We start from the raw sequence: 71,015 nt of genomic DNA, 5'->3' as shown, positions 1-71,015 counted from the left end.
CAAAAGTACCCTTACTAGGGAAGTTTGTCATTTTTACTGCATTGAGAAAATCTGGTGTTAGAGTCAAAGCTGTTATGTCAAGGCTTTTTCAGTCTAGACTATCTTCAGACCAGAGATTTAAGAGTATTTTGGATAGCGTGTAACTGCCAAACTGCCTTTAGCAGCCTGACTCCTGGGGACCAAAGCCCGTTGACTGTCAGTGTCACTTCTGACAAGGTGACTGCCTGTTTGTACCACCCTGCAGCGTCAGTCTTGCCGACGAAAAACTAATTTCTGTTAGAGACTGGATATGCAGTCTTTCCTACAGAATTATCAGCATAAAAAAAAAAAAAACCAAAACAAAACCAAATATATTTGACTTACGTGCACTGCTTAAATGAATAGCGTAACTGAGATATCAAAGCAACTTTTGAGTGGAAAATCTGAGTGCTCTTTTGATTCTGATTCAGCAAACTGTTTAAGCATATGCTTATCTCTGCTATAGATCTGCCTGGTTAAAAAAATAAAAGAGAGAACTGAAGTGTAGTAGCCAAATCTCCAATGCTGATTTAAGGCTTTTCTTCCCTCTGTGGTTTTCTTCTGTCTGTGGTTTATAGGGGGAAAAAAAAAAAAAAAAAAAAAGGTAGAGAGCAGCTTCTGGCTGTTCTGGCAGCCCTGAATGGCAGCCGAAAGGCACAGAATGGCCTTTTATCCATGGAGGAGAGCAGCAGATTCAGCACACAGGAGGGAAGAGCTGTTCCCACATTCTCCAAGGCTTGCAGTGGTGTTTGTCAGGCGAGGTTTGTCAAGCCGCAGCCCCGCTCAGGGAGCCAGGGGAGCTATTCTTGACATCTGGCATCCCATCCAAGTGCTATTGTGTCCTTACGTTTTTAGCATTGCTGAGTTTATAACAGATAAAGAGAAGAGGTTGCTAAAAAGAGTAAGTGAAGTAGGCTTCCAGCCTGGCTTACAACAGAGAGTGAAGGCACAAAGTCACAGCTGGATGCATGGGCAGACCGTGGGGGGCTCAGCCCACGGAGCAGCCACAAAGTGGGGGGGGCAGAAAGCTCATCAAGCCCCCATGCAGGCATTGGAAAGGTTTATGGCCCTTCTCCCTGGTGGGCAGCAAACAGATGTGGTAATTAAGGCAAATAACAAGGATTTATGTTCAGAAATGCTGACAGCTCGGGACCAGGTTTGATGGTTCAAGCGATGGAGATGCAGAGGTGCTGGGCTGCCCTGAGCGTGCTGCAGCCTGACTTGCCCATTCTCTCTCTGCGTTAGCCCTCCCCCCTGGGGCCCCTAGCCACTCTAGCCTGAAACCCTGGGCCCTGCCTACAAGAGAGATTTGAATTTTGAGCAAACCTGCACTAAGGTAGTTATTTTGGGCTGAGAGTCTCTAAAAGCCTGTGGCGTCAGCAGTTTTGCTTTGAGTTTTGGGTGGAAACCTGCACTCAAAGCAAGATTCTCAGGCTGCAAAAGAACCAAGCAGGAGCGTTAGCACAAACTTATGAAAGTTGAAGTTTCAGATTTATTCAGACCCAGAACCCTCTTGTCAGTTCCCAGGGCACCGGAGCGTAAAGGTGAGTCTCAGCAAGAGCAGAGGCCACGCACATCCTTCTGCTTCTCACCCTTCTCCCTCTCCAGCCTTATCTCCGGGAGGTCTTATCTGGGGGGTTCTGGCCAGCATTTGGCTGGATCATTCCCCCCGTGAAGGCACACTAGCCTTGTCTGCTGTGCTGGGCAGTCAGTCCCCTGCATATGCTGCCTGCCTGGCGGTGCACTGAGCCCTCGCGGGGTGGCCCTGGCTGAGGAGATGGGGGTGCCAGGACCCGCTGCTCAGCCTCTGGAGGAGTGGTGGAGGAGAGGGGCAGGGCAGAGGTGATCCTGCTGCGGGAGTGTTCAGACCTGAGGGCCTGCTGAAGACCAGGGGGGTTGCATGGCTAGGTGCTGTAATGGTAAAAAGGGTGGGAGCCTGGGATTTCAGTCCCAGACTTCCCTCTGACTGTGGGAGCCATGAACAATAAAGGTGGGCATCTGAGAAACGTGGAAACGATCAATCCTCTTCAGTGGGGAGGATGATACGGAGCGGTAGCATGGCCTGCAGCAGTCCTGCTGCTTATCTGTATGGTCCTGCACACTTTTTGGCCTTTTTGGCTCTTTTGGTTGTGTGCGTTGAATAAAGTGGTTGCACCTTAGAGACTCCTGACTCGTTTCTCTTTGACTGTGGGCCTGTTGCTGGCTCCCAGCTAGGTACCAGTCCTGCTGCATGGGTAGGGTCTGGGCTCCTATCAAGCCTCGGTTTGGAGAGGGCTGTATATCATTAAGCTCGATCTTTATTTAAATGCTGATCCACTGGCAGGTCACAGATGTAGTTTTCTTTCCCTTCCCTTGTCCTGCAGTCCTGGGTGGATGCCTTGGCTGCACGCTGGAGGATGTCACCGTGTCCTGTGAAGGATGAGGTTGTGGCTGTGCCCTTTATTCTATGACAGCTCAGTAACTTTTGGAAGTGCCTGGGATGAAGTTTGTAAGTAAGAAAAGAAAGGACACGGGTGCAGGCAGTGGGCTCCCAGCCCTCCCTGCCTTCCCAGCCCCAAGGGAGAAGCAGTACCAGTCTCAGGACTCGGTGCACCATCTGAATTCATGTAATAGCTCTGTCCTGTAACGAGTTAAATCAAGAGCCAACTATTAATACCACAAAATGTCAGGGAAGACTGTCTGATTTGAGATCCAAATGTGTGGCATGTTTCTAATTGTCATTGCGTGTGTCCATCCCTACAGCCACCCCCTCTCCAAATACACAAACGGAGCATCTAGAAGAAAGGAGCTCTGTGACTTCCCAAGCTGAGGACAGACACTGCTCCATTTGTCCTCCTCCAGTGTGCTCTCCGTGCTGGAGCTGGAAGTCATTAACTGGCATGTTTCCACCTACTTTGGACTCTGCTCTAAGCTTATTATGGCAGAATTTCCTCTGTGGATCTGTGCAGCGCTGGTTTTGCTGCTGCTCTGGTGAAAGAATAGCCGTTTGGCAGCTTGAACACTACCTCTTGGCTTCCAATATGCCCTTGTGACCTGCTCAGCAGATAGGGGCTTAATAAGGCAGGATTGTAGGTGCTTACAGTCCCACCTGCGTGGTGGGAAGGAAGTGTGTGCCTGTTTAAATGGGAAGCTGTCTGGGATACAGGAAATCTGCTCCAGAACCCTGGCAGTGTATACAAGCCATATGTAACCTGGAGCATTATTAAGTATGTTTCTTGTCCCAAGGGACAAAATGGGGAAATGAGCCCATTCATCTTTTCGACCAGTGAGATTTTTGTCTGAGCAAGTGGGGTAGGACTCGAGATGTTGCCTAAGCTTCTGGCAAAAGCGAGGATTAAAACAGAAAAGTGTAACGCGGCACCAGCCCTGCCTGTAGTGAGCGCAGTAGGCAGCAACAAAATGTTTGAAAAGTAGGATACCCAAAGCAAATCTGTGACTAGGTGATCCTGGAGAGATTTAATTGAGGGATATTTAAACTGTTTATCCTTTCCCAGGGGTAAGGAAAGCCATGAATAAACCGATGTGTGTTTTGATTGACAGTTAATGGCTGCATTCGGTTCTGTGCCTTGTCTCACCATGAGAAATGGTTATTGAACAAAGCCCTGTCCAGCCTGGGTATATAAATGTATGAAACAGTTTCCATTTGAACTTGATATGCTGATCTAAAGTATTCTGTAAGTATACAGGTGGATACCACTAGTGATAGCATCTCATTCAAAAAGGAAAAAATACTGCATCCTTCTGGCTATTGTAATAACCACTGAGGGTAGCTATGGCTTCCCTGAGAATAGCTGCTTTTTGTTTTACTTCAAGAACATTTGTATAAAGGATTTTATGGCACTTTAAGCTGCCTGATCCTCATGCACAATACAGCCTCTGTTGAATATTTTCCCTTCCTTCTTTCCCTTTCCTCTTTCCCTTGTTCCCCATCCCTATAACAATTGTTTGTTCTAGAGTTTGAGCTCCTGAGAGAGATTTTGCTGCCTTCACCAGCCTTAGGCATTGTTCATTCACAAGGGTCAAGGCTAAGCCAGCGACAGCGAGGATGTGGCAGGAATATTTCCCTGTTTGGGTGGTGTATCTGTCGTGGATGTCATGCTTCTAGACCCTGAATATACACATCCAAACCTCTTGGGTCACGTCAGTAGGCAGCAGGGTGAGTTGCTCCTTATGGATTTACTTCGTACGGCTGGGCATGTACAGCAGGCACTAACACCATCTCTTATGTGCTACCATCTATCTTCACAGAAATTGTAGGCCTGGATAAGGATGGTCATGTCTATGCTGCCCTGTTACAGCTTCCTCCCCGCTGTGACCTTAAGGCTAAATGTTTTACCATCCAAGTTGCTGAGATGACTGTAGCTGGGCCAAGGAAGGGCTGTAAGGGAGGCTGAGCAGGTAAAGCAGGTAGAGCAGAGGCTTTCTCAGGTAATATCTCGGTCTGCTTTAGCATCGCTGGTGAAAGTATAAGAGCTGCTGGTGCTGAAGGCAAAATAACGAGAGTTCAGCCACCAGCTCTGGAGGGAGATGTCAGCCAAGAGAGTTCCCCATGGATAGCTCTGCTGAGAACTCCTTCAGGCTGAGCGGGAAGGGCTGAGGACTCGCCGGTGGCCAGCACCCAGCAGGCAGAGCAGCCCAGGCAGGTGGCAGCGTGGGGGCCCAGGGGCCAAACCTGCAGCAGTACCACCGCAGTGGTGGGCGCTCCAGGCTGGGTACTTGGCCTGGCAGTAGCAGCTCTCATAAGTAGATGCGCTAATTGGACAACAGCTGAGGGCTGTATGGCTTTTCCTTTGGATTTCTTCTGCTGAGCCTTGCAGACTGGTACTGGACACCCCTTAATGAGCATGCTAATGAGCAGCCCAAAACCAGAGTCTTCCATCCAGAAGCACAGGGCAGCTTAGGGCCCTTTGTTCCCTGGCAGAGCTTGGCCAGGACATGGCATGTGCTTTGTTCCCCGTGTCCCTCGGGATGCGCCCAGGGCCTCTGGGAGCACAGCTCTACAGAGAAGCCGAGGCACAAGGGGGAGAGAGGACATGGCCAGCCCTGGTGACAGTGCAGGGCCCTCCGGGGAGCTGTAGACTCTGAGCTGTGGGAGCTTGTTCCTGTAAATTGACCTAATCGCTCCTTGGCTGTCCTGGTTGTGCTGTGACTAGCGTGTGCAGGACTTCTGAGTAAGAGTGGGGTTTTTGTTTGTTTGGTTTGGCTTTTTTCTTTCTCCCAGTGCAGCACTGTCAAGTCTGGGCCAGCGAGCAGGGCTGTAACAGCCTTTATGCGGGAGGCTGTGCAGTCTACCTGAACTGAAGGAAAAGTGGGTTTGGTTTTGTTTTTCAGTGAAAAGAAATATATTTTCCTTTTCTTTTTTCTGGATCAGTGCTCTTTGTGAGAACATTAAACTGCCTTATTTTTCCTTACCCAGCCCTTTCCACAAACATTCTTCTATACTTGTCTCTCTTACCAACTTCTTCTGCTCGAGTGGAGCATCCTAATTACAAAATAACTCCAGGCTGCTGGCACAGGCTCGGCAAAGCCATGCAGCCCTCCTGAAATGGCTACCTGTGCAGGGCAATGCCACCAGGCATAAAGCTCCTCTGGATGTGAGTCAGGAAGGGAGATGTGGTGCTCTGCTTGGTTTGTGCCCCAAGAGTAGGGGCCTGAGCGAGGTTTCCTTTTCTGGGTTTGCTAGAGAGATTGAACAGTGTGGCGTGGGCTTGTCAGCACAGCCAGGCTGCACAGCATGACAGGTGGAGGAGAGAGAATTGTGGGTGTGGAGATATGTGGGTGTAAAGAAACTACTCAGTGCAGGGGTGAGGTTGGAAGGAGTGCACAGGGAAGAGCCAGAGGCATAGGTGTCAATCAGGATACTGGTGAGGTGGCTTCTGCCCATGTGCTGCTCTGGCATCGTGCATGACCTTCTTCTGGGCAAACCCTCTCTGGTGGGATTGTTGGAGTGACAGGGCTCTCCCAGAGCATCTCACCTTCTGAAATTCTCAAGAATTATCACAAGGTCCTGGAGCTGCATGGAACAACAGCCCTGGTGTCCCCAGTGTCACAGTTCCTGCCCAGCACCAATGGGTACAAATTGGTGCCCTGTCTCGCTGCAGGCACAACCAAATGTGTAATGACATTCAAGCATGTGCCACCCATGTCACTCAGCCTCAGGGACCTCTGAGGGGACAGTGGTGCTACTGAACTGTCTGGTGCTGCCCAACTGTGCTACCAAAACTGCTGGGCATAGCTGCGTCCAGGGAGCTCTGTCAGGGACACGTGTTGTGTCACAGCAGAGTGGCCCCTGTGGTCCCACAGCCATCTGCCTCTGCAGTGGGCATCTGCCCTCGCTCTCCTTGGCAGTATATTTCTTCTCTTCCTCCCCAGCCCTCAGAGCCACAGCTCTTCTCAGTGTGCTGGAGCAGCAAGATCCCCAGGTGATGGCAGGCAGAGCCCCTTACATCAGGCAGCACTACTGCCAGGGAGGGTGTCGGAAAAACCAAGCACCCTTGGGTGAGGAACAGGTAGTCCTGGTATTATCTGCCCCCTCTCACTGTAGAGACAAGGAAGAAATCAAAGTTGCTTTTTCCCATCTGCTTCTTTAACTGTAGGTGCCATGTAACTCAATCCCGAACCTCAGGGAGGTGTGCTGAAAATACAGGAGTCCACAATGAGGTCAGACATGGGTCACGGAGCAGCAAAACAGTCTCTGCCACCATGGGGCAGGGAAGGAGGTTAATGTTTCATGGTATAGTTAGCTGAGCGGAGTAACTCTGTCAGTGTTTCACTTGGTAGAAATTATTTATTGACAAGGAGGGTTTCCAGATTGTCCCAAGGAAAATTCTTTGGGAAACTGTTGGGATTTCTTCCAAGTTAAGAGGAGCTATTTGGTTCATGAGTTGAAAACTGACCCAGGGATACACACTCCGGTCCATCAATTACATTTGGGAAAGGAAAGATTAAAAAACTTTGAGGCAGAGCCAAGCACTTAAAAGGCAGAAGTCTTTGCATTGATTCCAGCAGTAAAATGCCAAGCCTTGTGATTTCCTGGACCAAGTGTAGAGAAATTAAAAATATGAATAGGCCAAATACTGAGATCCTCATTACAGAAAAGGGCCACTTGAGAGTACCTAAGATTGAGCCTCTCATCAGGGAAATATAATAATTGAGGAAGCTCTCACTGCAGTCCTCAGCCACAGCCTTGTGCTCAGCATCCTCAGCAGCCTTCTTTTTCTTCATCTACTGCTTTCTTTTTGTTTCCATTCCAATGGAAAAAAAAAAAAAAAAGAGACGAAACTACCTGCTCTATTTTTAATCCTATTTGTCTGTAGATAAACTGCATGTGAGATGATTCATAGATCTTTATCACTTCATAAAGTTTAGACTATAAAAAGCCTACCCCTCCTTTTTTTTTTTTTTTTTTTTTGACTGATAAACAACTATGTAAGCCTTGCTGCTGTTACTCGAAATCTAAGTTAGACACAGCACTTCTGAGAGCGTTTGTTAGTTCCTCAAGTGAGCCACATGGCCTTTGCAGAGCCAGAGGGGAGTTTGTCCACTTGTGTGGCCTTCAGGAAGCACGACTGCCTGGTTTCATCTAGAAAGACCAAACTATGGAGCCCACCTGGTTAAGGAGAAGTTGGTCATGAGCGCAGGCTGTGTGTGACCATGCCAGGGGCTGGGCCCAGCAGTCTGCATGTGGTGGTCATACCTATAAACCCTAGTGCTGCTAATTAAATTAGAATTTGCATGTGATGAGGGTTTGGGGTTTTTGGTGTCAGCATGGCTCTTCACACTGATCCCTCTTTTCCTAGGGCACGTGCAGCAGCCAGCCTTGTAGTGAACTCTTCTGTGTCCACGAGTGACTGTGGCGGGGGCCTGCTGCTTGCTTAGAAGAAGAATGAATGAGTGGTGTGATACCTCCTGAGTTAGGAGTTAGGTTACTTCTCTTGAAATGAGACTCACCAATGGAACTAACTGCCACTGACCAATCTTTGAATTTTGTACTCAGTCCTTCTCTAACTGGCACATGTCTTCTCCAAGGCGAATGGAGGCTACCCCTGAATCCACAGGAGAGGAATTTCATCACAAAAGTACATCCCAGGGCACTTGAGAAATTAGTGGTAGTGTCCTCAGGCAGGATTCCCTTGTTAATATTGTATTTTAGAAACAAAAAGTATTGGGTGAATTTGCCTTTTTCCTTTTTTTCTTTTTAAGAGCATAGGCTGGAATGGCATGGCATTTGGGCAGACATTGGACAAAGCTTGAAAAGCCTTGACCTCAAAGGTCAAGCTGGAGCCTCTTCTGAACCGAGACTATGGATTTGGATTAAACTAGCAACTACTGTCACTGGAAGAAGAGCAAAAACCCAGCCTGGCCTTCCGGGCCTCCTCAAACTTTGTACATTGATTTGGTTGCCACCAAGCCCAGATGGAAATTGATGGTCACCCATAAAGACAGTATAAAAGCTGTTGCAATGTGGTATTTTATGGAAGCTATTAAATCTGTCAGCTGACCCTGAAAATGTTTATCTTCTATCACACATTCACCTTCAATTAACAATTCAGTGGTTGCAAAGGCTTTTTAACCTTTGGCCACAGTTTTTCTTGATTTAAAGTGATATATTAGCCTTCTCCCCTTGTTAATGTGTGTTACTACGCTTCATGCAGTTGCATTTTAAAATGCATACTGAAAGGAAAGAGGGAATAGTAGTGAGACCTCTTTGGCTTGTTAACCTTTTCAGGCTACTGAAGATCAATGGGAAAACTGGAGGCTGCTCTGCAGATTGTTTTAGCAATTGTCCATGAATGTTTTGAAATCCGGACAACTGCTTGCACAAGGAGGATTTTGGTTCTGAAATAGTACGTGTGTGTAGAGTGTGGAGGAGGATGTACGAGGAGGAAGGGAGCAAGTTTAACTTATCTTAAATGATGTTTGGTACTACTAGTATAGAGAGCAGCAAATATTTTGCATTCCTGTGGAACAGATCCAACCCCTTCACTTAGAAAAAGATGTTTGCTACATTAGGGACTCCTGTTTTTCCTCAACTTTTCTGTGGCCAGAGACAGAAGTCAGCATCCAAGCTGGTTGAAGACTGAGCCCTTGCTGGGATACTAGTGAGGGTGCAGCTTTGGGAATGCAAATCGTCTTCAAACTCACAGTAGTCAGATACTTGTTGGGGCTAGAGCTGTCACTAGAGGCTGATGCAGGAGCTCCAGGAACTGGAGGATGGCTTCTGCCTCCGCATGTAACTGGAAACATATGAGTCCCAGCTGGGCGTGCTAATGGGGTAGGTGGCTGATTCCAACCCCGTGTGTCTGTCCTACCCATGAGGCAGAGGTGGTGGAGCTGGAGGGAGGGCTCTGCCAGAGATTAAAGCCAGTGTGGCAGGTCTGTTCCTCCAGCACTCCCAAAATCCAAGGAGGAAGAGCCCAACCTCTCCTGCATTAGTGTAATTACTAATACAGAGACGAGGGTATCTTCCTGCAGACCCTGGTCAGCCAGTCTTGTGAGCAGTCGATACCAATAGTCCCCATTCCTCCAATGTGCCCAGGGCTCTGATTTTGCTTCATGTACAAACCCTTGTAGCAAGTTATGAAGATCAGTTTTAAATGGTCACTGTACTGGGACACTGACAACAGACACGGAGAAGATCTGATGAGTGGTGTTTTCTGCAATTTATTAATAACACAGATCCTGTTGTACAGGATGCAGTGAATGAAAAACCTTCATATCAGTCAGCTGAAAATAATATCAACATTAATTCAGGCTGTTTGCAAACTCGATCCTGAAGGATTAGACTAACGAAAAGAAGGGGAGGAGAATGTCTCTGAATAGGAAAAAACCAGAAAATTTCTGAAGAATTTACCTCTGTGTGCTGAGAACTGACGTTAACTGCACGAGTTTGGAATCTCTTAATGGTTGTACTTTGTGTATCTTCTATTTTCCTGCCGAGAACTAAGCTGAATGTTTCTTTTTGGGTTTGTTCCATTACAAACTATTTGTTATTTAGCCTCATGGCCATTTCTGGAGTCCGTGTCGGTATTTCTGGTTAAATGGCTGCTTATTACTTTGATAGAGTTATATAGTCAACAAGGTGATGCTCAGCCAGGGGTGTCATAGTAACACGCTTTCATCTAACAAGGAGGAGTTGTACGGAATTGAAAAGAAAAACCCAGCCCCCCAAAAGCTAGCATATGAGCAGTGTGTTTATATTGAATTGTTGGATAAAGTTGTGCAACCCTATATGCAACCAAGCGTGGTCAGGCTGCCTCTGCTGCCAGGGATGCCACCCACATCTGTCTGGGTTATGCCTGCATCAGCTGTTTCCTCCGGCCCTCCACCTTGTGCTGAGCCTGCTGTTGCTGGGTGTTGCTGCTCTACCTCCTGAAGCTCCCCCAGGCTCCCCAGGGCCGAGGCTCTGCTCCTCACAACACCTTCTCCTGCAGGCAGCCACTCCTGCTCCACCTCAGGTGCCACAGGTCTCCTCAGGTGCCACAGGTCTCCTGAGCCTGCCCATGCCAGAGACCCCGATGGCCCAAGGTAATGAAACAAGCCTGGAGGTAAGTAAGCACTGATTAAAGGAACGGTTTCTATTGACGTGTCTGTAGATAAATGGCAAAGTACGGCAGCAATTCAGAGATTCCCTGTGAGGAACTGCTAGGTGAGGCTCCTGTGGGCAGCTCTTTGCAGGAGGTGAGCTGTGAGAAATGCCAGGTACAGACCTAGAGCACTGGTTGCTGGATCAATTTGTCTGTTAGGTAAAGGCTGACTTCTGAGAGTAGAAATAGAATTTAACTTGCAATAGTAAAACCAGGATAATTTCTAGATGTCTTTGGGGACCAGTTTGCCTGCTTTTATTCATGAGGTAATGAAAACAAACCTTCCCACTCTGTAGCTCCTAATGCTCTTTCTGTATTGGTGGCCTATTTTTCTGCTTAAGGACAGGGAGGGACTGTTGAGTCACACACAATCTCATGCCCTCCTCCTCTTCTCATTTAAATATTAATATAATGAATTATTACTGAAGTAACAGCTGTGCACTACTCATATCACAGCAACATAACCTTCCCCTCCCCATCGGAGCACAGCTATTCCTGACTTGCGTTTTCTGGTCGACCTTCTCACTTCTTCTGGATGACTTTTTAAAAATTATTTTGTTAGTTCTGGTGGGGTATCATTAGGATAATTGTTTGTTCTGTTCTTTCTGCTTAAATATTAATGATACTGAGGAAGTCAAAAGATAGCTTCAGTAATGGTAAGTTAAATGTCTGTGTGTATTCTGTAAGGTCTGTTTGTTTAGAGAGAAAGAAGTATAAAGAGTTAAGGTCATTCTTTCTAACTAACACTTAAAAGCATATCTCTCTGAGAGTTACCAAAATAATAATATATTCTCTTTTATATAAATAATATCATTGTATATTAGGCAGCTAGTGTCTCTAGATAACTCAGAGGAACACTTAACATTGTACCTAGAAGTACTACTAATGTATTGTGTTCTCTGTAGATGAAGTATTATAAGAGAGACTGCTAATAAAATCATGAGACAACTCTGTATAGACTGCTGAAAATAAATATTTGGCATCAAACAAAGAAGGGGAGGCAATATGAAGAAAAGGTAAAACCCCACGAGTTAGCTCGATACAATTGAAAATACCAAGGTAAAGCATTCCGTGCAGATTTGGAAATGTTAGTAGATGTTGAGTTTTGTGGGTAAAGGTCCTCCTCTGCTGAGCACCTTTTGCATGGTTCTTGTGTTTGTGCATATGTGTCTGTGTGGTTTACAAATCCACAGGGGTTTTTTTTTTTTCTCTCCTTGAAAATGTCCCTCCTTGGAAGTACCTTCATGCTGCAGAAGGGGCGGCTGGGTTTGTTGGTTTCTGGACCACTGTTGTGAGAACTTAATGCCAGCAGGAGTGTGTGGAAATTGGGTTTACTGGATTTGCTCGGTTGCTCATATTTATCTTGGACAAAACTTTCAGCTCACTGCTCCTTGCTACTTAGGGAGAAAAAAATCTGAAAGGCTCTCACAAAGATTTTAAAATGAAATGGCTGTATTTTGATTTGAAACTCTTCATTTTAGAATTATGTTTTAGCAAATCAGTTTTCTTAAAGTAAAATGAAATGCTTTGCATTTGAATAAACTATTGTTTTATTGCTTTGTTGGGGTTTTTTAAATGGCCCATAAATATAATGGGGAACCTAAAGAATTATTTCCAGTTTATAAATGATGCCCTCCTTTTCCCACTCTTGAAGAAGAAATCAATAGAAACTTTTTTTTTCCCCAATCACCTTACCAGTGATGAGAGAAAGGGAGGTGGGAGGCTTCTACTGCCTCAGAGTTCTTCCCATTCAAAATCACTGTCTAATCCTGTGCCTGGTTAGGGGCTGTAGAGAAGAAAGAGTGAAGAGAGAGAATTTCAAAATGTGTTTCTAAGTCACTGACTGCTCCGATGCAATGCTAGAAGTAGTGCTGTTACTTCTTGAATAATTTTTCCACGCTGCTTTTTTCTGAACAAGTACTTAATGGAAACAAAGACCCCAATCCCAACTGCAGTGCTCGCTGTAGTCAACAAGAGTAAACTCAGGGACTGAGAGATGCTCAGTACCACCTATATACATAGATATATATATATGTTGGGGTTTTCTTCCATCTATTCTGTTCCTCCTAAAGCTTTTGGGAGTTGGAAATTTTTTTTTCTCTCTATTTACCATTTGCATCAGGGAGTTTTAATTCTCGTGCAGGTTGCTGTATTGCAAATTATTTGGCAATAATGCTGCTTTTGTAAAAAGCCTCGATAAACTTGTAGCATAGCCCCCAGACAAAATCTCATTTCCAACAGTCCCTTCAGATGATTATCTGCAGTGATTGCGAGTGAACCTTGTAGCAATCTCATAACAACTGTCCTAGTGGACAGAAGAGAAACCTGCTGTTAGAACTACAAATAATTTACGTAACCCAATTTAAAGCTCTAACAAAATGTTCCCTTGTTAAGAGGATTGTTATACTTAACGTGTGAGATGAAAATACTTTCTGAAGGTCAGGAGTACACAGAAGATAGATCAGATCTCTCAAAGACAAAAAATAGTTTACCACAAGTTTTTTCCTCTGTCAGACGTTCAACTTGGCATTCTCAGAAGCTTATATAAGCACAGCTTTATTCCTGCAAATGCTGGGTTTGCTCTGCAGAGGGAGAGAAGCTTCAGAGCTTCGACTCTGCACGTGATTAAAATAAGGTAGACTGGGGACCCGGGCTATTTTTTTGCCACCCCCAGCAGCATAAATAAAATCTTTGTTTTAAAGAACACGAGGGCGGATTTGGGGATGTGTTTCGTAGTTTCTGCCCGCTACAGCTTCCAGCGTTATGCTGAAGGAGCCTGGGTGGTTTGTGTACCTGCCGCAGGTGAGACAGCCACCCCGCAGCAGTGGGTGCCCAGCCACCCGCATGGGGCCAGCCCGAGAGGTCCCGTGGGTGCCGTGGGAGTGGGGGGCTCGCTGATGCACCCGCAGCCTTAACCCATGCGAGCAGCAGCAGTGGGATGGAGCCCTCTCTCTTTGAGGTCTTCTGCTCGTGCTTGGTAAAGGTCCTGGGAGCTGGCCTGCCTGTTGCTGCCTGGCGGAGGGGTGGCACAGACTCTGCTGGGGCTGGAGATGGGGGCTCTGAAGTACATCTAACCCAGGCGAGGCACCGGGGCGCCGAGTTGTGCGCTCCTGGTGTTCAGTGACCTGGTTGCTTGTGCACAGTCGGGGGTTAATGCTGTCTTCATAAAACTGTCAGAGAGCGCCACAAAACCTGAATTTGACATGTTGGAAAAGAGCTTTCTGAGATCTGGCTTTCCATAATAGGATCTGGGGGCAGGGCAGGTCTTGAAATGCTTTTCACGTAGGATACAGTGGAAATAAAAAGAAGTCACAGCATCTGTAGCCATCAGAAAATCAAACTAATGTTGCTGTTGTCTTGTCTGTCCCTCCAACCAGCCAAAAACTGAGATTATGGAGAAACTGATGACGATGGAGATTATTTAAACACTTATCTGTTCACCTCCTTCGCTGTGCATTTCCCTGATTCCTGGGGTTACTTGGTAACTCCGGGTCTCCTGGCTGCCCCACAGCCCCGTAATGGCAGTGAGGGGCTGCGGGCTCTGTGCCCAGGGTGCAGCAGGGTTTTTGTGGTAGGAGAGGCTGCATGTCAGAGCAAAATAAGGAGAAGAAACTTTGTGCTAGAGAGTGGGGTGTTTTCTTACAGGAAACAGCCTTCGGCTTTTCACAAAACACCTTTGCAAAGGGGAAGAGAAGCTTGAATAGTGCCCTCTGCATCCCAGCAGCGAGTGCCCCTGTGGGGCTTCCCTGTGCCCCCCCAGCAACCTCTCACAGAGCCATGGGGAGGACGCTCACAGGGCCGTATCTCTCTCAGAAACTCTCTGGTTCACCTTTTTTTCCTCCCTGATGTGTTCCTGTGTAGGAAGACCTTCTTAGAACCACCTTCCCCTGACAGCTAGCAGCCTTCCAGTCTGGGGGACGACAGGAGAAGGCTGCATGGAGAGGTGACACAGCCCCTTAGCTTTCTGAATACCTTCTGCCAGGGGAGGAGAAGGTGTGAATGTGCCTGTTCCTTTGCCCAGGCAGAGGAGCGGTGATGGAGAGGCTGCACATCAAAGCAGAACCTGGCACTTGCAGCCCCTTGGTGGCTCAGGCAAGGCTGGGAAGCTCTTGTGTCTCTTGTGTTGGGATTGCTTTAGTCTCAGCGCTTGCCTCGGTTTCAGTAGACTGTGACTGCTGACAGGTAATTCTTTGGATGGAAACATTTTTGTGTCAGGTGTATTTCCAAATCTGAACTTTGCTGGAACGTTTAGCTCAAACATTTTGTCATTTTACATGAACCAGGGTGGAGGAGAGCATTGATTTTGCCCTACTTAAAAAGAGGGAAACAAACAAACAAAAAGTTTGTACAAGGTTCTTGCCTGTTCCAGAAGAGGAGAGCACTCTTGAAATCTGGAATCAAAGATGTGAGTTTTATCTCTGTGGAAAATCTCTTGGTGTCTATGAATTGGAGACCTCAGGTTTTGCAGACTGGATAGATGTGGTGGCAGATAAATTCCCACGCTGTCTGTCGGTCCCTGGGTGTGCTCCAGCCCAGTCAACTTCTGAACAGAAATTTTCCTGTGACTGCTCTGCAGGCTGCTGCAAGCTGTGATGGGTTTGGGCGCCTTTGCTGAATATAGCTGGAATATTCTTCCCATGCACTGCTTTTAGAGGCTCCTGTTGGTCCCAGTTAAGAAGCTGGAGGTAGCTATCTGACTCATGTGCAGAAGAAATAAGGACCGAATAGGTAGGAGATTTTTAAGGAGTAGGCTGAAAGAAAAATCTTGTACAAAAAAAAAAAAAAAAAGATATTTGAATTGAGAAGAAGAAAATAGAAACTGGGAAAGGGGAGGAGCCTTGGAGAAACTAGATGAGAAGGAGTGGAGAGGCTGGTGTGGAGGGGTGTGCGGACACAGCTACTTGGGGGCTTCTGGTGCTGGGGAAAATCAGAACTCCCTGAACAAAGCCTGCAAAAACTTGCAAAAACTGATAATTCAGAGCTTTGGGAATCTGCAGTTGGTGCAAGAAGTACCAATGACTTTGAAAAGTCAACTGAAAAGTTGAACAGTGAAATAAAGTACAAATTCCTTGCAAAATTCAGTTCTAACAGTCTTAAATTGTGCATCTGCTATTAAGGACTACGGTGACCTTGATCTTTGTGAGTCAGTATAGGAAAGTGGAAATGATAATATCCTGACATTCTTGCAGATTGTAGAAATTAATTTAATGGGTATTTGCAGAGCCCTTAAGCCCTGGTGGTTCTGTCCTCAGACTGGAGCAATATGTGATGAATAAGACATAGGGCAGTCCACTGATTTTATTTTTTGTGATATCCAGTTACTGGTAATCAGGTGAGCACTATCTGTCTTGTGCAATGGATGAAGCAGAGCACTAAGCACTTGTGAGGAGAAAAAGGAGTATCTTCTCATGCAGTAAAGCTGTATCAGAGCAGATAGACCTTGCTCTGATTACTGTGATTGTCATGTCACACGGAGTTTCCTTCAAAGGTCAGAGAAGTTTACTAGCTGGCATTAAGGCCCATGTTCTCCTGCTATCTGAAACATTAGAGCAATCAGGAAGATAAATCTTCTTGTTCCTCTGTGAAAAGGTTCAAAAGTTTCCATCACTAAGCTGCTGTTTCACTTGATTTCAGCATTTACTGCGGGTTCTTGGTTGAAGTTTTCCTACTTGACAACAGCCTGTTCAAACCTTGCCACTGATTTACCATCACCTGGCAATGATTACTTTTGTATTTACTAACAAATGTCACTGGAACTGGGATGATAAATATGGGCTATAGGGTAGTAGTTTGATCACAAATTCTATATGTAGTCCTTGAATCATATTTACTACAAGCAAATGAATTGCCTTAATTATTTAAACAGGGATATTATCACAAACCATAATAATCTCACTTTAATCTGGATTTGTAGGAAGTATTTAGTTCATGCAGCTGTGGAAATACAAGCTTGGGTAGCCTGTCAGGAAAAAATAAACAGCTGACATCTTGAAACCTTTGCTGGGTTGAGGGGGAAAGCACCACACTGGATTTGATGAATATTGCACTGTCTGGTGAAGTCTGTGTGAAGCGACTCAAACAGACAAGCTTGAGAGTGTTAAACCCTCATGGGAGTTGCCCTTGGGGCAGGATGGTTTGGGCAGCAGTAATGAGACTCCTCACCCAGCCCCCTCAGGATGGTTCAACTCTGAAAGCAGGAGCCAAGCCTTGCATCCATCCTTGATTTCTGGGATATAACTTTTTCCAAAACAAGTCTGTAGCTAGGGAGGCTGTCTGTCCTGGAAAAGTTGGCAGCAAGAAAAAGCTGAGAGGCTTGTGAGCTGCACTCTTACCTCTCCTGGCCACCATTTCAAGACACAGACTACCAGGAAGAGTTTTCACACTGCTGTCTGGTGGCTGAAGCCTGACTCTTCATTGCTCTGGGTGGCCAAGTGAGATCTCCCACTGCACTGCCTGGCCCTGTCACAAATGGCATCCCTCTGCTGAACACGAGTGAATGGACTTGTGCACCTCACTTCTATGATAATGGATGCAAGGGAACAGAAGAAGGTCTTTCAGCTGGTTTGTGGTGGTGTGAGCCACTGGGGCCATCAGATGACAGATAGAAACCACGTGGCAGCTCTTACTGTCATGCAGGGCAATGCTGGAGCGAGCAGGTCACAGACGCATGAACGCTACGCTCGTGTTGGAGTCTGAATTGCAGCAATCATGAGAACTAAGTATTGCAATTAGAGCTGGTCCAAAGGTTGAAACTCCTCTTTGAATCATCTTGACGGCTTTTGTTTTGGGAGTGTCCAGGTTAAACAATGAGAAATTTGAGATAATGGTTTGGGTTTACTAAAATAGGTTTGATTTTATAGGTTTGATAAAATAGGAATTGATTTTAACTGAGGCTTAAACGGCTCTTCAGTGTTTCATAAAACACAAAGAATGAGGAATACCTTTCCCCTGTCACGAAATACATCTTTAGAGGTATGTGGTATCTCTTAAATTTTCATTTAACAATTTTTGACTGAGTGCGATTGAAAACTGTTCAGAGAACATGCTGAAGATAAGAGAATGCTGATGCAGGTTTCTCTACCTCTTTATCTTTCTTAATTCCAGCTCACCTGCAAAGGAAATCTCATTCTTCAGATTGTTATAGAACCTCTAGGCATAACTATACAGTGAAATGTTTACCTATACAAGATAACTTTCTGGTTCTAGGACTGCTTCTCAGTGATTCCTCAGCACCGGGTTATCCTATGGAGGTATTTCTGAGAAACAGTCTGCATGAGCCCTGCACAAGAAGAGCATGTCTCTGTGGAGGAGTGGTGCAGTAAGTAGGCATGTGAGACACATTTCCTCATAGGTCAAGAAGCAAAAAAGATATACAAGATCTCTTTCCAAGTGCAGAAAAGAATGAAGTCTGGGTTTACAATTTTAGGGGGTTTTTAGGCTTGTGGTCATTAAGGAGAGTTGGGTCTCATGCACTGGAGCTCTCACTGAGCTCTGCAAAGGCTGACAGCCTTGTCCACCTTCTTTTGTACCCTTCTCTCCTGCACACATGTAGTGTGTGAACATCCACTAATGAGTGGATTAGGTTTTACGTTCTGCAATGTCCAGATGGACAGACTGTTTGCATAGCCTTTAACTGAGAAAGTTTGGGATGGCCCCATTTCAGCACTGTTGTACCTCTAATAGAGGTAATAAATTTTATGTTTCTAAAAATAACAAAGATTCAGTCATATTTAATGTCTTTAATGAAAAAAAAATAATCAAGTTGTTCTTTAGACTTACAGAAATTTAGATCACGGGTAAAATCAGTACAAAAGCCCCAGAAATGTGTCATGAGTTGTTGTTTCCTTTCACAGGTAAGTAAGAGTGCTTCTAGGCTTTTCTGCCTGTCTTGGGAACAGATAGCTTACAAATGATGAGTAGAAACCATCCACTCCTGAAAGCAGGATGGATGCCTCTGAGGTATGGTTGCAAGATGGATCAAATATGCAATTCTCTGTTAAAGTAAAATCTCAGCAGAAGTCTCAGGCCAGGCTCCCCGTGCTGGGTCTGGGGGAGAAAGCACTGCGGGTGGTTAAGACGATGCCCTTGTACAGACGAGTTGAGTGCTCACACACTTCTGGTACCCAGTGCAGAAAGGAGACTGGTCCATGGGTGCTTCGAGACCAGCTCTTCTAGCCCTGCCTGATGCTTAACTGCAACGTGGGAACGTAGAGGGCTTGAATGCATCACTCTCTGGGTGAATGACTCAAAAAGCACATCTGCTGGGGAGGTACACTCTATTTCTCACTAATACTTGTGGTCTTCCATACATAGCACGCTGTTCAGTCATCAGTGGTTTTAAAGTGTGGTAAGGAGTGGGCCGAGAGGTGCTTACTGCTGTTAGGAAGAAGAGGCAGCTTGGTAGTGGAAGAGGGCTGGAGTCACTGCACTGAAGTTAAATCTGTTGAGTTCTGCCATGAACTTGAGAATGCTGAGAGTTTGCCTCTATTCCAAATAAAGCATTTGTCTGGGGTTAAATTACTGTGCTTTATCTTCATGGAAGCTGACAGAAACAAAACGAGACAGTGAGTTGATGCTCCATTCTGTATTACTGTTGCAAAAAGGAACAGATAGTTCTTGGGATCAGATGAACAGACACAGATTAACCTCTAAGCAGCTTTTATTGGAGCCCATTTAAAGCAGTTTGGGTTGGAAGCGCCTTTGCTGAAGGTGATGAGAAATACCAGGGTAAGAAGATGAACCCAGTGTTTGGGCACCATCAGAGTCTGGAGAATGTCCAGTGCATGTGCTGGCATTTATAGCATGTTAGGAGGTGAAAGCTCCTCCTTGAGAGTAAAAACCAAAGCAAATTTAGACAATTCTGGACAGTTTTTCTTCTTCAAAGGAAAGTTTAGTTTTCCTATTTTTATTTGTAGTGTAGTTGCAAGCCAATAGACTTTTTACTTGAGCTGTAATAAGATAGAGATCTTGTGTTCCAGAAGTCTGATACCCTCTGTAGTAAATGATGCTTCTGTGCACTTTTTTTTCCCTGTGTAGTCGTCAGTGGTACAAGCCCCTCGCCCCTGAGCACTTAAAGACAATTGCCTTCTGTGGAGTGGCCTGAGATCTTGCATCATTTCCTGTCATCTGTCCAAAGCTATTTATAAAACGTCTGCTGATTCTGGCACACAGGCAAAACCCAGTTTTCATGAGAAAACAAATAGTTTGGAAATGTGTTCCCTCCCAGCAAGTGTCTCAAAATTGTTGAGAAAACCTGAAATGTCTTAGAAAATCTTAATGAAAGCTAAGATATAATGGGGTTGGGGGATATGTGGTATCGACTAGTCCTATATATTTGTAGTGGAATTCTTTAGAAATTAAAAATGGTGCAACATGCACTGAGAAAAAGCTACAGAGTATTAACACTGTATTGAGGAGGTGGTTCCAAAATCTATTTGTTAGCAAAACAAAAACTCTGGGGTTTGTCTGCAGATACAGCAAAAGTAAGTCAAGGTAGCTTTTTCAATGCCGAATATTTGTCATATAATTTGATAGCAGAAAGTAGAAACTTTTTATAAAAACGTCTACAATTTCTTAGGTTTTCCATCTCTAACTTCAAGAGACTGACTGGGGTAGGAGTCTGACAGGGACAGTAGGAGGCATTAAGTGAAGCAGCGTGCTTCCCAGTCAATCTGCTGTTTATGATAAGTGCTATTTTGGGAATTGTGAAAAAGCATGTTGGCCACAGACAAAACGCACCCTGAGCAACAGCACTCACATCAGCTTCCCACTGGCCTGCCTTGACTCTGCTGGCACCGTGCTTCTTGCCTCTTTATCTTTAGCCATCCAGTATGCTGCTTGCTTATGGAACAGCTGCATCTGTGAGCTCTGGGCATGTTGGAGACCACTGTGTGCAGGGCAAAGTCAATGGGGGATGACCTCTGCCTGAGCAGTCACAAAGACACGATTTCTTAATGTGTCTCCCAATCCAGCTTGTTTTCATCCTGTTTTCACCATAAGAAGTACCAGAGTGCTGCAGATGGCCCCAGGTGGGATTGGAATCTGTGGGCTGCTCATGAAAGCCTCTGCAGGGTACAAATCTAAATAGCAGCAGAGGGCTGAGACTCTTCTGCTATGACCAATTAGTATCACTTTTCCGACCCCCAAGTTTCTCACAGCAGCAATGGATCATCTTCTTGATGGCAGACAACAATTCACTTCTGCCCGTGCCGTTCACATGTAGTCTATTGCAAAATAATATTTTAAAGTGTTTGAAATGCCTCAACTCACTGCGCTTCCCTTCTCCCCTTGTAAGCGTGGAGGTAACGTTTGCTGCGTAAAAGTTGTGTAGCCTCAGGCTGCTAAAGCAGCGCATTAGCTGATGCCCGTGTATTTGTATTGAGCTTCGCCCTCTGTAAATGTATTTCAGGAGGATTCTGGTGTTGGTGAAAATGTTAGCGAATGTTAGTCTGATTCTTTTTTTTTCCTCTGTAAATGACAAGCTCTGCAGCACCAGCTGTATTTACAATTGCACAGCAGAGGCTTTATCTCTGTAACGCAATAGCAATCAAAACCCAACATGTAGGAAGGTTTTCTGTTCAGTAGGAATGAACAAGAACAGTTCTACATAGCAATATGTCTAATTCTGCAATTAAATGCGATAGATCTACAAAAACATATAAATGCTCCACATAAATCCATCATCAGGCCTTTAGAACTTCTGCTCAAGAGCTGATCTATTTTCCAGTAGGGATCCAAAACCAAATCCATTTTTTGCTGAGAGCACCCCGCCCTGTTTCCAGGGCATCTCTCCACATTGGAGTACTCATGGTTTTACAGATATTTAAATAATATCTGTGCAGGAATATGCTGCCTTACAACCCTCACAGTATGGCAGCCAACGCAATAACTAGCACGGAGGTGCCTTAGACTGTCGCTCAGGTGCCACTGCAGTGCACAGACGTGTTCTCCTAACCGCTTCAGGTTTTGGAGGTGGGGAGGAGAGCAACGCCTTCATGCAGGTCTGAATGGGGGAGAACTCTCACACATGGAATTCTCTTGTACCTGAAGTGCTGGGGAAAAAAAAAACACAACATTTGGTGGTGCTCCTTGTTTCCTATGCTTTGCCTTGTCACAACAGCCCGGTTCCTCTTTCTGTAGAATGTTTTTCAGCTGTAGATTCCCGTGCTGACTGGATCTACATCCTGGCTCCAGCACATCTCCCGTGTCCCCCACTGGGAAGTTAGAAGCAACTCGGGTCACTGGGAGCAACCAAGTGTGAAAATATTGGTACTAGTCATCCTTTAAAAGGTGATTAAACTTAACACGTACTGCCTTAACTGCTTGCCTTGGTAACTGTTTCTACGTGTTTGCTATTCTGTGTGTAAAATACTGATAGCTATCTCTATGCAAGGTTAACTAACAAGGAATTAATGAAAGGCTGAGAAATCTGAGGGAGCTTCAGCCCTACAAGTGAATTTCACATACAGAGGGCTGATGCTTTCAGTGGTGACTCAATTAATTACAAGGCAAGTTTTCTAAGCTTTCCTCTTCTCCCGGTATTGCCATGGCTTTGCCAACTCCTGCTTTAGGCAGCTGCTCTGTTCCCTGTGCTAAGTGTTGGTTAAGACATAGGAAAAGTAGGCAATGGAATTGCCTGACTTAATAAAAACGTGTGATATTAAGCAGAGAGCCTGCATGCAGCTAGCTGTACCAAAGTGTCCTAGATTGCTGATGATCTACCAAGGGGGAAGAATGACTTGTTCTGTTTTAAGTGTTTAATGACTTTTTCTCCTGCGGATTCACAGAATTTCCGAAGTATGTCACAGAAGCCATTATTTCTAACCTCAAAGTTAAATATCTTCTGTGATTTTCTTCTTCCACCTTCATTTACCCTTTGTACTTTGCTGCCTTTGGTTTGAATTGGTCTCTGTTAATGGTCTGTTCTTTTCCAGTCTTTCTATTGTTTCACACAGGGATGAAGATCTTAGGGTCTGCCTTTCTCCTTTCTTCTACGTCCCCTAATATTGTGATAGCTTCTTTCCTGATCAGAATGTAGATGGTACAAAGCTTGCTCTAGCAAAGTCGGTTCCACCAAGAGAGTTCAAATGAGGTAATAGCATGCTGTCTGTGCCCAGGTAGCTTTGGCTACCACCAAGTAGACTTTAACTAAAAGAGGATTTTGTTGCAAAAAAATTGTTAAAAGTTTTTAAAACGGCAACTGCTGTGTGGTTACCTGCTAATAATGCTGGCACGAAGTATACGTGAAGATATATTGGGAAAACTTTAAAGTCTGCAAACCCAGAGAGCAATTTGTTAGGAAAATGTGTTTGTGTTCAAAAGAACAAATTTTAAAAAATCCTACATCAGTATGGAAAGGTGTAGTCTGACCTCTTCCAGGAAACGGAGGTGCCCGAGAAGTGAAGCTGCCTGAGCTGTTGGGTTGTCAGTGAAACTGAAATTTATCTGGACTGTTTGTGCTGAACGTCAGCACTATGAAACTGTAAGCTGGAAGAGCAAGTGATTTGTAAAGGCTTTGCTTAACACCTGCAGAGAACTAGGCTAATTGGAGAAGGCAGCAGTTAAAGGAGACCCAGGCAAACTGTTGGAAACTCTTGGGAGCTGTGCCAGGAAAATCAAATTGTACTTCAGGGCCCAGATGACCCTGCCGAACATAGGTAAGCAGGAACAGGCCAAGGAGGCAGCAGAAACTGTTTCTTGAACTTCTCCACGTCCCCTGTGCGTAAGTTGGATTTTCTCTCTAAACTTATCCCTATCCCCATGCAAAATGAATCCTAGACTTTGGTAAGAAGCGTGGTCAGTCCTTAAAAATGTATCCTAGGACAGATTTCCCTTGCTCTGGGAAGCTCGACTGTGTAAGTGGAGCAGGAGCCATGTGGCGGGTGCCTCGGGTACTGTCTGCTGTCGGAGTCTTCCCCTGCATGTCTTAGCGAATTCTGCTGCCCAGGGGATTGATCCCGCAGGACAAGCCAAGAACCGGGTATCACCTCAGACACCTTAATCTTCAGTGAGGGTGGAGGCTGACTGATGTGAGGTACACACAGTTAAGCCTCTTCTGAAAATACTTGGAATTGTTAGAGATTGCTGCGTAACCCCAGAAAACACAGATTTCCCGCAGAAAACGGAAAGCGGTGAAACTGAGACAAAAGCCTGGAACTGCCAAGTCACCTTGGGCAACCTTTTCAAACCATCTCCAAATCTTTCTTCCCTTGCCAATCACGATGGGTGTGGGCACTTAAAAATACTTCATTCCCTTTTATGCCACAAGTAACAGTTCACACGCAGGACTGAAATGTTACATTGCAATTTACTGTTTGATCTTTTTGAACTTGGATATAATAAATTAATCATTACTTCAGTTCTAATTATTTTTGAACTGCTGGGCTTTATGACCTTCAAATTCCAGTTTTTTTCTTACTCTGCATTTTACTGACAGTTAATATCTGCAAATGTTTTAGAATGGGTTGGTATCTTACAGCATATCATCTACATGCCATGTAATTGCATGCTCGTGGGGAATGGGGAAACAATTTCACACAGTAATTTATAGCCTAATCAATAGGGTATTAAAAATCTGAGAACAGATTAGCAATTTTCTGGATTAGGTAGCTATAAATTGCTGTGTGACACACAATTAAATTCTGAGCAACTCTCTCACATGCATCATAATTCTATAAATAGTGAGGCTGAAGATAAGTAACATTCCTGCACCATGCTCTTCCTTGTTGCATGATTTTCACCTAGACTGAAGGATCTCATTCACCAGATCCTACCACAGACTATTCTCTTAGAAGGCAGAAAAGAATTTGGAGGGAGGAGGGGAATAAGTAGCTCTTGATTTATTAATTAGCAACCCAGAAAAATGGTGGTATTTCTGCACTATGTGAGATTTATGACTGAGCGTGTGCTACCCAGGCTTGCCACTTACTGCAAGCCTCCTCTGTGTTTGTTAAACTATTTTTCAAACGGTCTGGGCTGCTGCAGAGCAAACTCCATGGATGTGCTTCTCCACTTGGCTGAAATGGCAGTGAGGGTACTGGCAGAGTCCCAATGGACACAGGATTACAAGTGGCTCTCCAGATGCTGTTGCAAGGCTGTAATATAAATTTTTTTTCTTACTGCGGTACCCTAGGATCAGCTTCCTCTTTTGTCTCTCATAATGAAAATACCTTGTATGGGTGGAAGGATTCTTTAATTAACTAAATAGCTCTGGATTTAGACATACAACCACTGCTGCTCCTGCCTTTTTTGCGTCCCAAATCTCTTCCTTTAATGCAAGTAAATACTCCTCTGTGGCTTGGCTCTGGTTGCCGTCCTAACATCACCTCTTCCAAACTCCTGCAGGTTCTTTTACAGACTGTATTTAAATACAGGCCTTCTGGAGCAGGCAGTGCTGTAACCTTCCAACTCTGTTTTACTCCGTGGGCATAAACAACTCCAACTTTTTCTGACTTTCCTCCACTGCTGGCAGCAGGGTTAGCTGCCTATAAATTAGCAAATATTGTAAAGTGTCAGTTTAGTTACTGACTCTTCTGTATGTGCGCTGCACTATCAAATGCCCAAGTCACCTCTCCTGCTAGCGGGGGCAATGTCAGAGTTAGCAATGCATCTGACTAAAGTGAAGCAGTTAATCCTTGGCTTCATAACTGAAGGCGTTTTTAAAAGTTATTTAAATAACTTTAGAGAAGCTGGGTATGGAGCTCTTTGCGCATTGATGCATATGTTTATTAAAACAATGAAGTTATGTGATTTTAAAAGTGCAAGGGTCAATTGGATGCTCCTGTCCAGATGGCAGCAGAGCAAGCTGTAGAGCCCTATGCAGTGTAACTTCTATCCTAGTGCTAACTATAAATAACCTCTGTTTAACCAGTAAAAATGAGTATTAATTGTTTTCTTTTGAGTCATCCTGCGCTGAAAAGGCATATGAGGGACCTACGAAAAGTGCATCCTGTCTTGTGAGTTGTCCTACAGCTCTGTTAGTGGAAGCACAAGGCTCTTCTGATACCCCCAGGCCTGGTGTTTTCATGCCTCTCTCTCTGCAGTAAGACTGTTGTAGAAAATTCTCACAGGGAGGAAAAAAATGTTTTAATTTTGCTTTATTTTGTTGTCTCAGTTGTGATTTTTCAGGAAAAAGCAGACCTTTACTGTCTCTTCCAATGTCTGCTAGGGGAGATGCAACAGCAAGAGAGAAATCCTCTCTGGTGTTTACAGAGGTGACAGCAATGTCACATAATCTGTAGGGTCCCCCATGACCCTAAACTGCAGAACGTCAGAGCCAAATTGTCACTTTTGGAGAAGGAGAGCCGGCTGCCGTTGTTCCCACCTGCTGCTTTCCAACGGTTTTTGTTTCTCTGCCATGAGGGATGTTTAAAGCCTGGACGGTTGAACCGGGCCCACAGAACCGCGTCCCTGCCTGTCGCCGTTCGGAGCGCGGCAGGATCGGTGCTTGCCCGGTGCTGGGCCTCCCCTGCCTCGGCCATGGCAGTGACCTGAGCTGGGAGAACCGGCCTGGTTCTCCTCCTCACACCTCCCAGCTGCGGAAAACCCGCGTTCCGGCTCCCTTCACAGCTGAAGCTCGGCCTGGCGAGGCTGCACCAGCGGGCCGCCATTAGTGCCCGTAGGCTCTAGTTCCCGTCGCTCTGGTGTCGCCTCTGGGCGCAGCTCCGCTGGGCCCGTTTCTCTGAAGTGTTCCACTCAACTTTTCAGGCTCTGCTGAATTCCTCCAGCTAACTGGCCCTAGGGGAGCGGCCGCGTCCCGCCACGACAGCCGCGGGCTGCGAGGTGACACGTTCAGCCCAAGGGGGTGCCGCTCTGGCGCCCCCTCCCCCGGGCCAGCCCCGCTGGGGGAAGGCGGTTGGTGTTCCCCTGGGCTCGGGAGCGCGGGCAGGCCTGGGGGGCGGCCGTGCCCCCCGCACCCTGACCCCGGCGGCGCTGGGGCGAGCGGGGCCGGGCGGTGCGGGCCCTGCCTGGCCCGGCCGGTGCCGACCCGCCCGCCCCCTCCCTGCGGCCCGGCCACGGCCTCGCCCCGCCCCCGGGAGGCGGAGCCGGCGGCGGCCCCGCCCCTCCCTGCCCTCCGCGCCGGGTTACATGGCGGCGGCTGCGGCAGCGGCAACTGCGGCGAGGCGGGCGGGCGCCGGGCGGGAGCCGGTGGCGGGGCCGCGGGGCCCGGCCGTGTGAGCAGCGCAGCGCCCGATGAGCCTGGGAAGGCCCGTGAGTGCGGTGGGGCGGCCGGTGAGGCGGCGGGGCGGGGGTCTCGGGCCGCACGCGCGGGCCCGGCCCCGCCGCACAAAGGCGCTTTGTTCCCTCCCGCCGGCCGGCGGCGGCGCCCCCCAACCTCCTCCCCCCGGCCCGCTCCGCTCCGCCGGGGCCCGGCCCGGCCCCTCCGCAGTGCAGCGGCGGCGGCCCGGGGGCGGCGGCGGGGCCGAGGAGGGCGAGCGGCCGCTGGCGGGGGCGGCCGCGAGGCGGGCGCTGCCCGCGGCCAACGGCTGCGGCCCGGGCGGCGCCGCGCCGGGCCCTGCGGGTCGCCCCCTCCCGCCGGAGCGGGGCCGGGGGCGGCGGCCGCGCCCTGAAGGGCGTTTGAAGGTAGGGCTGCTCCGCGCTGCGGCGGCCCCGCGGGGGGGCCCGGGGCCGCGGCGCGGCCGGACTGCCCTGCCCACCCCTCTCTGCCGCGGCCGGGGGCACGGCGGGGGGGTGTGGGGTTGTCTCCTCTGCCTGAGCGGTCGCCGGTGCCTGAGGGGGTGCGCGGGAGGGGCGGCGCCGGCGGGTGAGGCTGGCTCGTCCCGGAGGGGCGGCGGGAGGAAGGATGTCCTTTGCCGGGACGGCCGCGGGCTGGCGGCTGCCGCCGGGCCGGGGCGGGGAGGGAGCCTCGGCCTCTCCGAAGTCTGCGGAAGTTTTGCTGCTGAATTCGGTGCCGGCGGGGCCTCGCCGGCGGCTCCCCGCGGGGGATTCGGCGCCGCTCTGCAGCCGCCGTGCCGGGAGACATGGGGGCAGGTACCGCTTGCTCCAGCTGCCGGGGTGCCCGCAGGCTCCGCGGGTACCCTCGAGCACCTTCTGTGGAACTAGTGACAGAACGCTTTCAGAAGTAGCTTCAGACGCCCGAAGAAACTAGGTTGAAGAGGGGCTGCTGGAGTTTCAGGATTTGGAAGAGCCGGTGCCCTCGGCTGGGCAGGCGGGATGCACACACCTGGCCTCTGCGTGATGAGTATCTCGTTCTGCGGCTGATTCAGTGCCCTGTTGGATCAGGCTGACAGTGGCCAAGCTCACTGTGTCGAGGCAAAGGACACAGTGGCTCTTGTGTCGCCCTACGGCCAGTGCAAGCATCGATGAAAGCGCTGCTGCCAACGAGCATTTTTATATCTATATATGTATGCGTGTATGTAAAAATAACCTTGTGATAGCACGACGTGTTTATAAACGCGTTACAAATTCCAGAAGATGGTGGCTTAAAACAGAGGTAGATTTTAGTTTGGTAATCGGTTCAGCAAATGTGTGCGGTAAAGGTAAAATGGGAACTTTATTTCAACCTCTTGCTCAGGCTCAGACCTTGCTGGTGCGGTCGTTAGCTTTAATTCACCCTTGACTGGTTAACTGTTCGGTGGAACTGCAGAGGGTAGCGGATCTGCCGAGGTGCAGAAGGTTGTGGTTAGCTGGTGCTAGGCTTCAGTGCTGAGTTTTCATTCAATTATCTGAAGGGAGGACTGAGCCATTTTTATTTATGATACAGAAAACCTCAGTGGATTTTTGTGTGCTTTTACAGATTCTTTAGAAGATTGATAAACTACTAGTAACATTTGCTGACTGCCAGCACAGAGTTCCCTAAACAGTGTGGGGAGCAAGTAGGAGGCTTTAGAAAAGCGGCAGTTTCGTGAGTTGGACGATGACTCACTCTGCCTACTGACTGCAACGTGGCTGATCTAAAAAAAATACTTCTGTGCCCCGTATTTTTATAGTCAAAGGGATAGTACTTAGCAGGTTGTATAATATGTCATTAGTCATTCTTGGTCTTTCTCTTATGAGTAATGATTTGATCATTATGTGGTCTACATAATCAAATTAACTGGTATCTTTCTGTCTTATTTGTATTTCTGAAAAAGTAAATGTCTCATACTTGATTGTGTTTCAGTGTACATCCTGTTTCCTGAAAACTGTGATAAATCCACGTGCAGAAGTTGAGCACAAATTGAAGGGGCTGCTTGCATAATAGGGGAAGCTGGTCGTGTGTGATGATGTCTGCCAGCACTCGGAATAATTTCAAAGACGACAGCCCTTCTGTGGGTCACTGCTGCTGCCCTCTCCCAAGAACTGATCTATTTTAAAAGCATAGTTGTAAACCACTTAAGAAACTAGTATCTTTGTGTTTCCTTCTTTAAACTTTGTGGGAGGAAGGAATTAAAATACCGTTTTAAAAAAACCCAGTAGTCTCGAAAAGGTGGCAGTTAGCCTAAATGAAACCATCAGTGCCTGTGTGAATAGCCTATTCGGCACAAATTGGGGTGATAAACTCCCGGTTTTCTATACTATAGTCCGTTGTGTTTCAAGTAGTTAGAGCATGTCACACAACCGAAGAGGAATTTGTCGGTTTTGTTTATTTAGTGTGTATTTTTAAGACTGTTGGACTGATGGTTATGACTTTCATTGAAGCTGAACACATACAAGCTTTAGGGATGTTGGTATCACTCGTTGTAAGTATTAGTGTTTAAAAATTCCACCTCATTATTTATCAACGTTTAAAAGACTATAAAATGCAAAGAAGAAAATTGGTTACTTTGAGCTCATTTTGGCTTGAGAAAAGCCTTGACTACTTCTAGTTGATTACCTTCTAGTAAATATTACCTTAGAGTGAAAGAAAGTTTAGGGTTAACTTTTTATTTTTCATCCTTCCTATCTGCTTCTGGTCCACAGGACTGTTTGTCTTAAATGTCTGTTTGCTATTAACTCGTGGATAGGGAAACTAGTTCAGCTGCTTCCGTGGCGTGAGCGATGCTCGGGGAGCTGCGCTCCGGACAGAGGGGCCAGCTCCCGAGCGGTGCCAGCGAAGGGGCTGTAGCGTGTGAGCAAAGGGCTGCGCGAGGTGGGAGATGGAACTGGCGTAGTGAAAGAAGTATGTCTTTAATGTGAAGTATAGTTAATGTGTGGGGTTGTTTTAGAAGCATTTCTTTTTGTCTAGGCAAGGATATATGAACCTGCTACAGCGTTGTCATCCGTTGTATTTCCACAGCAGAATTTTCAGTGGCAGTAAACAAAAGATCACTCTCAATTAGTGATTCTTAATTTGTTTTAATAACGGGGCATTTGTGCTAGGACAATCTCTAATCGTGCTCACCATACTCATGTGAGGGACTGTATCTGTTTGGTAGATAGGCTACTGATCTGTCTGGTCAGCTTCCTAGGACTAGATCCTGCTTTGAATGATAGCCGGGACCTGCTTTTTGTGGGTTTGGGATTAAGTCATTTGCTCACAGTTACACAGGAGTTTGTAGCAGGATCAGGTCAAATCGAAGGCTGTAATGGGTTGCTTATGTTATCAGCATTTGTTTCCTTAGCCGAATCGCTCTGATTCTGAAAATCATTACATACCTTCTGAAAACATTGTAATTAGTGGTCACCTAGTGGAAGGATAGAGTATAAGCTGACGATTAAAACCTCGTAATTTCAGAGATAACAGAATGAAAATTTTAGGGCTCCTACTTCAGTAGCAAGTGGGTCGTAATTCCCTTTCTCCTTGAAGCAGTAGTGTCATTACTGCTTTCACGTTGTAGTTCTGCTGCTACCTTCATTTAGTTGTGGCAGTTAGGGTGAAGAGATGAGCAGATCTTACTCCTCGCTACTGATGGGCATGGCTTTGTATCTCTTCCTGTGCTGTTTAATGGAACTAGCTAAAAGAGAGGTTCCAGATGTGTCACCCAGCTGGTGCAAACCGATTCGGTATGGCTGCATGTTGAAGACATCAGCAATGTGAAACAATAAGTCTAATTATGGGGAAGAATACAACTGGGTTTAGATGGTCCCAGGGATCTAAACTACAGCTTATTGCAGGGTATTTGAACAGAGGCCTTGGACCTTGAGTTAACATCAAATTTAAAGTGTTAGTATAAGCTACAAAAATTAATTTCTGTAACAGTTTCTTGGGGAATGAAAGGAAAATGGTCTGAGGTGATGTAAACTTTTTTACAGGCAGCAGCTCGGGAAGAGTGAGCCTGAAAGCGTTGCCTGTGAATGAGAAAATATTTTTAGGTTTTAAAAAAAAAAAATTAAAAATCAAGAGGCTAGGCTTCTGGTTTTTATAATTGTGAACAAAGTTGAATAGTCACTGATGCTATCCTAATTAACTCTAGGATAAATTTTATATTTGTTCTTTAGGCAAATTAATGGGTATTATAAGAAGGGTCCTCACACTGATGTCTTAATACTGATACAAATTCAGGATCGTTTTGGGAAAACTAACAGTGTTAACCTCATTATGTTTGTATTAAGGTTATGATAACTCTTACAAAACACTCTAAAATTAGGACTCTTGGCAGTACGCAAAGAAAGGCATCTCGAGGCAATAGTTACACATGCTGAGTGAAGAAAGCTCTGAAGATCACCCTTCTGGCAGGGTACTACACATGGAGGGCAGCTCAACGCCTTTCAGTTTAGAAATCCTACATTTGGTGATCTTTATTTCAAAAGAAAAACCCAGCAGAGGAGGATAGCATGTGTCTCCTCCTTTCCTGTGTTTGTCATGTGGCAGTACAGATAACTGGAGGCAGGTGGTGTGTGGCAGGAGGGAGGGAGCCAGGGCACTGGGGCTGTGTGTCTTGGTGGCAGTCAGTCTTGAGCCTAAGGAATGGTAAGATTTAAATGTGCCAAAACAGTCTTGTTTCTGTTTGCCACTGTGCCTTTTTTTTTTTTTCATGCATGCAATTCTGATTTACTTTAGTGAATTGAGGCCATTATTTAGAATATGTTAATATTTTGTCAGCTGCTCTTGCTGCCCTCTTAGGAGTGGGGAGACTTGTTTGGTCCCAGTTGTCCCACTGAAGTGCTAGCACAGTTTTAAGGGAAAACGCTAGTACAATTAATTCTAGTGTTGGGATAGTTTGGAGAACTTCACATTTTTTTTAGAGAGCTGGATGAAGAGCTGAAATGTGTTAATCTAAGATCGAAGAGAAGACATATAGTGGTTTGATGTGACCTATAGTTGTTGAGGAAGAACGTAGAAGTGAGTTGTAATGGAATTGCCCAAACCTTACCACACTGTATGAGGTACACCTTTGACTCTTCTCTTTATGGTATCTTTGAGCTTTTAAAAGAAAAGAGGATGTTGTGCAAAAATGCAACATGTGGTCTGTGTTCCGCTGCTGAGTACGGGGAAACTTACTGAAAAAATTACCGCCTTTGTTTTCATAAATAGTAGTTGCACTCATTAGACTGTTAAAAACTACATGATGTCTGAAAGTGCCCATATGTTGGGGAAAATAGTTATAGAATATAACAGTTACTGTGTAAAAGGCACTCGCTGTTAGATTTGCTCTGTAATCTAGGTTGGATAAGTGTAGAAGTAATTGATAAAGTAATAATAGTTGTCTAATGTATAAGAATTAGCTCTATAATTCCTGTAATGATGTATCTGTAGAGGCAAAATAATGATTTGAGGCGTTAGTAGACTTCATGCTATATCACAAGGATTTGAGCTTTATAAGTGGCATTGGAAGTGTGCTGTCTGTTCTGGAAAGCAAATAAATACCAGGAGCACACAAACCTTACCCTTTTCGTGTGAACGGTACCCAGTTATCGCTTATTATGGTGAAATACTTAAAACTCTAATTTTGTCTTTGAGTAAAAGCTTAGTGGAAAGAGTTACTCCAAAATTTAGTGACTGAGGTGCAGGATATTATTGTTTTTGGAGACTTGTATTGGAGAATTACCAAGTTTTCTGTGATACTCCCTTCTTTATTAAGATTCAGTAGGATTTTTTTATTGTGTGCCTTATATTCTCGATAGGTTATATCTAAAATTTTCACAATATATGTTTAGAAATGATGGTTGGTGATTATTGTCAGTTTTCCTTCACAAGTAGAAAAGTATATGTCATTTCTGTTTGGCTTTTATGATGGTTTCTTATTTTGTAACTGGACACTAAATAAGTTGTATATTTAGGACAACTTGAGGAGTTGGGGATGGAGGAAGACTTCTGTATGTGCCGCAGTACTGATGTATTTTTCTTTCCCTTTCAGGTTGTCACGGAGTAAAATGGATGGTAGCTTTGATTGTGATTGTGGTGAGCTGGAGCCACCTGATCATTAACAGAAGGCATCTTTTGTAAATCAAGAGCTGCCAGTTTCACGTTTAACTAGACTGTAAACAAAGGAGAGAAAAAGGAGGAAGAAGGAAAAAAAAAAAATAGTGCTTACCAGCACCATAGAATGACGCTGCTCAGGACCAGTCCAACACTGAATGTATCTGCACTGTGAGGAGGAGGATGTTAATAGAAGCCTATTATGTGCATATTTATTCACATTTTTGTTAAATGTTAACCAGTTTAGCACAGTAGAGCTGAGTGCATAGTATGTCATTTCATTCCGTTTGAGTTCCTTGTGAGTATTTTCTTTAATGTCTGCAGAAATGCTGCACCTTTCTTGAACTATGAATGCTGCAATCTTTCTATCTTATGCTCGGTTTGATTTCTAGAGCTTACGGGCTCTAAATTCAAGGGGACACAACAGGCCTGGCTGGCTCATAATGAAATGAGAGTGTCAAGAAACCATCTTGCAGTCAAAGCCAAGTGTTTCTTCTCCCTTTCTGTAAGACCTTTCCTTCAGTTACCAGTGGAAGTGTCTCTGCTTGTTTACAGAAGCTTAGTAGTTTGAGAAAAAAGAAACGTAAAGAATTTTAAAATGGCAGAAAAATTTGAAAGTCTCATGAACATTCATGGTTTTGATCTGGGCTCTCGGTATATGGACTTAAAACCACTGGGCTGTGGTGGAAATGGCTTAGTTTTTTCTGCTGTCGATAATGACTGTGACAAAAGAGTGGCTGTCAAGAAGATTGTCCTTACAGATCCCCAGAGTGTTAAACATGCTCTACGTGAGATCAAAATTATTAGAAGACTTGACCACGATAACATTGTCAAAGTATTTGAAATTCTTGGTCCTAGTGGAAGCCAGTTAACAGATGATGTGGGCTCCCTTACAGAATTGAACTGTGTTTACATTGTCCAGGAATACATGGAGACAGATCTGGCTAATCTGCTAGAGCAAGGCCCTTTACTGGAAGATCATGCCAGACTTTTCATGTACCAGCTGCTACGTGGCCTCAAGTATATTCACTCTGCAAATGTTCTGCATAGAGATCTCAAACCAGCTAATCTTTTCATTAATACTGAAGACTTGGTGCTGAAGATTGGTGACTTTGGTCTTGCACGAATCATGGATCCTCATTATTCCCACAAGGTAGGTGAAGAGTGGGAATATTTAAGCGATACACTGACAACCATGCCTCTGTAAGATAACATCTTTCTCCCTTTTGCAGAGGAAGGCCTCGTTAGCAGGTGGGCGATCGTGTTAGGGATCGTGTTAGAGCTGGAATGCTTGCAAATAGAGTAAAACACATCTCTGGATGACATGTTTTGTCTCAGGACTACTGCAAGCATAAACCAAAACTTTTTTTACTAGATGTATGTTCAGAAAAGCAGATTTTGAACAGTGAATACAGAACCTAAGATGAAGACCAACATTTAGAAGTGTGACTATGGAAGCCTTGGATAAGTTTGTGTTGCATTCATAGTGTGGAAGTGTAGCTACTTCCTGGCATTAGATGTGTTCCTGGTTTCAGTGATTATTTCACAGAGTTCATTATCATGTCTGCATTTATTTGACATCTGGGAATAAGAAAGTTTTGCTGCAGTTCCTCATTTGACTAATAAATAGTGTCACACTTGTATATTGTTGTTGTACACTCATAAAGATATTGCTGTTCCATTTTAAAAGGTAGAGAGGCTTAGTAGGGGGCACATGGTACTAACCCTAGGACCCTGAGACCAAAAAATCTTGTAGTAGTGCGTTAAAAAATAAGAAACAATTAAAATAATGTACCTCTTAAAAAATCTAAGTAAGCTTTTTTCTTTTTCTTTTTCTTTTTTTTTAAATGAATTTCATTAGGGCCATCTTTCTGAAGGATTGGTTACTAAATGGTACAGATCGCCCCGTCTTTTGCTTTCTCCTAACAACTACACTAAAGCCATTGACATGTGGGCTGCAGGTTGCATCTTTGCTGAAATGCTGACTGGGAAAACCCTCTTTGCAGGTGGGTAGAATAAAAATATATGCGTGTGTGTGTGTGTATTCCTGATACAGCTTAATTATCTTCCTAAAGAAAGATTGATTCTCATGGCTAGTATCAATAGTCATTGACTACCAGGATTTGCTATATTATTATGCAATTATATAAGCAAACTATAAATCAGTGTATTTGTAAAACAGATGACGTTTCAATTTTTGTTACCCATGCTGGTGTGTATTTAGATAAATATCACCCTTTAGTACTCATATATGGTAAATCTGTTTGTAATTAGCTTAAGCTAAATTTCTTAGATGCCTAAGAAGTGTTCTAAATACATGTATTTTAGTGAATCGATGTCTCCAGGGAGTATTTGAGAATTATAAATGCCCCGAGTATCATATTCATATATATTTTTTTAATATAGTCAACCTAATCACTTCTCATTTATGTTTTAAATTATGAAAGCGTAGCCCTTTTTTTTCCCCATTCCCTTTTTTTTTTTTTTTTTGTGTCATCTACAGGGTGTTTTGACCTGAACTTTGTTTCAGTGGTATAGGGAGGACTCTTAAAATTTAGCGTGGCATACCAAGGAAATGTGTAACCTCCAGAGGTTTCTGGTAAGGTAGGACACAATGCTCTGGTCTCATTGGGTGCATCTACATTAGTGCTTTGGTTAGGATCAGGAGCAAATTTTTGAAGCAAATCTCTTGATGGCCATCCTGTACCACTGCTCAGTGCACGGACTTTTAGATGTCTTTTTAGATAAAATGAAACTGCCATTTGCACTGTAGGAGATCACCCAATGTGCTCCACCTGCTGATAGGCATTCAGTCCACGGGAGTAGATGAGCTAGTCTAGAGTAAACCCCTGAAATGCTTATTTTGTGTGCACCCCGGGGTCTCGGCAGAAGTTGTCTCATTCAAGCTTGCTCTTGGATTTGCCTCTGTTGGTGTAAATTACCGGAGTAATACCAATAAAACCTCAAAGAACCGAGCTTGCATGTCAACATTCACATTACTTTAAATACATGTGGACTGAAAGCCCACTTCTGCAGTAATTCTTAGCATTGTACATCAAGGTAATGAAACTGAGAGCTTTTTCCCATTAAGTGCTATTAATAGAGTACTGTCACCTTGAAATCATTATTTTGTAGAAATCATTAATATGCAAAGAGGCTTTTCTTAACTTCTAGTGAGTTGCCAACTCTTTGAGATACTAACTATTGGAATAATGTCCCCAGTGTGTATTAAATGCTTGGCTGATAAGAGATTTATTAGGTTTCCATTGCTTCAAGCACTTCTACTGGGAAACAGTGAAAATAGTGGGAGAAAGTCTGCAGACTGCAGCATTCAGCATAAATTGATTGCAACTGCTTGGGGTTTTTTGAGTAGCATTGGTATTTGCCAAAAGTTTTTATTGGTCTAATAGCTGTGCAGTGAGTTAGAATTCTTTTTTTTTTTTTTAAACTCAGTAACTGAAATCCTAAGTTTGTAGGCTCATTCATATGCCCTAATTGCATTGTGTAGATACCTAGAAAATATTTTTAGGTATGGATGTGTCCCTCTGACGATTTAGCACTGCCACAGTTTTCTACTCTAAAGGAGATTGGACTTCTTGTCATGCATTTGGAAGGGGAAGATGGTTGGAGATACATCAGCCTGTCCTGAGACTCTGAGTAAAATTCTTTTGCAAAATTGTTTGGAGGGCTTGATGTGGTTAATTTGCAACTTTCTGTCTACTTCTGAGCCATCTCTTAGGAATCCTGCTGTCTGAAAAGCTGGCAGGAATGGGAAGGAAGAATGCAGATTAAAACTGCAGAATACCTGGGGTGAGGGAGGGAAGTTGAGGCAGACAAGTTCAGTAGCGGTTCAAAAGAACTTCTCTGATTCTTTCTTCTAAATGAATATTTTAAAACACACGTTTCGCTTACAGTGGAAAGCAAGCTGATTAATTTTTAGGATGGAAATAATGATACAGTAGAAACAGTTTTTCAGCAAATTACAGACAGTTTAACATCTGATAGATTATAGTAAGTAATTTGTAGTAGTCTGAAGTAGGAAGGCAAAACAGCTTTTTCAGTCCAAGGCAACGCTTGGGGAACCTAGCTCTTAGTCAGATTTTTTTGTGACTTTGCCTCAGCTTTTCTTTAAGTCACGTGGCAGATGTGTTGTAGGATGTCCAGTGCAGACTGCCATGCAAACTGCTGAAGTGAGCTGATAGCACATAGATTTTGAGATAGTACAATCTCATTCTGGCCCCATTTATTCTTGTATTTAATGTTGCATGTATCAGTATCGCTGATGGTTGCCCAGAGCTGCTTGTGAAGCAGGGTAACACTGCCATGCAAATAATCCTATAGAGTTTAATCTGCTAGTTGAATCTCTAGGGTGCTGCATGCTTCTTGGAGCTGAACAATAAATTGAGGTAGGCAAGCTGTATTTCTGGGTACTCCAGCTATACAGGTACTGAATATAGATGCTGTTCGTTCTTCAAAACCTGCTATGTAGCGCCTTATATTTCTTACCCAGGGAAAAGTCAGATAGTGTTAAAAGTGCATTATAATTTCAATCATAATACAGTACTCTTTTTAAAAAAAACCAAACCAAGATTATACTGCTTGAACTGGCGGGTGATTTTTGTCTTGCACCTGACAGTAATACAGGATTTCAGAGTAGAATATTAATACAAATGGTCATGGCCTGTAAGATCTCTTGCTAAGCTAAACCACTACTGTTTATATTAATAAGGGACATAAAATTCAAAGTGACGTCAAATATTGAATTAAGTGGATCAGTTGAAAGGGGAGAATTGCCGTATCTAGCATATAACAAAAAGATAGGGTGTTGCTGTAGAGTACCTCATCCACAGTGAAAACATCCTTGCAGAAGCTTAAGGTTAGGTCGCTTTATCTGCGTGTAGCAGCTCTGTAATTCTTCAAACACTACAGCATTTTTGAGAGCTCTTCAGATTTATTATCATTCAAATTTAGAACTTCAGCCTTTACTCTGTAGGAGATAATAGCCTTCTACAGAAAATAGCTGCTTAGAGCACAAAATTTTGACATGCCTTTCATATACTGGGATCAGAAGCGCTTGAAGTTGAAATAGCAGCTTGTGTTTTCTCTTGGTGCTTAGGTGCGCATGAACTTGAACAGATGCAGTTGATTCTAGAATCAATTCCTGTTGTACATGAGGAGGACCGTCAGGAGCTTCTCAATGTAATTCCAGTTTACATTAGAAATGATATGACTGAGCCACACAAACCTTTAACTCAGTTGCTTCCAGGCATCAGTCCTGAAGGTAAGTAGTTCAGAAAAAAAACACATCCGGTATTTCAAAAATCACAAAATAGCCGACAATTTCACAGTGTGTATGTGTGATTGCTAAAAGCAAGTTTCAGTTAAAAGAAAGTGTTCTCTGAAGAAGGATTGTCTTCTGCTGTAATTAAAAAAACCATTCCTTACACAACAGCTACTTGGTCATCTTTGGAGTAGAATTGTGAATCTCTGCTGGACCTGTTTGCGCTGAAATTGCTCTGTTTTGAGACATTGGCCTTTTCTAAATATAAGGGAACATTGGGATGGAGTCGGTGTCAAACAGTTGGCTTTCAAATGGTTTTAAAAAATAAAGTCCCCCAGCCAAACCGACAGCAGTGTTTCCTGATAGCTGTTAGTGGATACTGATTCAGCTCGAAGCATTCTGTCTCTTAGTGGTTTTTTTCTTCTCTGTGTTAAATTATTGTTGATCTTAGATTGGACCTCTCCTCTTCTAGCTTTCCTGTGGCTACAGAATACATGTTTGGCAGTATTAGCTGATGCCTCACAGGTAGCTACTTTGAAGAAAATGCATACCTCTAGAGCAAAGCGCTGCACCTTAATCTTAAATTCTAGACGTCTGAAATGTAATTTTTCTCCTGTTTAATGATAACTTTTTCTTCACAGCACTGGACTTTCTGGAGCAAATTTTGACGTTTAGTCCCATGGATCGATTGACAGCAGAAGAAGCTTTGTCCCATCCTTATATGAGCATTTATTCCTTCCCAACGGATGAGCCTATTTCCAGTCATCCTTTTCACATTGAAGATGAGGTTGATGATATTCTGCTGATGGATGAAAGTCACAGCCATATTTATAATTGGGAAAGGTAAATTTATCACTTACTGTGGCATGTGAAATAACTGAATGGTTGTGTGCTTGAAGTAAAGTTGCTTCGTGGGCATCATTTCCTTTTCTGTTTCTTCTTAAGTTGACCTGAGGATAAACTTTTCCCTTATAGGCAGTGTATTATCTTTGGATTTATAATTCATTAGACTGACTTGGATATGCTGATGCATTCCTGAGGTGCACTCAAGATTCTAGAACCTAAAATTTCTCCCTCCATTACTTTTTAAAAAAAAAAAAAAATTCTCTAAAAAATAAACTTTAAATGAAAAGAGTTTTAAATATGATTGTCTTGTCCAATGCTTAGTGTATATAATAGTAAAGAGATCAACAGTAGTTATTTAAAGTCGATTAAACACGCTTTAAGGAAGAGCTCTGTACATGGAGTGAGCTATTGTACATAATTCTGGACTTAAATCTTTCAGATGTGCATATGAGGATTGCTTTATGCCGGATTAAATTAAAAACCTGGAAGCAGTACTCAGTTGGATTGAGGAAAAAATTTTATCTGTGAATTGTCATTATTCTGTAAGGGAATTTCTAAACTTAACTGTCTCGGGAGCTAGAAGACTGTTTTTAGCTGCTAACGCTTAGGAAATTGTTTTACAGATACCATGAAAGTCAGTTTTCAGACCATGACTGGCCTATTCATAATAACTATGAAGCTGATGAAGTTCAGCGTGATCCAAGGGCTCTTTCTGATGTTACTGATGAGGAAGAAGTGCAAGTAGATCCTCGCAAATATTTGGATGGAGATCGTGAAAAGTATCTGGAGGATCCTGCCTTTGACACCCACTTCTCTACTGAGCCATGCTGGCAGTATTCAGATCACCATGAAAACAAGTATTGTGATCTGGAATGTAGTCACACTTGCAATTACAAAATGAGGTCATCTTCATACCTAGATAATTTAGTTTGGCGAGACAGTGAAGTTAACCATTACTATGAGCCCAAGCTTATTATAGATCTTTCAAACTGGAAGGAACAGAGCAAAGAAAAGTCTGATAAGAAAGGCAAGTCTAAATGTGAAAAGAATGGGTTGGTGAAAGCTCAGATAGCACTTGAGGAAGCATCACAGCAACTTGTTGAAAAAGAAAGGGAGAAGAATCAAGGATTTGACTTTGATTCATTTATAGCAGAAACCATTCAGCTTAGTTTACAACACGAGTCTACTGATGTTGATAAATTAAATGACTTGAATAGCTCGGTGTCTCAAATGGAGTTGAAAGGATTAATATCAAAGTCAGTAAGCAGAGAGAAGCAGGAGAAAGGAATGGCTAATTTGGCACAGTTAGAAGCTCTGTACCAAACTTCTTGGGACAGTCAGTTTGTAAGTAGCGGGGAGGAGTGCTTCCTCATAGACCAGTTTTGTTGCGAAGTAAGGAAAGATGAACAAGTTGAAAAAGAAAATACTTACACCAGTTATTTGGACAAATTTTTTAGTAAGAAAGAAGATGCTGAAATGCTAGAACCTGAGCCAGTAGAAGAGGGGAAGCTTGGGGAGAAGGAAAGAGAAGAGAGCTTTCTCAGTAACAGTGGGGAACTCCTCTTCAACAAGCAGCTTGAGGCTATAGGTATTCCTCAGTTTCACAGCCCCGTTGGTTCGCCACTGAAATCAATACAGGCCACGTTAACGCCTTCTGCTATGAAATCATCTCCCCAGATTCCCCACAAAACATACAGCAGCATTCTGAAACATCTAAATTAAAACACTCAGCAGACATTTCTTTTATATTCATGAGATGTGTTTGTCTTTTTTTATTACTAGTGTAAGTAATTTTTTTACTTGAATCAGATGGTGTAATTTTGGTATGGATTTCATTAGTTTTCTGTTTACCATTGTTTTTACAATCCAGAATTACTTTCTATACATGAGTTAGTTTTGTTTTTAAACTGGCATGTCGTTTGCACACAAGATTAAAGAATAGAGCAAAATAATGCAAAATGCAGGAGGTAACAAAAAAATGCACTAAACCAAGTAAAAAAAACAAAAAAACAAAAAAACATTCTCTCAGTAAAACAGTGTCCATGTTTTGCAGAAAAAGAACCTTGCCTTGAAATGTACACAGTGAGACTGTACATAATTGCATGAAAATATCTATTTTTCCCAAAACATTTTATTTCATTCATGCGTATTTTAGAGTTTTTCATACTGTACACATTTCTTAGACACATGATACCAGCAGCAACTGAAATGAATGCAGAATTTGGTACGCATGTGTTATCTACCTCAAGGTAACAGCAGTATGTGGCAAAAACATTAACCACCCATAGTGCTTCTCATTATGCACTTCTATTTAGCCAGCATTATTGTAGTAGCTATTATTGAAAATCATTCAATATTTATAAATGTTCTGGTATGCATTCTTTATAGTGAAGTGTTAATATGCAGCACTTTTATTTATTTTAGCAAATAAGTATATTTCTGTAATTATAGAAAGTCAACTTAATTTTTGAGTTACTTTTTCAGATAAAAGTTTTTGTTTAGCACTATGGTTTTATTGCCTACATAGCTGGATATATATTAACATCGGCTTATTCTGAGGCTATCCAATACACTTTTTATTTTTTAGTTTTCATTTCAAGTAAAGCACTCACTGTGTATAGGAATTTGTAATTGGAGGTGCTTGATCTCTACAAAAGAAATTAGGAATTGCTTTATTATCAAATGCTCCTAGAAGTCTTAATTGTGTTCATTTTTTTAAAAATTTTGTAATGTTAGTTGTGTGCATGGAAGTAATTAAGGTACAACATTACTGTAGGTTAAAGTTCTATATGGTGAGACATTTTGTTTTTACTGTATGTTTTTACTGAATGATTCCTGTCCCATTCCCAACCCCCCCTCAAAAGCAAGCATGAATAAAATTAGGTTAAATATAGCATGTAGCATCTCGGTCTTCTGAAAATTTGTTTTACCTTCTGATTTTTTGAAATACTGGATGTATCATTGGCTCCCCTGTTTAAAACGAAAAACAAATAAAAACATGGCCAGCAAAAACGACTTGGTTTTTTTGATGCTTTGTGCAACGAGAGATGAAGAGCTGCTGCTGTAATGCAGCTTGGCTGTACTGCGGAGGCGGGCCGGCCTGCCTGCACTCCTCGTACAAGGTGCTCGAGGAAGAATGAGGAATTTTCTTGCCATCTACCCTAGAAGTGCTGCTGCTGGGGATGCAGCGCTCTGCTGGGGATGCAGCGCCCTGGAAGGAGGCTCCAGAAGCCTGCTTCTGTCCCAGTGCCTGCAGCCTTGTGTGATGGTATGGCTACGAGGGTGCAGTACTGTCAGTAACTGTTTTTGTTGAAAATACAATTGACTTTGAGTATAAATGAGCATTACTGTTTTATCAGCTTTTTAGACAGTGTGAAGGTGGAAAAGCTGCCGCGAGTGTGCGCGTGAGCACCTTCGTGTTGCTGACAACCTGGCGTGAAGGTAATCGTGCAGGTCCCTCAGTCAGGAGCCTGGCTGGAGCACTTGCACAAGGAGATTTTGGAGCAGGACCAGGTAACTCCTATGGGATGTTTCAGAATGTGCAGACCAGATCTCTGTTGCAGCAAGCCCTAACAACAGTATGTATTTCTCTTCCAGTTCCTCCTGTCAGAACCGTTCCTGAGGGAGCTAATTAGCCGTACAATGAAGCTTTTGGCAAACTCCTATAACTTTTTCCATGACAGTGTCTTAGTTTCCCCAAATTTTCCATCTCTACCCCTCTGGCAGGCAGCACAGGAGGCAGCTTAGCCTAAGACAAGGAGCTGCCCCTCCAGCATGGCAGGAATGGTTACCTGGGGAGCTAGGACACGGGAATGTGAATATTTATGTAGCCACATCACTTTGTGAGGGGCTGTAGGGAGGAGGAAACGGCTGCTTGCCCTCTCTCCTAGGCAAGGGACTGTTTTCAAGTGGTGTGGTAATTTTTTGAGATTGGATGAAAGCAGTAGATGGGAAGTGCTGAGAAACAAAATTCAGCTTGAAAAGATCTTGTGTAAATGAAGTTTTTGGGGTTTTTTAGAACACCAATGAAACTCGACAGTATTTAAGAAGGCTGCAGTGGTAGAAAGGGAATATTTTACACTCAGAAAGGAAGGGGGGGGAGTCAAGTGATGAGCCTAAATCTAGCATGGTGCATCGCTGCCTTTGGCTTCTAGTTGTGCCAGGGGACACGATGCTGTCCAGGTGCTGCTGGCTGCTTTGGTGAAAACCCTGTCCTCGTAACAGGCTCCATCCGTGGATCACGGGAGGGTGCAGCCGGGCAGTCTGCCTTATTAAATACAAGCAATTCCCTATATGGAAGACAAAGAAAATGAAAGTGCTTTGTAAGGACCGTGTGAAGTGAAATGTACTGCTAGAAGGTGAATGTGCTCCAAAGGAGGGGTCAGGTTCTCCCTTGGGTGGGAGAGCAGTCTGCAGAAAGTGCAGGGTTTTGTGGGGAGTTCCCAGCAGGTGGAAGATGATTTCTGTCCCACACTCCGCAGCCATGCCCATCCCTGCAAGAAAAAAATAGGACAGGTACGTGTTTATACCCTTTGGCTGTGACCTAGCAACTGAATTATCTCTAAAAACAAATTATGGAAGAGACTGAAGTTACAAACAAGATAACGGGACCACTGGTTCCTGCCAAGGTTTATGCCAGGTAAAGTGGAGTGCCCTTATCTGACCAAAAAGCAAATAAGAAATGAGGTTGCTGACCACCTTTTTCTTCTCTGTGTGGTCTTTGGTTAAACAGCATTTTAAAGTGTATCTGTCAACTTCATCTAGAAGAGCTGATGTTTCCCCTTACTGAACAGACCAGGACAGAGCATTTTGCACGTACTGTCATCACATGAGATCTAATAATTGCAAACTGGCACAATGCTGAACAGTTTGTTCTGATCAGGAGTTCTCAGTCATGGTCAGTTAACTTTCTCACAATTGTATTTAATTTTAATTAAATAAGAGTTGCTATATATAAGCTCAGCTGTTTATATAAGACTTTGCCCACGCTGATGTTACTGGTACGATTACGGCATGAGTAACCTGTCTTTGCTAGTCTTTGCCTTGGGCACAGCTGGTCTGCTGGGGCTGGACATCAGGTTCTGCAAACCAGCTGAGAACTGGGGCAGCTGGGCAGTCCCTGCTGCTGCATCTTCTCTGTCCCCGGTCAGCAGCAGGGACGGTGCAGCAGCGAGTCTGCTGCCCGCAGCTGCGTTTGCATGTCTTCATTTACTTCGTTTTCCTGTCACCTTGCTATTGCTTTTTCTCTGCTGTAGAAGTTCTTAGAAGAGTGCCTGGTCCATGTATTTAAAGCCCTGCTAAATTCTCTACTTTGGTCTGGCTTTATTGCCTGGAGGCATTAAGTTATGAACAGTTTTTCACTGCTTTTACAGGGGGAGGCTGTCTCCCTGGAGAGCTTTTCTTCCATATGGAGCTAATGTTGCTCTGGAGCCTTTTTTTTTTTTTCTGTCCCCTTCTAAACTCTGCAATAGTCAGAGGTAGCAAGTTTTTGCATGTGTGGCCTTTCCTCCCGTACTCTACAGGTGTGTATACTACAAAACACAGAAAATTGTACTACAGAGTCCTGAGGGATTCAGCGACACACTGTGGTCCAGATTATTTCTGAGTATTGATAGAGGAGAAAAGCATCCTTGAACTAAATCTGCTCTCACAACTCTTATTTATACTCATGTTGCTTCTCTGTTGCTGAGATTTGAAAGTGCTTGTTGAGCCTTCAGTCAGGTTTTACATGTAATTAAACAGCAAACTGTTCTCGTTCTTCCAAAGATGCCATCCTGTGCAACAGCAGCCATGAACTCATTCATTCCTTATTCCTTGAATTATTTCAGCGCTTACAAAATCCTGCGAATTCTTGTTTGTTGTTCTGCCACTGTTTGCGTCAGACTTGAGCTCAACAACCTGGGAAGTAATGCTGTGGGGTATTTAGTAACAAGCAAATAATCCAGATCACCGCTGGCACCCAGCACCCTTGGGCTTCCATTCCAGTGCCTCTATATTTAAAATGGTTATCTGCTTACTCTGAGTGCTATTTGAGAGCTCCTTAAAATATTGACTGATGAAAAGTTCAATGACTTCTTTTGACTGAGAATTAGCATCGGTGATAATGTGATTTGCATGCACCAGACCACGTGCAGAGCGCTCTGCCCTGGTAGCCCGCGTGAACGTGGTGATAGCCAGGTACAGCCGTGTCAGGAGCTGAGAGCAGGCCCCTGATGGCATTGGCTTTGCTCTGGAATGTGGCTGCTGCATCCTGACTGCAGAGCACCCCTTCTGTAGTGAACTCTGATAATAAAATTCCTCTTGGAATCTATGTGCCGGTCTACTGCAGCCAAAATTACTTTTAACCTTTATGTCACCCAGCCTGGATGTGATGTGTGGTATGAAATAGGAAAGTGGGTGTGGGACAGGGAATTTAGCAATGCCATTGCCTTTCACAACACGCTCACCCTCCCCGCCTTTGGGTTTTGTTGATGAAAGAAAGGTGCTGGGCTGTGATTACCCGCAGGACTGCAGGTGATGTGTTTAATCTGCCCTTGCTGATAATGCACTTAATCAGTGTTTCTAGGGTAGGGAGTCATTGGAGCCATTATTGGTGGCTGATGGTTTGTTGGTTTTTTTCAGTTTTAACATTTGTTTCCTAATTGGTAGAGGGCTGATATATTTTGTCCTAATTTGGTGTAGTTCCACGTTAATTGTGTCTTTGCTTACACTATTTTTCCAAATTTCTTGTAATTTCTGGTTTAGGCTTATTATTCCTTATTATTCTTCTGGTAATCATTCATGGCTGAGTATGGTCCAAGATGTGTGAATGATCTCCTGCCTGCTTGGTTAAAGATTACTGGCCACTCTCAGAATAGATGTGAGGCCTAATAAAATACAGGCTTTCCTTTATATCTGAGTTTTGCCATGTTCCTCAAGCCATACCCCAAGGCTCTGGTGCTGTGCACCGTGGAAGCTTCTTTGTCACACTAATCCCACCGTGGCTGGTGCAGGGTAAGTATAAACCTAGTCATCTTTCTGTGTCATCATCTCCACAGCATCTTCCCAAGAAGGTGTCTCCATATGACAAGCGTAGCCAGGGCAGAGTTTCTGCTTTACAAGATGGTTGATCCTTAGGCACGCTTTGAGTTTGCAGCTCAGGCTTCAGCTGTGGATGCTTCAAACCCGTACTCTGGCAAGAAAAGGACATTTTCTCATCCTTCTTCTTGGGGGTGCCATTCAGACCGGGTTAGAGCTTAAATCTTCAGTACTCGAGGCTGTAGAGAAACAGCATTTCCATTTAATATCTCTCTTGAATTTTATCATTTTCTGTCACTTAAAGCCATAGACCTGAATAACTGAATGTCAGATTTATTGTGACTTCTGTGTTTGGATATAGATTTAAACAGTACAGCTCTTGAAATAGCTGGATAACTAGCAGAGACATTTTTAAAGCCTATGATTAAGAAAGCAGATGGGTTTGTTTTTTATTTTGTGTTTGGTCTGCCTCAGATTGTTTTCTGCGAATGCTAGAGTCTCTTAGCAAATTTGATGTTGACACATACAGAAAGATTTAAGCTACTTCTACAGACTAAATTATCTTTTGGACCCTTATACGTGGTATTTCACTGATTTTTCCACGATTCTTTGTATGCTTTATACTTGCTTTATGCAGAGACACCCTCAGCTGTTTGAGTCTCTCAATTTTAGATCGCACCAAGACTTTTGGAGCAGCAAGGTCCCGGTCTGTACAGCTATGGGAGTGCAGAGCAGACGGGAATGTCCTTTGGGTATTGCTGGTGCTTATATCCGTGTTTCTATTGACCTCACTAACTGCATCACCTAGAGGACAGCATCGCTTTCCAGTGAGACAAGGTACAAAACCTCACCGTGACTGACTTAGGGACCTGTAAAGGGTGAGGAGTTTCATAATCCAGAACAGAGAAAATCCAAGAGGAAAGCAAACCCGGAAAGCTCAAGTGGAGCCATGGCAATCTGGGCAGCCACCAAGCAGCTCACAGTCTGCAGCTGCCAAAAATTCCCCACTAGCTCGGAAGAACATGAAAGAGTCTGGCTGTCCGTACCTGCACGGCTCTTGGGCGGTTAATCACTGCCTGGCATCGTTTCTCTTTTCCTGATAAAAGCATGATTATGTTAGCAGTGAAACAGGGGGTTTGGTTCTTTAGCCATCATGGAGCAAAATATGGAAGCACAGAGTTTTGCTTGGGTGGTTTAGTGGCTGCGTGAGCTCCAAGTGCCTGGCTGGGAGGGGGGTGGTTGCCTGTGGTGGGGGTTTGGGGGCAGCAGCAGGTACCACCGGCAGCAGAGGGAGCCGGGCGCAGGCGGGGCAGAGTTCGCCTCATCCTCCAAAGTGCTGGTGCAGCCCAGGGAGGAGATTTCCGTCCTTCCTGCCAGGAATTACAGTTTGCGCTGGCATGGGCAGGAGGAAAAATACGATGGGAAACAGGGAGATTAAAATAACCCCAGTGAAAACAGGATGTCGGAAAGCTGGTAGCAGAATGGGGCTGCGTGCCTGGGGAGGGCTGTCCGGAGCAGGGAGGCTCTCACACAGGGGCTGTCCGGGGGAAAAACACCCAGTTCTCATGTTTGTAGGCCCACACCAAACCCCTGAGGCAGAGGCAGCATAGCTCTGCTGGCAGCAGGCTGGTGTCTTGTGTTCCCCAAAATACGACTAATTATGGCTATTGACACAAATGTGTCCGCTCGCCTCCTCACAGCACCTGCCTGCTCTCTTTTTCACTGGATGAGGGTCGTAAACCATTCCCTACAACACAGCAGCCTGGCATCATATTTATTTAACGAATATGACCTCCCAGGCAGTGCCAAGCAGTGAAACGAAGCTGTATGTCACAGCTCGGCTGTCACTCGGGAACTGTATTTCTCTCAGCTGATCGCAGCCTGCTCTCCGAGCTGTGATCCGTGGCTTCCTTCCAGCCCAAGACAAAATAAAAACCGAGCAGTGTTTTTCTCTTGCTAACTGGCTCTTCCTTTCAGGGGCTGACAGCAGCAGTCACTGGTGTGGATTGGCAGCAGGGGTGGCTGGTTCCCATCACCAGTAGCCAGTTGGTGAACTGTCAGAGGTTTTTGCTGCAGCTGGCCATGGGCTGCGGATCCGTGCTTGGCCACCTCTTCGAATCCCTCACACACCCATCGCTGAGACATTTGTGCTCCTTGGGTGCCAGAGGCTGGTTGCAGCCTGGGAGAGCATGGTGGGCTCATGAGAGGGCTTTGCATTGCGCGTTCCTGGTCTCCAGCATGAGCAGACCATGCTCAGAAGCAAGCATGAACTCAGCCTTAATCCCATAATTGATGAGTTCAGCAAGCCATTAGAAAATGCATACTAAGATCTCTGAGGCTAAGCCAAACTGGTTTATTCTTTAAGATAAAATAAACTCTGTTTTCCATGAGTCCGAACTGCTGAACAGTTATTCACTTGCCATGGTCAGTCTGAATCTGCTGTGTACGTTGCAAGTTGCCAGAGTTGGTCAATGCAGTGCAGAATCAAATGGACACAAACCAGTCCTTGGATGAAGACCATGGCATCAGTTTTAATCAGCTGGTTAACACAGAGCAAATCCTGGTCATCTGGTCTCCTCCCAGTTAGGATCACTGTAGTGCTCTGTAGCCTTTCAGCAGAGACAGACAAGAGATGGTGGGATCCCCAGGCTCTGCCCAGCACCATGCAAGCCGCAGAGCAGTGAAGCTGGATTCCACTGGCTTTCCCTGGTGTAACTGCAAATTACTTTTCTCATCAGTGTCGCAAATCATTTGGGTCCTTGGGATAACAGTGTGACTTGTATCTCCTACAGCCTCGGCTTCTCTTCTTCCATATTCAAGAAAAGAGACAGATTTGCCTTCCAGATCCGTAAAACAGTTGAAATGCTGTGTTCATCCATGAACATCCGTGATGTTCGCTACATCACTTGATTTTTACGACAGGTGAGAAATAATAGAAGGTGATGGAGTGCTTAAAGTGAGACAATCAGCTGGAGTTAGCAGCCTGCCTGCTCTGGGAGCTCAGGCAGTTCCCCAGAGCAAGGGGGTGCCCGGCTCCTTTAACAATCAGCCCCAGTACAATTTTTATCCAAGCAGAAATTAAAAAATATATTTTTTTTAAGCTGAACTTCTTCACTGTTGCAGGTTTTGACATGAATTTTGGCATCTGCGGGCACAGTGTCACAGGAGAGCTGGCTTCAAACTTGTGAAGCTGGAGCTGGGGAGCCTCCTGTACACCGGGACACACACACAACCCCTGTGGCAGCCCAGAAAACAGTTCAAATTCATGTTAGTCTTAAATATTTGGCTCTAGAAATCTCTCCAGGCACCACTTTAATCCAATTTACAGTGTCTGGCTTGAATGAAGTATGAGAATTTGCCTAATCTCTTTGAGGAGTGATGTGCAGCAGTGGGGCGAGCAGGCAGGGCAGCACCCCATGGACTGGGGTGCTGAGGGCTCGGGCAGCCTGGGGCTGGGGAAGGTCCCGCCCCCCAGCACTGGCACTCTGCACGCCAGCAGGAGGATGGCAGCAGATCATCGTGATCCTTCCCCACCTTCTCCTTAAAACACTCGGGAAGCTGCTGTGAAAACCAAGTTGGGGACCCCACTGCTCATGCCCTTGGGTAATTTGCTAGTGGGGCATCTTGCCTTCAGGTGCCAGGGCAGCCTGTTGGCATCTCACTGCCATGCACCTCCCCAGCCCCATCACCCGCCCAGCCGAGCTCACAAAAATTTGGAAATGAGATCCTTTTCAAACGATTTAAGCCACCTTTGCTTCCTGGTGAGGGAAAGAGTCTCAGAAGGCTTTGCAGCATGCTCGGATGTTAATCGCTTTCCCTCCTGCACCCCTAAGAAATCTGTGTGTTGTCTTTTCCACTTCACAGCAGGGAAAATGGAAGATGGAGTCGTTAAGCCTCGCTCTGCCAGAGCAGGGTGCTGGCTGGGGTGGGACAAACTGGGCTCTACCAGGTGCTGGACTTCAAGTCACCTTGCGAGAAGCCTTAAGGTAAGGAGAAAAAGTCATTTACAGCTTTAGCTCTTACTTTGTCCCTGAAAAGTGTGCAATGTCCTGGCCATTTATAGAAACTAATGAACTGTGTCATCTGAATATGGAGCAGTTGCAGTGAGAACTGGAGCAGTGATGGTGATTAAAGGAGCGTCCCGAGGAGAAAGCAGTGGGAGAGCTCAGTGCTGCTCCTTTTGGAGAGCAAAGTGTGTCAGTGCTGGGGAGCAGTGTCATTTGACAGAGGTAGCCTGGAGATAGCACTCCGGCCCTGCCGCCTTGGAGAGGCGATGAGGATGCTGGGCTGTGCTGGGGTGCAGCGGGCAACGATCAGGGCTCGCTGGGACACGTGCTGTGAGGCTGGGGTGGACGGTGCCCCCAGCCCAGGCTGTGCCCACCCAGGGGGGGATGTTGGATGGGACAGCGCTGCCTCTGTCTCTGCCCAGGCTCTCGGAGCTGCTCGGCACCTCCCGGGAGTCCTGCTGGAAATCCCACCTGCCCCAGGCTCTTGCAGTCTGGGTTCGTGGGGTTCCCTCACGCGGCCAAAGAGGTTTGTCAGGAGCGGGAACGCAGGATGCAGGGCTGGCTGCGCATGCCAAGTGACTGGGACTGGCATGGTGGTGTTTACCAAGGCTGCTCTCTATCTTCCTTGTGGCATTTCTGGGGCTCTGCCTGGGGCTCTGCTGCGCACAGCTGCTGCTCCCGCCCTTCCCCTGGGCTGAGGAGTGATTCCTGACCTTGCTTCCAGAGACAGCGTGGAGAGGAAAAAAGAGACATAAGATTTGGTCCAGATTGAATGGAAGGAAGATCAGTTAAGTCTGTTATTACTGGAGTTGTGCTGTTTACCATGGTAGCATTCATGACTTGGACCAGCAGAGAAGCCCAGGGGATGGCATCATGCCTGTGAGGCGGGATCCTCCACTTCTCTGGGTTTGGAGTTTCTCACGTCAGGAAACTAATGTGGGACTGGCATCCAACTGCTGCTTGAGGACTTGTTTGCCACAGCAGTGCTGAAGCCCACCACGCGTTGCTGGTGGCGGCCAGCACAGCACCTCAGCCCGCGTGGGCAGAGGCTGCCTTCACCCAAGAGCCGTGTTGTAACGCCCTGATGAAGCTGTAACGCACAGACACCCTGCATCCATGGCCCGGTGACACAGCACAGTGCAGTCTTACCCCCAACCCTGTTTGTTCTGGCATATGATGGGAAACAAATCTCACAGCCATGGCAGAGCAAATGAGCTGGCTCTAGGGCCAACTTCTGCAGTGGCCTGGCTGTGCATCCGCAGTGGTCCAGCAGCCTCCGGTGCAGTTGTACATGTATTTCACAGCCGTCGTCACCACCTTTCCTGCCTTCCCCTCAGTGGAGGGCTTGGGGAATAGTTCATTCATTAGAAAATGTTGTTGCACAAATGCCAAGGTAAGTAAGTCATTTTATATTGCTAAATAGTCAGTTCCAGTTAATGCTTTTTTTAATTTCTGAGAACGCTGCCGCAGTCACTGGGGTGATGTCAGCGGTGTTCCCAACAGCCCGGACTTCAGGAGGTCGGCTGGGCAGCGCTGAGCCCCCGTCTCTGCTAGGTTGGCAACTCATCCTGAGCATTACAAATGAAAATTTCCAAACAGGAAGGCGGCACTGAGGGAGAGGAAAATTTCCCTCCAGCGAAGTATTCTGCTGTTGTCGGGGCGGTGTGGAGAGAAAGCAAAAAGGATTTAAAGACCAGCTTTCGGCTGCCCGTTGAGGCTCTGATTATAGAACGCAGCCTGAATGCACCATGCCTGAACCAACCCCTCCCCCTGCCCAAACCTTAAGCCAAAGGATTTAAGCAAGCTCTTATGTAATATGGTTTTAGTGTTTCCAGTAGAAATAGGTGTTCTAAATATAAATGATTTGCAGATAAAATAGGCTTATATAAAACGCTTGTAGGTTTATATAACCCTGTATTGGCATTGCACCTGACAACTCCATCAGCCACGAGCCCGGCAGCAGGGCAGCGTGCACAGTGCCACCAGTGCCCAGTTTGGGTGCCTGCTGTGCCCAGTTTGGGTGCCTGCTGTGCCTAATTCGGGTGTTTGCTGTGTCCAGTTGTTTGGGTGCCTGCTGTGCCCAGTTTAGTGCCTGCTGTGCCCAGTTTAGTGCCTGCTGTGCCCAGTTTGGTGCCTGCTGTGCCCAGTTTGGTGCCTGCTGTGTGTGGTTTGGGTGCCTGCCTGCCAGGGCACGTGCTCAGGACTGTGCTGTCATCTGTGGTCACAGGCCAATCCCCATCCTGTCCCCAGCCCGCCAGCCAGTGCCCCTCCAGGGATGGTGCCTGCTGGACGAGCCATACTTGGGTTGGCACTTCTCCTGTTTAACTCCCTTCCTTCTCCCTGCCAGGGTTTCATCTGCAGCAGCAATCGCAGGATACTCCCGTGGTGTTCCCGTTAGTGTCGGCCCCTGGGGCGGTGGGACACCCCCATTTCTAGCAGCAGGGCCGTCGTAGCGGTGATCACCCAGACTCAGCAGCAGGCCGTGCAGATGCTGCCCCTCGGGGTCAGCTGCTTTGGTCCTTTGGGCAGGGAAAGTTGGTTTGAACATTGAGAGCTTGAATTCTCCTTCATCCCAGTGTGCGCACGGGAATGCGTATGCTTGTACGTGTGTGTATATATTTATATATACAGGTGACATAGTAAAAGAGCTGACGGCCACCAGCTCAGGGTTTGTAGCGTGCCCTGAGGCTGGGGGGCCCTCCCGAGCTGTGGCCACAAGCCTGGCAGCAGCCGGGCACAGCTCGTTGTCTGAAACTTCGGGCTCTTAATCCCCAGAGCGTGCCACCAAAGGGAGAGCCCTCCCGTGTGATGTCTCCTCTCCACGGCCAGCTTCATCCAGCCTGGGGCTGATCAAAGCCCCGCGCTGCTTCCCTGGCTCAGTAGTGCCTCAGGAGCCGTGACAGCAGCTGCTAATAAGGTTAACAACAATTTTTATCTAAGAAATAGTGTCTTCTGAGCAGCAAACAATGGTTGCTACGTTGCAGTGTTTATGATATTTAGTCAAATCTTGCACTGCAGCCTCCAGTGCATCACCCCAACCATTCGCTCTTAAGGGAAGGACTGATTACCGAGTATTTTTAGCGACAGACATGTGTACAACACATGCATAGAATTATACATAAATATATAGAGATATGAATAGATATGCATATCTTGTTTACACACACACATATTTTCATATATATATATATATATATATTAGAAACAAGAATCTATTTTTCAGCTACAGTGTATTTTTACAACAAGCCAATATGATTTATACCTCTTTGCCATTAGCATTTCCATTCAAATAATGCCTTATTTATGCCCATACCAGAGAAGCTCTTTTGACAACGTGGGAAGATGCTTTTTATTGTGCAGCCAGAACTGTCAGCAGCCTCTATTATTTCTGGTGGGACTGTCAGTTCTCCAAGTAACATGACTTCATTTGTAATGCAGGTCTGTTGGAAGACATTTGATCTGTCCTGTTTTTGTCAGTCACAGAAGGCAAACTTGCCAGAAAGAAATGGTATGTGTGACCTTCGAAAATGGCTGTCACCCTTTCCATCTTGGTCTGTGCTCTATTTTTCATAAAAGCCTGTTTCTGTGGTGCATTACGGGGGAAATGAACCATTCATCTTTGTCTCCGCTGCTCTCCCTTCTGCTGGGGAGTCACTCCCTGCAGGCACACGGAGAACACTGGGTCAAGCAGCACTTGGGCATCGTCTAGAGCTGGGACCTGCAGCGATTCATCAGTCGCTTCCCCTTTTGGAAATCAATAATTGTCTGTAGTACAAGTGCTTCTGACCCCTGAAAAGTTATTAAATAAAGTCCTGCACAGATAAAAAACAGAAAAACAAGGAAAAAAAAATAGAGTGACCTACAAAGTGGTCACAGAAGGTTTTATGCCTCCCAGCACCGAGACCACCTTTGCAGTCCTGCTGAGGAGGCTGTGCTCAAGCCTCAGGTCTACCTTCAGATGCAGCGATGGAGCTGGGGTGCAGCAGCCTTTTATATTTAAATTAATGGCTGTCATAAGTACACAGAAGGTTGGGGGGAGCTTAAATAGGAGTGTCTGGTACGGTTGTGTGAAGAACAGCAGAGCAGCATGAGCTCCGGAGACCACCTTTTGCTGAGGATACTGGCACCGCGGTGGTAGTGGGAGTTTGCTCTGGGGAGCTCAGCAAAGTGCCTCTTTCCTCTGGTTTAGCACACAGACAGGTCAGATGCTGCTGCACCGGGCAAAGCCACAGCTTGTCACGAACACAGTGCTGAGCACAGGGAGTCTGTTCCTTCACGAGGGAGGAAAGAAGACAGAGCAGCATAAGCCATTGATAACGGAACTGGAACCACCTTTGAGTTGTAATACCTCTATATTGGTATTGAAGAATTCCCACTGCAACCAAGGTAAAGAGTTACAACGGGACAAATAAATACACTCCTGTGTGTGACCAGGGCCATGGGAGAAACCTTCTCTCCTCCCCAAATGCCAGATAATACGGAAAAAGCAAGTTGGGAGCAAAATTCCGTTTGCTCTTCGTACAATGAAGCGCTGGCTCCCAGATAATGCAGCAAAGCAGGAAGAAATGATGATCCTTGGCCTAAAGGCTGGGTGCTGGCACTGCTCTTTAAACCAAGGGCTCTGGCAGTTTCCACGGGCCGTGGCAGTCAGTAAGATACCGCAACCCTTGTGCCAAACGTGATGGAGCTGAAGAACGAGATACAGAACCCCCCAGCTGCGGAGAGGGCTGCAAACCACTTACAGCCCCTAAAGCTCCTCAGGGATGGTTTGGGCTCAACAGCCAAACAAGTTGTCTTACATATATAATCTATAACATTATATATACATATATATAACATAGCATTATATTAGATATACACACACATATGCGTATGTATAAACATTACACATGGATAACATGCACATATAGAGAGAGACGTGTTTTATGTATGTATGGGTATATGTCTGTCTATACATACATGTATAATTATATATACTGATATGTATATAAAAATATAAATATATGACATGTCTATATATACATACATATGTATGTGTCTATAGAATCTATTCTATATGTGTATATACAGCATCTGTGTGTACGCATACACATATATGTGTATATAGAATACATACACATGTAAGGTGTCCATATACATGTATGTGTATGTACCACACATGCACACATATATAATGTATCTATACCCACCTAGGGGTACGTACATGTACATATCCACACGCAGCCAGAGCCCTGCTCGCCCTGTGCCGAGCCACGGGCTGTAAGCAGGTGGCCCAGGCAGTGCCACAAGGCTCTTGACTATTCAGTGCCCCAGCATACAGCAGTACATATTTAGTTGCTTTCCCAGAGGTAGCTGTCACTTTTCTCTGTGGCTTTTAAAATAAGGTTTAAAAAAAAAAAAAAAAAAGGCAGCCTGCAGTGTTGTGCTTGCAAACATTTCCCTACTGGGATTTGTGCTTACAATTCATTAAGGAAACTAAATTTTGGTTAGAGTGATTGGCACACAAAAGCTAAGCCCATCCCTTCCCCTTATACTGTTTTACTATATTTCTGAGAAGATGCTTATTAAGATGCCACTTTATTTTTCCAGTAAGTGTGTGTATATATATATATATATATATATATAAAGCTAAAAAAAAACTGCTGGAAGAATTTTGCTTATTTTTCCTGGTTTGAAGCTGGGTGATAGGGACCTGACATGAAGATGTACATAACACTGTGAGCTATGCTCATTAAAACTTAAGCCAATTTAAGCAGCAGCTCCTGGCAGAAGCCCTTGGCAAGCCTTGGTCTGAGCAGGGGGAGCTACCATTTCTTCAGCCTTCTTGGAGCCTCAGCTAGAGCCCTTCATTTGGCCACTGTGTGAGCGCTGCTGGGTGACAGCTCAGGTTCCTTAGCACATTCTTCCTACTGTGCTCTATTATCTTATTTTTAATGCTGTGCTCCTTCCCCAGGTGTCTTTCTAGCCATACTCCTGAACCTAAAAGAAATGAGACCTATTTGCATCAGAAAGGCTGAGTGCTGAGGGAGCACAGCGTGCAGCAGCAGCTCTAGGGCTGGTTTGAGGGCTCCTGCTAGTGTGCAGGAAACCAAGACAGGGCAAAAATCCTGCTGAGCTGGAGTCGGAAGGATGCCATCCTACCCCTGCGTGGGTCTGGTGTCATCAGGGTGGCACTGCCACTGTCAGAAGGGTTTGTAACCCCCTTCCCACCACAGCAGGGACCCCAGCAGCAACCCCAGCACATGGAGAGGAAGGCATACCTGTCCCTGCCTGTCCCTGCCTGTCCCTGCCTGCCCCTGCCTGTCCCTGCCTGCCCCTGAGCTCACCAGCAGTATGACTGCAGCCACTTGCGGCAAGCCCGTATCTCCAGGTACCACATTTCTTTTTCTAGCAAAGGTTTCCCACAATCTCTACACACGTTGCATGGAATCATCAAATGCCCAGCACATTTCCCACATTTCTGTTACTTTCCCACGGAATTAACCCGTTTGTGCTGGTCTCTCCACCTGCACCCATACATACAGGTATACAGACATGTCACATACATATGGGTATATGTATGTATATACATATATAATGCATACATATATGTGTATGTATACAAAAATATACATATAAATATATATAACGTGTATACATATATGTGTATGTATAGTATATAAACTCATATATACAGCCTTTGCAATACTTGCAGCCAGGTAGGAAGCACAGAGGTGACGACTAAGACTCTGGGTTTAATGTCTAAAACTGCAGATGGAAAGCAGTCGTTTTACTGGCAAAAAAATATTGAGGTGAGGGTCTTTCGCAGGCACAAACTGAGCAGCTGCTTGGTGGCCAGGGAGCAAGTGGCTGGGGGAGGGCTACGGAGGGTGTTCATGGAAAACTGACAGCAACATTTCTTAGATAGACATCTCTACAGAGAGGAAGGCAGCTGCAAACAGAGATGACCCTTGTTTTGCAAGAGGCATAACATGCATGCTGCATGCTCCTGTTAAAGTACCAGCCTAAAGCACCAAGAACAACCACTGGAAATTTGGCAACATCTGGTTTTCAGTGCTGAAAACATGCCAGCCTGCTCAGGCACTGTGGGACAATTTTAGGAGATGAAAGACAAAAGATAAGGGGGAGCCAGGCCCTTGTGCCGTGTGTCTGGCGTGGTGAGGCTGGGCACCACGCTCCTGTGCTCTGCAGCCTGGCCGTGCCGGCGCTGGGCAGGCTCTGCTGAGCCCCAGCATCCCAGGGCAGGAGTGAAGCAAGAGGATCCAGTGCCTTGGTTTGCAGACGCGATGGCCTCTTGCTCACCAGCTTGCCCTTGAGCAGCTCAGCTCACATCCCCATCAGCGGGCCGAGCCTGCTCCTAACAGAGCCCCTAACAGGCCGTACCTGGGTGGCAGTGGTATAAACAGGAAAAACAAACAAACAAACAAAAAAACCCCCAGCAACAACCTCAGCTCGTGCTTGACTCCGGCTGCTTTGGTAGTTCCTCCTGACGGATGGGATGAGGGCTCTGCTCAGACCCCTTGCTGACTCCCAGGAGCATCAGCCCCAGCAGGGCTCCGAGGGTTTGGCCCTTCACCAGCTTGGCCCCAGGGGCACCTGTGCCCGGACCTCTGCTCACTGGCAGTTCAGTGCTCATGGGCTCCTTCACTACGTGACCTTCACCTCCTGTTCTTTGAGGCTATACCTAAGGAATTTAGTTTTAAATTAATCCTTTGGCACCATCAGGTTCAGGACTTCCACTCCGAAGCCTAGTGAGCAGCATTAAGAATAAATCCCATCAAGGAGAACACCGGTGGTTTTGTTCCTGGGTGCTGGTTCAGATCCTTCCAAAATCGCTGTCGCAGTGCCGTGGGTCACAGTGTTCAGGCTCAAGGGGCTCATTGCTGCTGCGCAGCCCGATGTTGAGCAAGAGGCAAAGCCAGGTGGGCTCAGGAGGCCTCTTCAACCTAAGTTTCCCTGTGGTTTTGATACCAAAAGCCATCTCATGGAAATAATAAGCTGAAAACCACCCATGATAGCTGGACCCTCTGTCTTCAGCTGTTGTTTTTGTGTATAATGTGGTCACAAACAGCACTTTCTTCTGTACCTATCTTATCAGGAATAAAAGTGACAGAGGAAATGCGCAAGAAAAGAGTCATTTTCTAGTAAAGTCTTTGGCATAAATAAAGAACTGTTACTTGCAGGGTTTTTGGACTCTCTCCTCTCTCTGGCTGAATCCACAGGTGCTGTAAGCTCAGCCACAGACCACATGGCCAGAAGCACCCAAAATTCACGGCCACTTTTGAAATAGCAGCTGCATGAGAACAGCATTAAAAAGAAATCAGGACACAAACCTACAGGATGCTCAGGCATCGCATAGCTGAACCAAACCCCTTCATCTGCCTCTTGAACTTTGGGACGATTATCTTGGGCTTCGGGCATTGATTTGTGCCTGAACTTTGTGCCTGTCAGCCATCTCGAACACAGAGTTTAAACTCTTCAGTAATCTCCGATCTTTCAGGGTTAATGATCAGATGCAACTTTGAAGCTGCTGAACTTGTGAACCAGGATGTGTTGGGAAAGGCGGAGGCATGTGAAGCTCTCAGGAGGAGAGTGTTAGCCGAAGCGACGGGCAGGGTTTGCATTTGGCAGGGGTTTTGCTAACGGGGCGTGATGCCACGGCCCTGCACGTCTGCAGCAGCCCCTGTGCTTCAAGGAGCTCGAGCAGCTGTTTCCCTTTTGGACTCTCCATCCTTGTCCGAGTGCTGTGAAATCAGCCGCGGGCATAAACCCATGGCTGCTGCATTGTGCTATACGGGGTTGGGTTCTTTTAAGCTTGTTTCAATTCGGATGAGATCAAATCCAATCTTTTATTACACTTTTTCTGCAAAGTATCCCCCTGCAGCTGCTCACCCAAGCCATCCCCTGATGAACCCTTGGGACACAGGCGGAGGGTGCCCTGCCCTGGCCCACACCTCAAGCCTGGAAGGAGGCAAGCGAGGGGCAGCTCTGCGGGCCCAAACCCCCCCAGGTTGCAGCCACGACAGCCCCTGCTTCACCTCGGGTTCTTTTGCCCTTCACTCCTCCCAGGCACAGCACATACTGCCCAAATGACTTCAACTTTACAAGCCGTTAGGGTACTACCTGGTGTGAAAACATAAGTGGAGCAACTCTAACAGGATGCAAGACATGTTTGTGTGAAAACTCATTTCTAAACAGATAAATTTGAAAACTCTGTACTTCTCCAGAAGAAGGTATTTTCTTCCCATTTCTCCATTACATATTTTAAAGCTGAATAACGTAGGATTTTTTTAAGCATTAATCTTTTCAAAGCCATAGCTGACCTGGCATCATGCCCATCCTGTTTACCTCGTCAACAAATCACCATTTCACCACGGAATGACCTAAATAAGAAAGGTAGTGTCTTTAGGGTTGAGAAAACACTTGGTGCTCAAAGGCTGTTTAAATTCAAGGTTTCTGCCTGCTGAAGAGAAGGAAGAGCTGCAGCTCCCCGCAGAGCCGGGCTGCAGCAAGGCTTTAAGGCTTAAATAGCACTGGGTTAAAATACAAATAAAATTATATACGTATACATGCAGATGTAAATTGAATACATATCTGCATTGTACACACTATACATGTATGTATATATACACACATGTATGTATGTCTATAAGCATGTCTGTATATCCATGCATATGTAATTTATACGCATATGTATGTGTGTACACATATATGTATATATGTGTATATATCCATCGATATGTATAGAAATTATGTGTACGTATGCATCGAGATGTATAGAAATTATAGAAATTATATACATGTACACGTTTGTGTGTGTATATAAACGTGTGTGTGTACAGCTCTATAAATTATGTGTGTGTGTGTATATATTTTTTTTTTTCTACGTACCGTTCATGCTATTTATTTGCCCTCTCCAGGAAGAGCCGGCTGCGGGAGCTGGCTCCTGCTCCCCCTCATCCCATGCTCACCCCCGAACCACCGCGGGGTGCCGGGGCCCTGCAACCGCCCGAACCCCCGCAGGGGGGCGGCTGCGCCCGGGCGTGGAGGGATGGAGAGAGGCGGGGAGGGATGGAGGGAGGCGGGGAGGGATGGAGGGAGGCGGGGAGGGATGGAGGGAGGCGGGGAGGGATGGAGGGAGGTGGGGAGGGATGGAGGGAGGCGGGGAGGGATGGAGGGAGGCAGGGCTAAATGGAGGGAGGGCTGGAGGAGGCGGAGGGGCCGCAGCTGTGGAAGCCGAAGTGCTGGGGAGCCCAGTCCTGGGGAGGCCGGTTCCCGCACATCCCGGGCAGCCCCGGCGGGAGCGGAGCTGTTTAAAGCCTTGTACTGCCATCTCTCAGTGCTGCTCTGTAACACCGGGCAGGAGACTCTCCTCATTTAGTTGTTCTCTGGTGCCACCGAGAAGTGAGCTGACATCAGGGGTGACCGGTGGGAATGGAAACAGGAGCTTCGACGATTAGCCCAGGGTTCCTTTAGAAACCCTAACTGTGTCAGGGCAGTGCGGGTTTGCTCCTGCCCTGGGTGGTGCGTGTATCCACACACCCAGCCAAGAGGCTGACACGCCAGCCCCCGCAAACCCCGGCTCAGGCACCAGGGTGAAGCTTGGCTTTGCTGAGACCAGCACCCAGACAGGTTCCTGCTGCAGCTCGCCAACCCGGGCAGGCTCCATCCTGCAGGACAACACCAAAACGCCGGCCTGCCATGCCCGCACAGACAGTGCCAAAGGCACCCAGGCCAAGCTATAAAGGCCTTCGGAAAATTACCCCCCCGCAAGTGGATAGAAAGGTCTTTGAACCTGCAAAAGGAAAAAGTGCAAAAATTTGGGGAGGGGGACAACCACCCCAGCCTCGGCTCAGCACTGCAACCTGGGCTGGAGTCAGGCTGGACGTCCACCCGAAGGCCTCCTGCTACAGCAAGGTGAGCCTCTAAAGTTCAGCTTCCCTTCACCCGTCGTGGTAAAACACACTTTTAAGTACAAAGCACAGCAGAACATCAAGACTAGCCATTAGCAATTGCATTTCCTACAGCCAGCCTCCAACAACATCAGGTTTCTGCCATTTTGTCTTGTCTGGAAAGTCTAAAGACTTCCCTGTGAAGTGTTTCACCTATTTTAGAAGCAGAAGATCCCTGCACCCAATGTCAAACATTTATGTCCCACAGTCAGCCTTTAGTACTTCAAAAAAATTTCAGATCATCTGGGCAATATTGAACTTTGATGGAGGAAGGCAAGGGGAAATTTTTTTTTTCCTTATGTTTTGCTTTTGGCATTGCCAAAGAACTTTCATGTCCTGATTTTCAGAGTCATTTGATGACTGGTGCAAGATGCACCATATGATCCCAGCGTGTGACGTGGCATTTGAAGGGGGGGAGCTGTGGCCCCATGCTGACCCTGGGCATGGAGGCTCTGCCATGGCGGTGGGATTGATCTGGGTGGCTCTGCCCCAGCTCTGCCCCTGGGCCCAGGCAGAGCACGGCTGCAACCCGGGGCTGCAACTCGTTATCTTGTGGAAGCTCTCGTCTCTTGTGCCCGTTACCTGGGCTCTCCTCTCCCCAGACCAGACCTGCTGCCCGCAGAGCCCCCGCCAGTGGCTCACCCAGGAAGGCTGCGGGTGCTGGAAGGGGCTGAGCTTTGGCTTGGTTCACTTACAGAGAAGTGAAGGAAATCTCCAGTGCTCCTCAGTATTTTGCACATGCCACCCCCACAGCCCAGCAGCACGCAGAAGCGGTCTGTTGTGGGGACTGGTGCTGGCAAGCTGTGTGGTGCCTCTGGGTCACGTCCTCCACACAGGTTAAATAGCCTCTGGGACTTGTAATAATTATTAAACATGTTCTTTTAACCAGCAGCTTTGCTCCTGGGAAATATCCAGAGCCTCCCAGCCTGCCTGCCAGACCCACTCATTCATCTGCACTGTTGTCCCATTGCAGAGACAAGGCCTGGGACAAAAAGAGCTTTTGGGACATGGTGAGCTATTGGGATGGAAGGAGCTATCAGGGTGAAACAGGCACTGGCAGTGGGGAGACAGTGGGTGCCCTGCTCACCTCCCCCCACGGGACAGGGTGACCCCGAGAGGTGCTGCTTGCCCCATGGCACAGGGTGTGGAGAGGCTGCACAGCCAGCTCTGACCACGCTTCTGCTTTGGTGGCAGCCTGGACCCCCTGCTCAGGAGCAGCCCAACACAGGTTCCCTGACAGCCTCAGCTTTACTGCAGAATATTTGCATACGGAGAGGCCGTGTCAGCCCTCAGCAAGGAGCCTGTCGTGGCCAGTAGCTAAGACAGCGAGTACCCTGGCTGCAATGGTTACCAACTGCTTTTTATGGGCCAAGGCCAAGGAGTCTGTAATGAAAAAAAAAAAAAATCCCAAAGCATCAATCTCAGAGCAATAACCGTGTGCCCCACAGGAGCACTCAGCAGACCGGACACGTTGGAGACGCTGTGCTGATTTGACTCTGATCAGATGAGGATGAGGTTGGTTTTTGCAATCTGTGATAACAGCATTTTGCAAGCACGATGGGAATGTGTGGTAAACCCCGGGCGCACTGGAGCAGCCTGTGCTCACAAACCACGCAACGGGGGTTTTAGCAGAGTCAGGCTAAGGGCTTTAACCCCGCCGTGGCTGCCCCCCGCGTGCCCACGGCAAGCCCTGCCGCCCTCAGCCACCTCCGGCTGCTCCCTCGCTTCCCCCGGGCGCTGAGCCTGCCTCTCGGCCATGCCACCTCGGTCGGAGGTGACCTGGGGTGTGGGTGGCCCCGGTCCTGAGGGGCTCTGCCTGCAGCTCGGCAGCGGGTCAAACCCCGACGACGAGCCTGGAGAAGCACGGGACTGAGCACAGCGAGGCGAAGGGCGAGCTGGCCAGCTGGGGAAGAGCATCGCTGGCAGCTGCCCAAAGGCTTGAAGCGGGTGAGCAAAACAGTAGGAAAAAAATCAATTTGCTTTGATGGAGTGTCCTTACTGGCTGTGAACTGGTTTGTATTAATAAAATTATCACTGCAGGGGAGCGGAGTGCTCATTTGTCCTGTTAGTTTGCTTTCCTCAGAAGAACCCGACATTAAAGCGTCCTTCGCGTCCACTTTCTCTGCTCCTAAAACACACATTGCACCTGCACTAATTGAGGACATCCACACTGGCACGGGGAGCAGCCCTGTGTCCTGCCCTCACCCCAGATGCTGAAGGACTCATCCAAAAGAAAACAACGATGCCGTTATGTTGATAGACAGGACAATGATAGAGGCAAGTCAACATGACCCAGAGCCCAGGCATGTGCTGATTAATTCATTTCCCCTCCTTTAAATAGTTTATTTCTGCTAATCAAGAAAGGTTTGCAGAAACCAGATCCGGTCACAGTAACCTGCAGTGGTGCGGATACAGGCTGGTTATATTTGGTACACCTCCGACTTGGTATGGTGCTTTACCCGAGAACCAGAATAACACAAAAGGTAAGACAGCACATAGTAACAGTGGCAAAACCTGGCCAACGCACAGGTCTGAAAACCAAGTCTAAATTGTGAACCAGCATCAAGTAGATACTTTGTCAGAGAATTTTTTCCTCGCCTCTTTGAAATGTCACATTTTTAATCAATGAACTGGACAAAACCACCATAATTAATAGGGAATCCAGGTCCTGGCTCTGGTGCTGGGTACACTGGACACACATAAATGTGTTGCTACCAACAAACATAGAAATCAACAGCTAAAGCTAAGACAGACTCAGAGATGGGATGGGGTGGTTGGACCAGACCTGGGCAGCGCATGATGGACCTTCATGGAATTAACATGGCTCAGCTAATTCATGAGTGCTGCTGGGATGGCATACCCCGTTCTGGTGCCCACAACCCCTCCCCAGCAGAGACCTTCCACAAGAATAGGTGCTGGGGGTGAGATGCAGCATGGACAAAGCCACCCACACCCACCAGGGCTGCTCCGGGTCGCCAGCCCTCACACAACATCCCCGCTTCCCAGCAAGCCCACGCAGCCACGGGCATGCAGGGGAGTCCTTGTGCTGGGGAGGCAACGTCACAAATAACACCCAACTGCTTCAAATGGACAACTACAGGTGGCACTGGCAAAAACAGACCCCTAAAAAGAGCCACAGAGCCTGGAAAATCTTTTATGGCAAGACCAGCTAAGACCAGTCAGGCACACAGCCACTGAACTGGATTTTCTAAAGGAAATTTTACGTTTGGGGGATCTTTTTTACAGTTGCACGTACTTTTCAAAGTCCATGGTGAGATTATTAGAGCTCATCTCACAAGTGAGAAGCCACAAACCACCAGAGCAAGAGGTACCCTGAAAGCACCACTGGAGCCATGAGAAAGCCTCTGGCCTGAGAAGTATCCACAGGCCCACAACAATCACCCCAAAACCACCCTTTGGTGGGACACAGTTACACCATACTGGCCTGGGCAGCTGGATGCCTGAGACATGGGCTGATGTAGCTTACTGTTCTCATGCTTTTTTTTTTTTCCCCCTAGTTATTAGCTAAAGAGACTTTACTCCTCGAAACAGCTTCTGTTATCCCAGAGGAGCACGGAGGAAAGGTAGCTCAGTTGCTACCCAAGCAAGACCCTGGCAGCTCCGGGTGTCCTTTCCTTCTCCTTGTGATAAATAAGGGTGACCAAAGCTGGCCAAGAAACTTGTGCTATTCCCCAGTCTGAAGCCTCAGAAAGAAATGCTCCCGGACTTCTATTTTGTTGGTTGTTATCTCCTTGAGGAGTCTCTGGGACACTTTGGAGGCTTCAGATAAGATTATGGCCAATTACAAAGGGAAGAAAGAGTTCATCTCTCGGTATCATTTTGGACAAACAATCCAAGGCAAACAAGGTTTAGCAGTCTTTCTGAGCTTGCAGGGTTCAGGATCCAAATAACTCATTTGATGCTGTAAAACCGAACTCAGCCCAGCCAGTTTTCCATCGTGACACCCTCCCATCTGCTCCGACCCCCCGCTCCTGCTGGCCAAACTCACCAGCCAACCTTCTTACTGCGATCTGCCCACGGAACGCCGTGGGGAAGATGCGGTTTCTTCCCCTTTTGTCCTGCTCTTTGGAGCTGTGAGTAGCCATCAGCTACCTTGCACCCCGGCTGGGTCAGTGCCAGGTATACTGGGGGGGCTTTGTGTCCCCCACACAAACCCTGCACGTCTCCTCTGTGACCCTCATGCTTTGCAAAGCCCTGACACAGCTGCTCACTGGCAGACTGGTGAACAGGCCCACTTCTCTGCCCGAGAGGAAACATCTACAGCGGAGCTGCTATTCCTGGCATACCCCGTTATTTGCAGAACTGCTGCTACAGCCCACACCACACACCTGGCGCCACCGAGGTGAAAAGTGAAAAGAAGGTAAAATTCCTGTGCCCACACAACAAGACCTTTTTATAGCCCAGAGGATGAGGTTTTTCACTCTCCTCCTATTTTCCACTTAGGGAGTAAACAGGAAAACCAACCTGGCCTGGTAGCTAAATCGGGAGCACACAGTGTCTGTCCGTGTGCCTCCCAGTGATGCGTCACCTCTCCTGCCATACCCTGTGTCCCCAAAGTGTCCCTGGGAGGGAGGCAACAGCCCTCAGCTGCTCCTGAATGGGGATGCTCCCTGCTGGGACTGTCACCAGTTACACCTGGAGTCAGTGTTGGGCACATGGGGCCGGTCAGCATCTCTGCCAACTGTGGGCAAAGCGCAGGGCGAGAGCAGGAGCACTGCACCCCAGCCACTCACAGCACGGACATTTTCACCTTCCTTTGCCACTGGGAGCGTTTCCTTGTGCCCTTACCTGGGAGTTCTGTGACATTATTCTGCTGCAGCGGATGGGGGCCCTGGGCGAGGGCTGTGGAGGTCAGGCTGGGGGAGAGCATACAGCTCCCTCATCTCCTCACCATGTTCAAAGCATCTCGACAGCTCCTGCCGCAGAGGGCTGGGAGCCAGCGCCTCTGAGCGAGCTGCAAATGGAATGGCAGCTCCCTGCATGTAGCTGAACGGGTTCATGTGCACGGGCGTGCACGTAGCCTGAACTCATCCTGCACCCGTGGACCTTCACCTGTGTCCACGTCTGTGTCGCCACATGACGACTTCCCACAAAGGGGATCTCAGGCTCCCCCAGGAACCGGAGTACGGCACTGCCTTGTGTCAGTCTTCCTTGACTCACTGGGTGATGAGCCAGCCAACACTTGCCCCACACATACACACACACACGTATCATCACCAACTCCGAAATTCCTCCCCCTGAATCCATCCACATGCAACAAAGCCAAAGGAACGCCCCCATCCATTCCAGTATCCCCACCTCTCACCTTTCTGGGCCACATTTACCCCACTGCCACTGCCTGTGCCTCAGCACTCCGGAGGGGTGTGATGGCCCCAGGAGGGTGACCACCAACTGAGCAATTGCTCTCACAGCAAAGCATCGCCTCCTCGATGGTGCTGCCCAACATGGCTTTGCCTTTAGCAAGGGAAGGACATCAGCAGCTGCAAGAGAGGAAAAAAATAAGCAGTAGTGTGAACAAGTGGAACCCAAACCATGGTGAGTCTTCAGGCTCTAAGAGATGTAGCAGGTCTCTGGCCCACTCAGCAAGACAGCTGGTGTAAAGCAGTGAGTGCAGCAGAAGGAGCCTTGGTAGCAACATGATGACTTTAGTCATAGTCACAAGGCTAAAACAGCCAGGAGGGGGAAGTTTTCTCAAATACCAAATAGGAAAGTTGCATAATCACTGCCTAGATCCTTCAAACAGGGCCTGATTTCCCCCTCCAAAATTAGGATGACTTCCCCTTGCACCAGTTTCCAGCTGCATCAGTGGCCCAGAGTGAAGCGGGGGGGTTGCAGTCCCTGTCCACGGGCGGTTGTGGAAGGAAAGTGCCCACCCTGCCCCAGCTCAGCAGCCTCTGGGGAGTCCCACACGCTCAAGGGGGTGGAAAAGCATCTCAAAAAACATTGTCTGCCAGGCTAATCACAGCAGACAGGTTTGAAGCTCCTTCATTGAGAGATCACACGCGGGTAACCAAAAGGCCGAACCCGGGGGATGTCTCCTGCGGGCGCTCTGCTGCGACGCCTCCTGATGCGAGCCTGGGCAAGGTGCCGTGCCTACCCCCTCCGAGTCTGCCTCGGACAGCAGGAAAGCTTCAAGAGGCTTTGTCAACAAGACTGCAGGAAGGGTTTAAGTTCCATTATTTTTGCTCCCCTTCCAAAACGGACAGAGAAAGCACGACAAACAGAACTCAAGAGATGAATGCAAGAACTCACTGCAGACAGACGGCTGTTTGCCCAGTGCAAGGACATCCGTGAGAGCAGGGCTGGTACCCCCGAGCAGCAGGAAAGAGGCTCGATGCTGGAATTAAAAGGCCACCTCAGCCAGTGTTGCTCATTCCCAGGCACTGTTCATGTGCATGAATCACCGGCCTTCCCTTTAAATCATTAATCACTGCAAAATCAATAAAGGCCACATACGTTTTTCATGTATCAGCCATTAGCCTGACCTTGCGTCTATCTCTGTAGAGGGTATGAAATAAAAGCATTTCAGATCAAAGCAATCAGCACTAAATGTACCCAGCCCTAGCACCCGGTGGAGCCCGCTGATTTACAGCCGCTGAGCTCATACCGAGGTTGTTTTGGCTCCTGAGAGCCCTGGGCAGTTACAAAGCCCTCGTTGTCCTCTAGGGACACAAGCAGGCAGGAGGCGCCACTCCAAAAGGATATTCTTTGGGATTTGTTTATATCCTGAAAACCAGGGACTGTTTTCTTGTCCGGGAGCAAGTGTCTGTGCTGCACTCAGGGGTGAGCAGATGCAGCTCCTTCCCCAGGTGCTCACAGGTGGAGTGATCGCACCCCGCGCTCCCGTGTCCCCCTCCCATGGCACCTGCCCTGGCTCCTGCCTCTGCCGGAGCCTTCCGCGCTCTGTTGCTGCAGAACAAACACCCTGCCCAGCAAAACCTGCTGGGGACACACCACCACCAGTGAGGGAGACCGAAGTAACTCACCAGGGATGGGGCATTCAGCCCTCTGCAGCCCTCGGACCTCAGGCTGAAGTCCCCTCCACCTGATGCCCCAGCCACCACAGCCAGACTCCCAACATTTTTTTCTGAATGCATTTATTTCTTTTGAGACTAAGATGCCAAGAGCCAGGCAGTGCCACCAATGTTATCATTACTATTGATCCCTTCTGCATCTGGCTTTCTGGGTCAAACGTGCTCTAATTTTGTTAGGAGCAGGGAAAAGGCCAGCGAACTGGGAAACCACAGTGCTCAGAGACCAGCCTGGGGCACAGAGACATGTCTGCCAGGTCCAGAAAACCCAAACTCCTCCCAAATGCCCATGAGCTGGAGGCAGGTATGCCAGTCTCCTGCATGGCCCGCTGCTGACTGCACACCAACCCCCTCATCGGCGTGTAAGAGTCTCTGGCTAACGCTGCTGCAGAGGCCACAGGAGTAGCTGCCTAAGGAAAGAGAATGGCTTGCTCTTCGAAGCAAAAAAAAATCCATCTTTGCACTAAGTGGGGAGTTGGGAGGGTGGGTAGGGACACTGCAAACAAAGTTCATATGATAGCAGGAGACACACAACTTGGACCTAAACAGTTTCAAGGCTTCTCAGAACTTGAAATCAGAAATAACCCTGCTTACTAGAGACAGCTCTTTATTGTGGATTGCTTTGGTTTGAATTTAAAACCATCTCTTGTTCACGCTTTCTCCTCTCTGAGCTGAGGGGCCGTCTCAGGTCCCAGCTCCCCAAAGCCTCTCACAAACACCGTGGTCCCAGCGAAGGTGTGAGGCCAGCTGGGCCCCGCAGGCTGGATCCCACCCAGCTCCCCCTGCAAGCCCATCATCATTCAGCCCATCCTCCCCAAAGCATCCGCGTTTGCCTCCCTACCACAATCAAAACGCCAGCTCACCCCATCGAAGGCACCCAGCAGACACCCTCCCTTCGTGCTCTCCCTGTTAGGTGGGGTGCCCCCCTGTCCCACCTCCCCCCGCTCCGTGCTTGACACCAGTGCCTGTTTTTACTGGAAACCCCTCCGCGCTCAGCCCTCTCGGCACCGAAATAGCTGTGGCCGGGCTGCGGCTGGGCGCTGCTCTTGCAGGCGGCGCTTTCGTAACTGGGTTTGTACTGGCTGCCTCCCTCCAGTGTGACATCCACCCCTTTATGTTCCTCCTTGCAGTTTCTTATTTCCAGGGCAGCTACTGCAGAGTGTTTCACTCTGTGTCAGGCTGACACACAGCGTGTCACACACAGGCACAGCCCCTTTAGCAGCTCCTGGAGCATCTCCCCTTCCATCGCCCATCCCGGGGACAGGGACACGGGTCAAGGCCAGTCACCCCTGACCCTGTAAACCTACAGCCCCTCCCTGGACAGGCAGAGCTGGCGGACCAGCTGGCTGTAACCAGGAGTGTATGAGGCTTATTCATCTACCTCCCAAAAGACCACGAAGTTTCTGAACGCTCCTGAGGCTCAGCCACCGCGGACTGGCCGACTCTGCACACACCAACAGCCCCGGGACAGGGCAGCCTGCAGCAGCTCGCTGATGCCATCAGCCTCCTGAAATATTATGGGGCCTTTTTAGTTTCAAAGGAAACCACAAGCACCTTTCTGCTTTAACCTCTCTTCTCACTCGCTCAGCTGTAGTTGCAGACGCAGCCCTTGCCCTTCCGTGCTCCCCAGTCCCCACCCCGAGCCTGGGTGCACAGGGACCCCCGAGGGACCCACCAGTGCGCTGCGGGATGTGGGCACTGTGCTGCGGGAAACGGGCACTGCACTGCGGGACACGGGCATGGCAAACACTCACTCAGCAGAGCCCGAGGTGAAGTACTGAGTAACGGGGGGATGATGCCAGGCTGGTCACCCCGCATGTGGCTGCAGAGGATGCCCAGCCTCGACTCTTCCCACAGATGCAAGTGTCTGGCATACATGCAGCCAGGGGCATCCCACAGATACAGGATTTTGGAAAGCATAGCCATGACCTGCTGCATTCTCCAGCTCTGTGTAGTTGTTCCCAGCACTGCACAGACAGACAGACAGACACACATGTACACACTGCTTATCTCAGCCTGCCATTCCCAGAGTAATCCCACTCTACATGCAAGTCAGGTTTGCTGTATATATGCAAACCGTGGGCAGCAACCTCCTTATTCAAATTTAGTAGTCAATGGTACACACCTCTCCGACTCTGAAAATAAACAACCCAGCCCCGCTGCGTTGCCTTGGTCTCTCTTAGTGAGAACTCTTCTCACACCAAAGCTTTCTGCCTCCTGAATGCTCATTTCTCAACAGCCTCCGTGTCAGCACCATGATGGTGTTTCTGGGGATTTTTGGTGCTTGCTAGGCATCGTCTCACAGAAGTAAACATACCCAAGCTGCACAAGCAAAGTTCCCCAAAGATTATACGGGGGATTTTATTCAAGGGTGATTCTGGTTTAATCTCACAGCTGGTCTTACTATAAACCTTTGGAGTATCAAACAACTCCACCTGCCTAGCTGATTATATTGGGATATTGTTATTAAAAAAATGTTACTTTGACATTTATAATCAAACATGAAAGTTTAATGTTAAAGGATGGCCCAGGGCCAGCGTTGGGAGCCACCAGGGGAGGGCAAGTGCTGCCAGTGCAGGTCACCCTGGGACAGGCAGCCCCTGCCCACCGCTGCCTGCACAGGGGTGCCCTCACGCTGGAGGTGAGGATGCCCAGTGGCTGAACACACCGACAAATGATTGCTCTGCCCCTGCCGATGCTCTGCCCACTCTGACACTCTCCATCACAGCTGCAGCGGGCGCACGTGCAGCCCATCACGCTGGCACCCGCCTCCTGCCCTGGCCCAGCAGCAAGCACAGCACCAAAAGAGGCAAGGAGGCGCTTTTTTTCCCCCCTCTCATGCTGTTTTTTGCTCTTTCCCCCGCCTTTCAAAATTCCAGATGAGGAAAGTAATATTGGAAGGTTATCCTTTGTATCTCATGATCGGATCACAAGTTAGCATGTGACTTGGGAGGGAAAAACAAGTCTTTCCAGCAGA

At 46.7% G+C, this 71,015-nt stretch overlaps 1 protein-coding gene across 3 annotated transcripts; it reads left to right on the top strand.

Moving 5' to 3' along the window:
- Positions 1-11,101: 11,101 nt before the first annotated feature.
- MAPK6 (mitogen-activated protein kinase 6) lies at positions 11,102-42,025 on the top strand. 3 transcript variants are annotated; one of them, XM_074916777.1, is made up of 6 exons: positions 11,102-11,260; positions 32,822-34,036; positions 34,745-34,889; positions 38,000-38,164; positions 38,806-39,007; positions 39,634-42,025. In XM_074916777.1, the coding sequence occupies exons 2-6, from the start codon at positions 33,482-33,484 to the stop codon at positions 40,730-40,732; spliced, it is 2,166 nt and encodes a 721-aa protein (XP_074772878.1). In that variant the 5' UTR covers positions 11,102-11,260; positions 32,822-33,481; the 3' UTR covers positions 40,733-42,025. The 3 variants fall into 3 exon arrangements, with proteins under 3 accessions (XP_074772878.1, XP_074772877.1, XP_074772880.1); XM_074916776.1 differs by lacking the exon at positions 11,102-11,260 and adding an exon at positions 26,664-26,813; XM_074916779.1 differs by lacking the exon at positions 11,102-11,260 and adding an exon at positions 27,420-27,593.
- The last annotated feature ends 28,990 nt before the right edge of the window (positions 42,026-71,015 follow it).

The sequence above is a fragment of the Athene noctua genome, chromosome 13 (genome assembly GCF_965140245.1).
Source record: "Athene noctua chromosome 13, bAthNoc1.hap1.1, whole genome shotgun sequence".
Lineage (NCBI taxonomy): Eukaryota > Metazoa > Chordata > Aves > Strigiformes > Strigidae > Athene > Athene noctua.
Note: the sequence above shows the minus strand (reverse complement) of the source record. Positions and strands in the feature narration are given on the sequence as shown.

Bases quoted from the DNA above. Each gene is read 5' to 3' on its own strand.
- MAPK6 (XM_074916777.1), top strand. From the start codon at position 33,482: ATGGCAGAAAAATTTGAAAGTCTCATGAACATTCATGGTTTTGATCTG. The intron at 34,037-34,744 runs GTAGGTGAAGAG...GAATTTCATTAG, and splicing joins ATCCTCATTATTCCCACAAG to GGCCATCTTTCTGAAGGATT. The intron at 39,008-39,633 runs GTAAATTTATCA...ATTGTTTTACAG, and splicing joins CATATTTATAATTGGGAAAG to ATACCATGAAAGTCAGTTTT.